Consider the following 72,089-nt stretch of genomic DNA (forward strand, 5'->3'; position numbering starts at 1 on the left):
AGTGCGTACCTGTGGTTCTGAAAGAGCGAAGCTGTTTCATGGCTGAACTAATAAGTAGAAGGCAATTCCCTCAAGTTCAGTGAGAATTAAACTTTGAACACAGTTCATCTGGGACACTTAAAATTCTACCAGAGGAATATTGTTTTGACTGAGCCAGCAGGAACCATGTTCAACCTATCTCAGCTGCCAACTGTGCAATTTATGTCCAGAGAGGATTTTTCCTTACTGGAATCTATTGAAAGTCCAGAAGCTTAGTGTCTCCTAGAGAAAAGCACAAATTACTGTAATGGAACCAATCAGTTCTGCTCCACTGCACTTAGGGAGGAGGTTTACTTTGTAAAGATCAGGTGGCACCCTAAAATGTGATTAACTTGCATCTCACATAGCGTATGTATCCATAAATATTACAACTGCTCTCCTTGCAAAAAAATAAATCAACCTCTTTTGAAAAACTTAGTACAGTACATACCTGTGTCATATTTTCTAGTAATACTTCAAAAACTGACAAGGGATTAAAAAACTGCCCTATTCTTTTGTTGGCTGTAATTCTATGAAGAATCATCCAGCTTCACAAAAGTATTCGAACATAAAAAGTTTCAAATAGCAAGATCCTTCAAAGACACATTCCTATGTAGAGCCCTGAACACCAGTGATTTAACAAGAAAAGTTATTCACATCATTTAAAAGTACTGCTAGCAACATACCTGTATACATGGTAATACATTTACCTTAGTAAATCTGGTGTTGCCTTCTCATGCCTTCTTTTTAAAAATATTGCCTGGTGTTTTGATCCTTACTAGAATTTCACTCTGGAATATGGGCAACAATGTAAAAGAAGAATCAAGTGGCAACTCCTTTTTGAGTTTGAATTTGTCCGAGAGCTCCTTTTTCCTCCATGCAGGGCTGTTGGTGGTTTTGCCCAATGACTTTGTTGGGATGCATCAGTACTGAACTTGGAACAGTGTTCCTTGAATTAACCAGCTTTCTTGGGCCCCTCTTCCCTCCAGGACTCTAGCAAGCAGATCCCTGAAGAGGCCAACGCCTGCTCTCCTGAAGTCCAGGGTAGAGAGCTTACTGTGTTCCCTCCTCACCATCCTAAGAATCTTGACTCATATTCAATGTGTTAATTATTTAGATTCAGCTTTAATTTATTTAGCAATCAAGTCTATCCCCACCTAGAGATTTTCAACAAGGGTTGCATTAATCTCTTAAAAAGGGATTAACAGTTGTAGACAGAAATACTCATCAAAGTTAATTTTAAAATACTGCCCATATTTATATTAGTCAACCTTAGCAAATAGAAATACTGTCATTCTTATCTACCAGAAATCTTTCTCAAATTATTCTTCTTTGTTAGAAGGTTTGTTGGAAAAACAAAGTACAGAAGAAAAGTATGGGGAGGAAAGAAGAGATTGCAATCTTCATTTTAATTATTCTATATAATTATATATTGCTGTAATTGTTTACAAAGTCTGGATTTTATAGGAAGCAGAACCTTTTTTTAAGTCCAATGCTAGTCTAGTGATAACCATCATAATTTGCAGTCTGAAACACGTGGAACTCGTAGTCGGCTTGTTAGCTTTAGCTATATACAAACTCTAATCTCAGCCAGAGAGAGAATTAAATTTCCACCTTACAGTGATGCAAGGTCATGATGCTCACTCCTATGAATTGGTATTATGGATACTAAATGAAGCTTCTATTGGCACTTCAGGTCTTAGCAATTCCTACTTCTTCATCTCCTGATTTTCCCCCTAAGTGCTTAACTTCAGACAAGCCATGAGAAAGGGTGATAACAGTCTAACTTGGTAAGATCTAGACCAAGAGACAGACACTACATGCATTCTGCAAGACAGATGTGTTCTGTGATACACCGGTAATGCAAGTTCATATTTTGTGGGTAGAAATTTAGATTACCTGCCCATTTGGAAAGAAAAGTGAGCTTGGGGAGATGCAAGGAGCCGTGGGATGCTCTAGGAGGTCCCAAGTCTGGGACTATGAGGTCCTTAATACAAAGTGACTCTGACTATAATAGAAATGCAACCAGAAAAGTCCTTGTCCAGTCCTTGTGTAGCTTCTGAAGTCAATACTGAGAACCTCAGCAATGCTATTTCACAGAGATCTGGCTCTGTTGCCCTATTGTTTGCCCCCAGCTGGCCTGAAGAAGAAGAGCAAAAGATGGCATAGTAACAATTATCCTGTTAAGAGGAATAAAGCCTATGCAACTTATTTTATGTATCCTGACAGTCTGATAGTCACTCAGCTTCAGTTCCTACATTTCCAATTCCTGTTATACATTCACAGATTTATATAGACAAACTCTGCTCCTAAAATTAGATGCTCTCATACATCCCTTCCTTGTTTGCTTATACCATGTCCTTCAGGATGGCCAGCGGAATAGTGTATGGTGCTCAGCACTCAACTATAAAATTCAAGCTCCTGGCCTCAAGATCTCAAGACATTTTAGAAGCCATTTGACAGCCTTGGAAACCTACCTACTTACTGGGGAGGATGTCTATACAAAATTCCATTTTAACAGATGGGATATATATGAGTAAATTTTAGTTACCTACGCACAGAGTTGATTGAGTTTTCCTTATGTTAGTAAAATTTTTTGCAGGTTGAACTGGAACACACATATAGGAAAGATGTTCTTTAGAACTCAGAAAAAGCTGATATGATTCCATGGGGTTACTGTGCTTTACTCCCTTACAAAAGCCTTAATCCTCTGCCTCTCCTGTCCATACTTCTGAAAAAGATCTTTATGATCATTCATGCTACCATTCTTTTTCAAATTCTTCCTGCAAGATGTGCCATTTATTCTATTTGTTTAATTACTTCAATTGCAGTTAATTACCCAGTGTACTCAGTATATTCCTCAGTCTATTACCTCTAGAATGTAATTAAGGCCTTGTAAAGCAAAGTAATCACCCAGTTTCACTGCTATGAGTGGACAAGCTTCAGTCATGATTGTTACATACAAAAGTATCATTTAAGGATAATCTCTTGGAAAATGAAATGTAGTAAGGAACAATTAAAATATCAGTGATTTTATTTTCATGTGACTATTCTTAGTAGAGTATATGTATCATTTTGTCACAGTTTTACTAGTTAATATGAAAACTATTTGTCATTATGATGGAATCTTTTTTCGTAGTATCGACTCAAAGTCACAACCACACAATTTCCAATGCTTCTTTTTGCTCTTGAAGATTTACATCCGTCCTTGTCAACCATGGCCACATGTAGATTTTTAATGAGAAGTGTATACCACCATTCTACAGGTTTCACCTAATCCCAGCCAGTGATCAAATGTATAGAATGAAGAGAATTGTACATCTGAAATGAATTTGGCCTGATGATTCATGTGCTATTGGTTAACACTGAATAGAATCAGCATTTGAAGGAAATTGCTCTGGTGGCACCAGGCCATTCAGACCACGGCTGTTGTATTTCCTAGGTCTCACCCTCTAAGGATTTAGACTCATACCTTACAGAGCAAAACAACAGCTGTGTAACACATTTGACCTCCACTGTATACACACATCATTGCTGTTTTCCTCTTTACTGCCTACCCACAAACCCTTTGTGCCAACAGTCCCCAAACCCAGTAACACCAGGAGGGTCAGAATGCATCTCAGATTGCAGAGAGAAAGGGACAATGGTAAATTTACACTGACATGGCTACTCTCAGGTAGGACAGACTTTGAGCAATAGTTTTAAGCCCTCCTTTCTCAAGCCTTCTACTCTTTTAGCTAAGTTTGTGTTACATTTCAGGATGGACTATCACTATATTGTAACTATGTAGAGATATAAAAAATAAGCTCTAGAGGATCTTTCACGTAAGCTGAGGTCTGATTTTTCTGCAGCTTCTCCCATTTTATTGCAGTGCAAACAAGCTCAGAATGAAATGTCAAATCAATAGCTTTTCAGTATCACAAAACAAATTGACTTCAGTGAAAACGGGTAGTTAAAAAGATCCAAAAACTGTGCCTACTGTAACACTCACCTAAGAAAAAGCAGATATCACCTTTGAAATTTCTTGTCCTGAACTGTCCTGTTTACTCTTAACAAATAATTGGAGAAAACATTATGTCTTTCCTCTCACGAGTAGCTTAAACATAACCAGAAGCATAATAGAAGTCTGAGGAGGGAGAACAGTGACACAACAGCACTGAAGAAAAGACAAGGTTTATATGACATTTCATAGAAGAAACTTCTTAAACCTGAAGGAAACTGAGTATGTCTCATATGTCCTGTAAGTGAATGCTCTCAGAACCGTTCAGGAGATGCTCAGCTCAATCCAGACTTTCTTGGTACTGTGACTTTCTTGTGCTACAGACTTTCTTGCTACTTTCTTGACTACTGTGTCAAGCTGCTGTGTGCCGCTAAAAAGTTGTCAGGTTCCACACAGGCATGGCTGTTCTTCATGGGTGAAAGAATGTGTTTAGGCATCCTACATGCTGAGTGCATCATATTCATGCAATGCATGTTAATATCATGACTAGTAGACTCATTTTAAGGATGAAAACAGTGAGGGAAAATAGAGAAAACAAAAGATTTTTTAAAACTGAAACAAAATAATCACACTAAAAATATCATTTCTCATTCAAAAGTTACCTTTTTTTTTTGTTTTACAGGTGAAAGGGAATACTAGACAAAGATAATCACAAGGTACTTTGTTTTGGTTTCTTTTTTTTCAGATTCTCACAGCTTTCATTAAAAGTTCACTTTCTTCACCATTTTTTTGTTTGTTCTCTCCCTTCCAGAAATGCAAATATTGGACCTTATTGGTTCAGGTGTCCTTAATTCTCACAACCATTTTTGTAATAGACAATTAGCCCTTTTAGTCAGTAGAAAACCCCTTTGCTATACTTATACACTAGTTCTTTTAAATAACTTCCTTCTTTTCTTCCCTTGAGATCATGTTAAACTTGCTCAGCAATCAACCTCCCAGGCATGCACCCGTAGAGCCCCAAGTCACAGGAAAATGACTGGGATGGGTATGTTCTCTTTTGACTCTGGCATCTGAACAGAAATTCATAAAAACTATCTGTATTGTAATGCCACATGAAAAGGAGCCTCCCTTCTGACTAGCCAACATGTTTCTGCATCTCTGCAGACAGCCAGGATTAATAAAAGTTTAACCACTAAATTTTCAACAATGAATCTATTCATTAGAAGCAGGAGGGGAGGCATAACTTCACCACAAAAGACTGGTTGCACTAAGGCTAATAAAACACAGGTATCAGTTTACAAGGAGCAGGCAGAGATTGGTTGTAAAGACAGGTACATTTTCATGCATGCCAGAGGGCTGGAAACCCTTTTCAAAGGAGAAAATTTGACAGTGACTGACATGTAGCAGAGGTATAATTAATAAGAACAAGGAAACTTGAGCTCTATTGTTTCTTCTTAAGTATTGTCAAAAAAACCCAGATTTTACATCTCCGATCAAATCTGAAAAAAAAAAAAAATTATTGTGTCCTTTCTTTGTAAACAGTGATAGCTGTATTTTTATAGTTGAGAGGATACTAGTTTCATGTTTGTGTGAGTATGGTGACTTCTTTTTCCCCTCCAATGCAGATGATTATTCAGAAATGACAAAAAGAATCCAAACAAACTAGAATTCACAGCTGGAGGTACAAGTTAAAATGTGAGGTTGGATTCTTTATCAAAAAAAAAAAAAAAGAAAAAAAAAAAAGGCCTGTTACCTGAATTTTAGATCCCTCTCTAGACTTCTAGCTGTGCAAGTACATTTCTGAATTGCTGGTTCCATCTGGTTGGATGAGACCTTTTTTAGATAGGTTTTCCATTGTGCTTCTGCTGGGAGAACGTGGAGAAATTACTAACCAGTTGTCTGTTATAGATATCATATAACCTAAGCAAGTTCACAAATGTAAACTACAGATGCTAATGGAAAACTGCACAAGCAAATCCTGGAATGAATACCCCCTGGCACAGTTTCCATTTTCTTGAAACAATCACTGTGCTACTCTGCCATTGCTGCAACTTGTGTGAGGAATACAAATCTTTATATGAGTCTGAAACAAAGCTACAAGGGAAAAATACATTGGCTTGGATGCTTCAAAAAGTTAAAGATATTGAATTGAATGTTGAAATTTTACAATTTTTTTTGAATGTGCAGATTTGAAAGTGTGTTTTTATGGAAAGAGATAATGGCTTCTTTGCGTTAGTATGCTACTCCATCTTAAGAGTTATTTTCCCCTGCCGTGTTCCTTTTTTACATGGAAATATGCCATGACTTGTCAACATACCTGTAATATTGCAAATATAAGCAAGAATTGTGATATTCCCAAAAATGGGCATGTAGCATAGGTTTACATGGGCATATATGCATACATCTCTGAAAGCCAGTGAGGTATTTTCACATCCACTGTGCTGCTTCCTGAAAAAAAATCAGGGAAATAAAACCCAAAGGTTTTAAGAAAGAAATCTGTACCCATTCTCTCCACTTCTAAAGAGAAAACAGCAGATTTTCAACTGCATTACATATAATTTTTCTGTTGATCATAAAACATCCTGTTTGCAATCTTGCTTAGGTTGCCATCTGGGTTGGAAAAGACAATGTTCTTACTGATCGTCTTTTTCCATAATGACATCTTATGGAGAAAGAATGTCTATCCTCATTCTTGAGGTTTTATGTCAGTCTTTCTTGTAGAGAGTCCTAGCAGTCCATCTGACTATACGTACATATAACACTCTTTCAAACACATTTGTGCGCAGTCCACACTATCATGAAGATGTTTGCTGACCAAGGTTTAATGCCTGTTGTTTGCAAATACAGAGATTCTTCCCACTCTAAAAGACAAAATTAGATTGTCACACACTTTTGCAATCTGTCTTTGTGTTCATCTCTACCTGTCAATTCTGAGGATAAGAACAACATCAAGAATATTGTAACCTGTTTTAAGTTCCTCATTATGAGAAAGATGTCAATAAACTAATGTAAGTTCAGCAGAGGATGCCAAGATGATTGGGGGGACTGGAGCACTTGCCCTGTGAAAAGATGCTGAGGGTCTAGGGCATGTCTGGAAAAGAGGAAGTTTTGGGGGTACTTAGCATTTGCATGGAGGATATGGAGAAGATGGGGTCAGATTCTTCATCATGGTGTTTAATAGGAGAATGAAAAATAGGCCTAAATTTAAACAAGAGTGGTTCAAACTAGATGTAAGGACAGTTTTTTTCACTATGAGGACAATCAAATATTGCAAGATATAGTGCAGAGAAGTTAAGCATTCTTCATGCTTGGAAGTCCTCAAGATCAGATTATATGCAAGCACTGATTTGATATCTACTGCTTTGACCAGGGGCTTGGACTAGAGATCTGATAATTCCAGCCTGAATTATCCTAAGATTTACTGATGTCTATGGAATGTGATTTAGCTGTTGATATTCAAATTTATGTTAATAAAAAAGACAAAAGAGTTTTGATCTCTTAGTTTTGGGTGAACCTTTATTATTTTCAGTACTTAAACAAACATGACATTTAAGTAAAATAAAAAAAAAAAAAAAAAGAGCAGCTGAATAGTTGAGGTTTCTTGTCATAATCACTGTTAACTGCCATGAAAACACCTAGTCAGATCCTAGCATGCTTCCTTTTGCCCTTCAGCCTTTTGGGGCAGGTATACAGCCATGTTTTTTAGTTTGTGAGTATTTTGGATGTAATCTTGAGAATGGTTGATTGATGTAATGTTTATTTTAATTCTAGTGTTGTTTTCTTATTTAATTAAAATGAAGTATTCAGTCAGGTATTAACCCTTTTAGTCAATGACTACAGAAGCCCGTGAGTCCCCACTGGACTATTCTCTGTGGCTCTTATTCCTTTTTATTTTTTCCCAGTAGTGATAAATTTTAGGTTTCAAGAGTAAAGGAACATTATGAATATAGTGTGGCTAACAAACACCTGATCTTCAATTTGAAAGGAAATGCTGAAATTTTAATAATGCATTTACTGTTCTGAAACAGAACAAAAGGAAGATAAAAATAATGAAGTCCCATAAAATCATACAGTGAAGAAAAAAAAGAAAAAACAGATTAAAGTTTCTCTTTTTGAATTAACATTTGCACCTCTTGCATTCTACATATAATAGAATACATGGAGTAAAAAATGAAAACACTATTTTGGTTTTAAAGACCTTTGAAAAATGTCTGATATCTAGACAATCATCTTGACACAAATTCATCAACATTACTGACACATCTTTTGTGAGTGAGATGTCAGCATTTGGAACCCAAAGAATAAGTGAAACAAACATTTTATTTTACCTTGCACCACTCATACTATACATACCTCAAAAAGAGGCTCTGAAATTCAGTTCTTGAACAAGTGAGGGCAAGAAAATCCACAATTTGTTGTTGTTGAAGTTTGACTCAAGTCTGCAGCTAGGACCATACAGCTGCTTGATCACTCCCCTTTCCCTCCTTTTTGCCCCCCAAAAAGGATGGGGAGAAGAGTGAAAAGAAATAAAAAAGGGGGGAAAGGACAAAAAAAAGCCCAAAGTCATCGATTGAGATTAAGATGGTTTAATAGAAAGAATAACAGAAAAGGAAACATAACAATAATAATAGTAGCAATAATAATAATGACACGAGTCACTCTCACCACTCGGTGAATTGTCACCGTCCCAAGCAGTGATCATGGATTCTCGCCCCCCCAGCTAGCCCCCATTTATATACTCAGCATAACATCTATGGTACGGAATATCTCATTGGCTATTCCATCATTCAGTCTGTGCTTCTATGGGAAGCTGAAAAAAGTCCTTGAATAATGTAAACATCACTTAGCAACAACTAAAAACAACAGGTATTATTGACATTCCTTTCACAGCAAACACTAGAAAGAAAATTAACTCTTTTCCAGCTGAAATCAGGACGGTTGTCTATTGGCAAGCAGTGATTTGTTTACAATAGTGAAGGATTTGTTGCCCTGTATTATTTTAGTTTTTCTCCTTGTTCTTAGTTAACTACAATACTCCCAAAAAGTGATGACACAGTGCCACACCATTCAGACTAGGATTATGGTTAATGAAGACTGTATTGAACCTTTGGGACATCTTATCTAGGGATACAGTAAATCTTTTATGCCATGAAATGAAGTACTTTCAACTTTTAAAATGAAGTTTGGATATGTTTGATTGCCTCTTTAAAACATTACAAAATTATGGCTTTCGCTCTGGATCATTTGCTGAAAAATGATGTCCTATAATCTGTTAGTCATTAGATTAAGATGTAAATGCCCTTTTGGGCCTTAAAATCTACTGACCTGAAAAGCAATTCAGGCAATTTGGGTACTAGAGGTGCAGATCTGTTCAGAATAACTGTCTAAACTTCTCTGCTTCCTGCAATAGGCTGGTATTCAGCTCTTTTATTCAAACTGCCAATGTATACCAATTATTTCCTGTTTTACAAATAATTTGATATTCATATTACTTCTCAAACCATTTCCAGTTAGTTCTCTATGCTGTTCTCCTCTTCTGAATAAGGAAAGCACTATTCGTAAAATATAGCCTAACAAACAGTTAATAATACCAATCTGAAAAGTGACTCTTTAATAGCTCCTATTAAGGAAGCAAAAACAAAGTGATATAATCCTGCTATTCATAACCTGCTCATGAATAGCCAATGAGGGTGATTGTGAGAGAAACTGTAAGCTGATGGCTCGTGGCTGGGGCTCATCATAAGTAAATAAATATACAGTGTATGTGATTCTCACACACTTTCCCCTTCATGACTTTGGACTGTAGCACATTTTTCTCTCTTTCTTAATCCTCAGTGACTTAAAAACAACAACCACGTATGCAACGAACAGCAACTCATTGTAATTGCAGGTGATGGGTGTGAGCCAGGTTTGTATAATGTCATTGATTCTGCTATTAGGATAGCAGTAACATAAAACTTAAGAGCTTACACTCCACCATCCTTCTGTAAGCAGATCTGCATGCTAATGTTTCTATAGTCAGTAGGAAAGAGAGGGAGCTTCTTAAAAAAGAGTGGTGCAAAATGTCTTCATGGAAGAATGAACCATTTTGGAACAGATTTTGTATAATTGCATAGGACTTTTACCTTTTCCTATTTCTACTTTTAAGTATTTATACAAAGACTTTCCCATGAGAGTTTACTGGGTTGAATGCATAAAGAACACTTGTTTTTTAAATGGCATTACAAGCTGTAAAATTCATTCTTCTTTCATTTCCCCACTCATTGGGTCTTCATTTAATTGAAGATATTTAAATATACAGATTCTTTTCTTACAGAGAACTGATTCAGACAAATGTTTGATGCCCAAACAGCCACCAGGCATTGGAATGCATACCATCTGTTTTCTTCCATCTCCTGTGTTTGTATAGCCAGCTTTCCCAATGTAATCAACTTATTCACTAGGAAAATAAACTGTGATACCTATCTGCCAATTCTATTTGTCCATCTGTCTACCTGTCTGTCAGACTGTATCCACAAGAAGGGCTTAAAAGTGTAGGATTTTTCTGAATAATTTTGAAAACATAGAAATTTAATATAAATATGTTTTCATTATTTTAGTTGTGGGTTGGTTTTTTTTAGTTTCCCTACTAAAAGTCACCAATAAATCCTTGCAAGTATTCTATGAAATAAAGAAAAATAAATATGTAACTTTAAATAACCATACTGAAATTTAAAAATACTGAAGTTTTAAGTGACTATTTATATACATTTTTATCAACACCTGTTGCCAGTTAACATGAATAGAGAAAGCTGGATTTGGTCTATTACATTCTAAAATGAATATGGCTAAGCTAAGAATTAAGGTCTGAACCACATGAGTAGTTCTTTTGATTTCTTTGGAATGCTTCTTGTGTAAAATCAGGCATTTGATTTACTGCAAAGACAAAAATTAAATGCTTAGCTCTAAGTAAATTAGTTTAATCCAGAATCTATTATGGACTTTCTTAGCTCTTTTTAACCAATCTAAGTAAAAAAAAAAAAATCCGCAAAAATTCTAAGACATGCCTAAAATATTGCAAGACACTAGACTGGATGATTCACATGTAGCTACTTATTAGTGTTATTAGCTCAAACACACACGCATGCCGACCATATAGTTTCAGTTTTGCTATCATTTTAATGATATAGAAGATTCACAATTTCATAACAAAAATCATATTGCTTACTATTTCATTAACAAAAAAAAAAGGACTAAACAACAATTTACAGCAGACTCAGAAATACTCTTTTTTTCTTGTTATTTGAAAATAGTAGTGACTCCTTTCTGAACAATATTAAAACTTGAAACACAATACCAAAAGGGTAAAATTATTTTCAAACTAGGTACTTGATTTCGAAACCTGTGGATCCATCCATATGTCATACTACTGCATGCTATAGTTTTTTGGGAGGAAACCCTAAACCATGGTATCAATGTTTGCTTTTCACTGCAGTCAGCCTTATACAACACTTCTGAGTGTTGCTGTGGCAGTTTGCATGTGCACAAAGAATAATTTTGTCTTATTTCAGCACAGTTTCCTAATTTTAATTAACTGCAGCTCAGACCCTTTAGAATAAAACGAAAGCAAAAATAGATTGTAAGCATGATTTTATTTCTTATATATTTCTCTGAATTTAGCAATTATCTAGTAGCTAGACTTCAGTTCTTAGTTTTACCTTCATGTTAAGGGTGATTTGTATGTACCAGATGGATATGAGGGCATTCCATCTCTGCGGAATTGACAATCCTCAAACCAGGATACTCTGGCAGAACCTAGTGTATTATTACAGCTATCACAGCCATGTGAGTTACAGAGCATATATTGACACTAGCCTTGTGGCTTTGTGGCTTCATTTGGGACATGATGAAATATCTCCCAGTGACTAGCATTACCTAGTGCCTTACTTCAGCAAGACAGTAAGGACCTGAATCCCTGAAACTCAGGGATCCCCAGTGAGTCTGTAAAGCCTGTGTTTAAATCCATACAATTAAAATAATGTGAATTATTATTTTCTCTGATATCCAATTTTCAGTTTTGTAATCTCAGTAGTTCTGAAACACCTAGGGCTAGGTTAAAATAACAGTATTCTCTAAATGAAAATTGAAACGTACAGCCACGGATTTGCTTTGCTAGGACTAGATACCTCATACAGTGGTATGTATAGATACCACTTGCCTTCAGCACCACTCAGAGCTTATCAACACTTTAAAACTAAGGTGATATTTTCTTAAAGTTTCCTTTTTGGGGTAAGAGGGGCTTTCAAAAAGCTGCTTTCAAATGTCAGTAATGTGAGCATGGAAATATTACCCTTCTGGACTTCAAAAATCAGCTCCCTTCTGTAGAGCCAGCAAGTTTATATCTATAACAGCAAATATCATTTTCTATCTGAATATATTAATATATTTTGTAAATTATATTCCTTGTTAATAATAGCTCCAAGGGAAGTCCCTCTCCTTATTAACATATTGCTGCCCTTGGATGAGACCAAAAGGAACATGAACCTAACCCCCCAAAGAAAACAAACAACAAGTTAAGGCCAGATTGTGTGACATACGGCATGATTACATGGCGGTACTGTAGACAGCAATATAACATCAGTAGCACAGATATCAGCATTGACTAAACATCTTAATATTTATTCATTTTCCCAGACAGATTTCACAGGCTGATTGTGCTCTGTGCAGTCACAAGTACTATCCAACCTACTAGTTCACACGTGCCTGAAATAGTTTGGTCACTTTGGGAAAGACAATCAGTAACGTAGCTACAATATTTAACTAGTTTGTCACTTGGAAAATATAGAGTTTTTCATCTGATTGTCAGCATCTATGAAATCCCAACATTATTTGGAGGCGCCCAATGCAGGCAGTCAGGCTTAGAAAGGTTCATTCTACAGGTAAAGAAAAGAGAAAAAGAAAAATGCAGAGAAGAGTTTCAGAAAGTTATATCATTCATTATTTCATCTTTGACATTTATAACAATAAGAGGATTCAAAGATGTGATCATCTATCCAGTGTTCATGATAAAATATAGAAAGTCACTCTCTGAAATTGATGCTAATTAAACATAAGAACCTTCAGATATTCAAAATTCCTTTAAGTAGGTCCCACATTTTTTCCTTCTGATCATTTTGATAAAGTAAAAAACACAAAAACATGTATCAGATGACTAGATTAAAAAACATTCTCAACAATTAAGACTCATATGCTTAATGCAGTGGCAGTAATGAATCTACTGAGTAATCCTAAATAATAGATTGCTTTACTAACTATCATATAACACTCTTGGTTATGTTATAACTAATAAAAACTTCGGGCAAAGAAACTGTTTGGAATACCTTATGTCTGGCATGGGCCAAATCTAAAACTCTTCCTGCGGCAAAACAAACTAGTTGAAATAGGATTGTTGAATAATGAAAGACTCTGCAAGGGTTTTAGGAGTTAGCTCCTGTGATATGGAAAATGGGACTGAAAATAGAAGCCTATACCCACTCAATCTCAAATTAACCTGTAGGTCATATTAACTCAGTCTTAATTTATTTCTTCCTGTCAGCCAGAAAAACTAAAAAACAACAACAAAAAAAGGCAATAGAGGTAATGGAATATACTTTTTATTTCTCCCCACAGGGAGAGGAAGGAAATGTTTTTTTACTGTTTGTGTTCATCACATAGAGGCTCATTGAGTAAAAAATATATCTGGTTAGCATCTCAGCAGCTATTTTAATGGAAGATTATTAAAAGGCAAAGTCTAATTAGCAATTCTGATAAGCTAAGGATATGAAATTCAAAAATTTACCCTTTTCTCTCCAAGAAAAATTAATTTCAATGATTTATTCCATTTTGTACAAGTTCTTATTGCAATTATATGATTATCTAATTAAGTCATTAGATATCAAGGCAGTTATCATGGTAGAATTACAGCCTGGGAATATATGCTATCTAAAATTTAAACATTCCACTACAAAGATGCCTTTGTTGTGTGGCAGGGAAGAGGGAGGAAGCAAATGGCCTTCTAATAAAAGAGAGAAGACGAAGAGAAGAGGAAGAGAAGAGGAAGTTTCAACTGAGAAAATACAAGCTTAAGCCCATTGTGGAAAAGTTCACTGAATCCTCACAAAACTCCCCTTCCCTGCAAAAAATTGCCAGCACTAATAACTATTTGAGATAAATAGTCCTGGGTTGGGGTGGTGCAGAAGCAACTTTCTGTTCAGTGAGAGAGTCTCTTGCTTATACTTGTTGCCGTGGCAACCAGGGTCAGCTGATTTCATTGTTTAGCCCATGGAGGTGTTGCACCTGTGGGGAGCAGTGGACAGGTCAGGTGACCCAAAACTGACCAATAGGGGTATCCCATCTCAATAGGGGTATCCCATTCTCAGTATAAAAGTTGGGGGATCAAAGGGGCCAGGTTGGCTCTTCTTGAATGGCTGCTTATCCAATTACTCTCTTTGATGACTGATGCCCAAGGAAGATCCTGTCTGTTTGTCTGCCTTTGATCCCCATCAGTGTGCTCTGGAATCCAGTTGCCATTTGCTGCTGAGTCCAGTCTGGAACTTTCCCAGTGCCCGCCAGTGACATCTCTCTGGGAGCTTGATAAGGTTTTGTATATATTTGTATCTAATTCATTATTTCTTTTTTTTTTCTTTTTTTATTTTGTTAATAATTTTTCATTAAAGTACTCTCTTCATGTGTCTTCTTCCTCTCCTTGGAGCAAGAGGTGGGGGAGAGTGTCTGTCATCACAACAATGTCTAAAATATATCATAGAATCATCTAGGTTGGAAGAGACCCTTGGGATCATCAAGTCCAACCATCTACCCTACTCTACAAAGTTCTCCCCTATACCGTATCCCCCATTGGGCAGAAAGGAGAGCAACTATGTTGACGTTGCAGTATTACTACTACTTTGTATATTTGTATATTGTATATTCTAATTCAGGTAACTTTTTTTCAGTAATTACCCCTAATTACTTCAATTGAACTAATAAAAGATCAAATAGGTAATAAAGTATCACAATTTGACATATAGGACTTCATAGAAAAAAAACTGCTTCCATTCTCCTTTGAGTGAGAGAGTGGGGAAATATTTTTATAAAAATTAGAAATTTCCACTATTTTTAAAAATGGGCAACATTTTTTGTCCAAATTCAGATAAGCTGTGATTATGTGAGGATAATAATCTTATGTAACTCACTGTCTTAGTTGCTGGTGTTTTCATCTGAACTCTCTCTGAGCAGGAGCAACATTAGACATCTGAAGAACATCTACAGACATTGGTATTCTGTCAGTTGAACGCTCTTCCTGGGTCTGTGTTTCAAAAGCAGTGAGACTCCACAACTAGAAGGCGGCAATACAGGGAGTGTCTTACTGGAAACAGTGCAAAAGGTATAAAACGGAAGCTCTGTCCACATGTGCACATACACGCTCAAGTAATTTTTATGTGATATCTGTAAGTACCATTCAAATAAAGTGTACAATTCAAAGACTGTACCTGATCTATAGTTTCTAATCAAAAATGTCTGCAGTCAATGGAATTTATCGTGTGAGGTAATGTTATTTGCATGAGCAAGGCTAGAAACCCAGTCTACGGAGTTTTATTCCATTCCCTCCTTTGACGGAGGTTCAAGATGAACAAATGAGAACTTTAAATAATAAATGCTTTTAATGGAAACTGACATTCATTTTTCAAAGTTCTTTTGCAACTTGGCAAGGAAAATATAAAGGATAGCATTGTGAGTTTTTTAAGAAAAGAATGACACAGCAGTATGAAGGTTAGCACTATAAGGACCCTAAGAAATTTGACAGCTCTGGTCTGTCCAAAAAGTTCTGTCCAAATTTGCTTAACTTGGTCAAAAAGAGTAGAAGATCAAAAGTGAGAAAACAACCTGAATTAGGATATTAGTATTTCCCAGTGATAAAACAGTGCAAATAACTTCCTAATGACTCAAAGGGGTAAAAACTCCATAGCTTATGCAGTTTAGAACTGGACTGTTAAAAGCATTAATCAATTTATTGAGGGAAATTATTCTATACTAATTCCAGAGAGACAGACCTCTGTTGTGTAACTGAAGATTAAGTTTCTCATTCTGATAACCATTAGTCCTTGTTATTGAAGAAGCACCTTTTCAACACAAGTCAATATTTTCTCCAAAACATATATCTCTATATATTGTCACTACAGCAATAAAACCCTTATACTCTTGCATATTTTTTTTTACGGTAACAGAAATTGATCATATATTTTACTCCCATAGAGATAGAGTAAATAAATAGAAAAAAAAACCCAAACAAAAAACAAACAGAAATCCATGACAATCTTAAATAAACACTTGTTATTACTATGACTGCTGTGGACTATGTGACCCTTTTCTCATCTAGAGTAAATGTCAAGGCCACAAGGACAGGACAAAGTGAGTTGGAAGGAAAGTTGTTTCTGAAACTTTTCCTCCCATGTGCACATATTCTATTGCCCTACTATCCAACTAATGGGGTAGTTTATCCTAGTTTTTGTCCTGCTCTGTGCTTGTCTTCTGCATAGAAATATTACACTGAATTATAAGTCAGTGTGCCCAAAACCTAATTCAACAGCACAAGGGATGCCTTTGAATAATAATTACTGATTTATAAAATATTCCAAACTACAAAGACCAGATGAAATCCCAGTCTCTTTGCAGATACTCTGCTAGGAGAAAAGCAATCCAATCTGTTTTGGTGACACTTGCCCAGCTTTGCCCATTTATCTTACCAGCAGCATTCATCTCATTCTTGAATAGTATGAAAATCAGTTAAAAACCAAACGGAAACCCTATTCCTCGCTTGTATTTAGGGGAGTATTAGATGTGTTTAAAAGCGGAAAAAGAAAAGGCACATGTAACTCTTTTTGTCAAGGTAAATGTCATTCAACAATCTAGTGTGTCAAACAAGAGTGTGTAGGCCCAGGATCTACATGCTGCAGCTATTATCACTAATACCCACCATATGGCTTCAAGGATGGAAAATTTCATACTTGACAGATCACTGGAGATTAACAAGGAAGGCGAATGGGTGTTGGAAGATGTTCTCCGCAGCTCCCTCCTGATTCTCTTTACAGAGCGGGAGTGAGTGGGAAGTCAGAGAAATAGGATGACATTTTTGTAGGCTGCATTTTTCTTTTTGATAGTGCTGTATTTTCATTAATATTAACTGAATTATTCCTGATCTACAGCAGAACAAATGAGTGAATGTTAAGACCAACATCCAGCATTTCATCTGAAGCATAATCTTGGAATTGAACAAGGAAAGAAAAAAATATATTTAAGAAAAACATTATTAAAGGAAAAAATTATCTCTTTTTAATCTTGGAGTTTAAAACCCTTTTCATAAAAGAAAAAGTTTATTGCAGGGGGACAGGAGATAACATACAGAACAAGGATGAATGTGAGATACTAGTTCACATGCTTACAGTTTCTAAGAATGTTGTGTGACGGTAATGCTTCATGAAGACAGAAGGTTTCCTACGCACACCACAGACAGGCAGATACACAAAATTTTAGACAGGAAAAAAGCAGCCCTCCCTTCCTTGCCTACACCCAAAGCCACACATCTATGTAATCTGGATTTTAAAGTTACATTCCTTCAAGGAAGATTAGAGTCTTACCTTCAAAGATACTTCAAAGTGTCAGAAAATTCAGAGCCCTCAAGCCCTGGCATGAGGTTTGCTTCGTCTTGAACACTGCAGAAGAATTAATTCATAAGAGCTTATACATTGATAGAATCTTCCTCTTATTGTACTGACAAGATTTCCCTGTGCTTCTCTTGGGACTCATTTTTTCTGGCCCAGTGGTCCTTCTGAGAAATGTGGAAATTAATCTTTACAAATCCTGTATGTTCTCTAAATACCACGCTTTCATGATTTCTCTGGAGAAGTTTGACAGTCACTGTGAGTTTACACTTATAACAAGGACTACATCTTCTTGTCCTGAAAGCATATTTTCCCTAGGAGTCTTAGGAGCCCTTGCCTCTGTGACCTTCTTTACAACCTCTCTACCTTTTCATGACAATTAACCCATCAGGACTCTTTAAATCACTTGCAAAATGGTATCCTGAGATCTATAACATCCCTACCTAGCACTACCATGCAGAATTTGTTTTAAAGAGCAGAACTAGAGACAACATTCAAAATGCAAGGAGAGATGGTGAATGTAACGTTTCTAAGCATTAGTTTTCTTCCAGTATGCATATAAATATACATTGCTTCTGAGGTTAACAATTTACAACAATAAACAGCATAAAGACTGGGAATGTGTCAAACAGAAAAAATCTGTGTTTATAGTAAATGTATTACCTTTTAAAGAAGTACATGCCTCTGAGATACTCGGTGATATAGTCTCTTTTGCCAAATCAATGAACATGTTTCTCATTTGCAACAGAGGTAAAAAGGGTGACTGAAGGTAAAGATTTCAGGTTTTGTGACCTGTAGCAGTGTAAATACCTCTGTGTAGAGGGGTCAAAAATAACATCCCAGTCTGGGAAGGAAATGGAAGAAAAAGAAAACTGTATGCCTTATTCTTAGAATCATATACTGGAAGGGATCTTTAAAGATCATCTAGTTCCAACCCCCCTGCCATGGGCAGGGAAAATGCACCAGTAACACAGAGTGATGGAAGCAAAGTGCTGCTGTTAACAAAGGAATTGATCCAAACAGGACTGCTTCAGAAATAAAGGCCATACCACCAGTGGCTCAACAGAGCTTTCTTTTAGTACTATATGTTTTTAAATTAGTAATGTAACATCTGTCAGCATTTTTCACAAACCTATTAAAAATACCAATGTGTTAAATAATAACAGTAGGGATAGCCCAGCCAGAGAGAAAAAAAAAGCATAACAAAACAAAAATCCAAAACCACTAACAGTTTATCTAGAAAGCATTAGATATTGGATATAATTTGCTAAACAAAGATAAGGACAGTTACTCTTGTCATAGCTATCCATTTCTTCTGAGTATTTGTCTTCTCTCCCATATTCTTAACCACCACTAACCTTGATAGAGAAGACCAGAGATACCACTAATACCACTGTCTACAGTAGTGTCATCACTATGTTCAGTGGTAAGTAAGGCAGTAAGGTAATCACAGAATGGTTAGGAGCTGGAAGGGACATCTAGAGATCATCTAGTCTAACCCCCCTGCTAAAGCAGGCTCACCTTGAGCAGGTTGCATGGGGATCATGACCAGGCAGGTTTTGAATATCTCAAAGAAGGAAACTCCACACCCTCTCCGGGCAGCCTGTTCCAGTGCTCTGCCACCCTCAATGTAAAGATTTTCCTTTGTGTTTAGATGGAACTTCCTCTGTTCCAGTTTATGCCCATTGTGCCTTGTCCTGTCACTGGGCGCCACTGAAAAGAGTCTGGCTCCATCCTCTTGACACCCACCCTTTAGATATTTATAAGCACTGACGACATCCCCTCTCAGTCTTCTCCAGGCCAAACAGATTGAGGTCTCTCAGCCTTTCCTCCCGAGAGGTGCTCCAGTCTCCTGATCATCTTTGTAGCCCTCCACTGGACTCTCTCCAGTAGTTCCTTGTCTTTCTTGAACTGGGGAGCCCAGAACTGGACACAGTACTCTGCATGTGGCCTCACTATAGCAGAGTAGAGGACGAGGATAAACTCCCTCCACATGCCAGCCATGCTCTTTTTAATGCACCCCAGGAGCCCACCGGCCTTCTTGGCCACAAGGACACATTGCATTGCTGACCCATGTTCAACTTGTTGTCCACCAGGACTCACAGGTCCCTCTCTACAGAGCTGGTTTCCAGCAGGTCAGCCCCTAACTTGTACTGGTGTATGGGGTTATTCCTGCCTAGGTGCAGGACCCCACACTTGCCTTTGTTGAACTTCATTAGGTTCCTCTCCACTCAACTCTCTAGCCTGTCCTGGTCTCACTGAATGGCAGCACAGTCTTCTGGTGTATCAGCCATTCCTCCCAGTTTTGTATCATCAGCAAACATACTTTTCCACTAGTTGCAAAACTGGTCACAATTTAATGACACCAAGTTGTATGAGATTCTTCTAATCAACGTTAAAGAAGTTTATGCCTTCACTCTACCTCCAACCTTGTAACACTTCTTATGAAGAAAGTTTTATCCACACCTTCTGAACATAGCCAACGACATCTGAATGAGTTCCAATCATTATGAGTTTTCTCAAGTGTAGGAATCTTCTTGAATACTTAGAAAGTTCCCAAGACATTGAGGCAGCTGCTGAATAAATTGAACAAATAGTAACAATAGGATTCTATTAAGTACCATTACTCAAACTATGACATTTTTACTTTTGCCCTGTATCTGTCAGAGGAGTGTGAATATCACAAAGAGAACAACTGATCTGCATCTTACCCATCTCCCATGAAAAGTCTGAGGAATTACTTGCACTTGCCTTGAATCAAGTTATGGTCATCTGGACTAATCCCATAAAATCAACACCCTTGAACTTAAACAGATAGATGTCTCAAAGGCCAAAATATTGTTCTTCTGAGAAAGCGATGAATGGCAGAAGCTGACGGAACATTATTTACTGCGTTTTCCAATGACAATCTTGTTGCTAGACATTAGTTTCTAGAGCAGAACCTCCCTCTCTGCATGAGGGACCAGATCAGTCTTATGTTCCTTCTAGAATAATATGTCTGTGATCAATGAAAATGAATTCTGTGACATCTGCCCTGTATTGCAGGGGGGTGGGGGAGGTATCAACAAACACTATAAATTCAGAAAGAAAATTCTACATCCAGATTTGTAGAATAAAAAAGGCTACAGTCTTCTAGTTTAGTATCTGCTTGTTTTCTTGAACTTATTTATCACTTGTGTTTTAGATTTGATCTTATATCCAGATCTCCTTTCCAGCATACCAAATGCAGAACTCACAAATTAGAAATGATCTTTTATATCATATCTGAAGAGTACATTTGCTTTGGATTTGTGAGCTCCTTTGGCTTTGGGGAGTGAATTTTAACACATGGAGAACAGTTATTTTTGAGCAGCCCTGGAAACCCACAAATATTTCTAGACATAATTCTGCCTTCAGCCACATTCATACAGCAGTAAATCTAGAGCTACTCCAGATTTACAGGGATATATGGAAAAATAGAATTTGATTACTTTTTTTTCTCATTACAGATTCTGTTGCTTTGGCAGTAGAATGGGCCAGAGTGTGCTAAAAAATCCACAGATGAAGGAATGAAAAAGTTCACTCTTTTCATGCATATTGGGTAGAAAATATCATTCAATAGTCACATTCGCAGGGGAAAGGAGAACAGATGTAGAAGAGACATTTTATATCTTTGTTGCTCTGAAAGCTATGGTGATAACAATGCCACTTATACATATATTTATCCCCAACGCTTATAACTGTGATTCACTCTTACTTTCCAACTGTTCAGGCATGTGGGTATTTGTTACAGTAATGCAAGCCTATTGCCACTCAGATTTAAACCGCACATTTCTTTTTTATTTCTTTTCTGGCTAACAGCCCAAATCCACGCAGCAGGTGCTGTCTCAGGAATGTCACCATCTAATAAAAGTACCGTAACATAACACAGAGCTAATAAAAATCTCTTTGCATAGACTTTGTTTTTCCTGACAGACTGGATTCCTAATAAGACAATGTCTACAAAATCTAAGGAAGATTAAAATACAAGCTTTATCGTTGCGCGGATATTTTTTTCTCCCTTGTTTAGGCAATGAACTCAGATATCAGTTGATAGAAGCTGTGCAAGATCTGTACAAAAGTTTCTTTGTCATCAAAACAGCCAGGGAGATGGGGAGTCCCTGAATTGTGTGTTGTTTTCATTATTTCTTGGCCAGAACTGTTACTCCATTCAAGGTTGGATAATGGATTTAATCAAAGTAAATACAATTATAAAAATAGGACTGGGGAAATCAATTGTTGGGTAAAAGATTTACAGACTAATTTTATCTGTAAGACCTGCATGTATGTAAGTCACAAACCTTCTATTTGTTAGGATGCTGCTTTTATTTATCTATTTTATAATGTAGAACACTTCCAGGCAGATCTAATCTGACATATGATTTAAACACCCAGTACTTCATAAATCCCATATACACAAAACTAATTAGCAGTTCAAGCAAAGGAAACATTTCAGCTTTCAGCAATATTTTAGAGGCCCTGAAACTGGGAAAAAAAAAGTCATTAGACATCACACTGAAATGCTGAAGTGCAGACACAACAGTATTTTCAAGTTGGATGCACAGACAGTGGCAGTACATGCCTAATGATTGTTTACTTCAGCTGTAGCTCCTATTCTAATTGACTTTTTTATTTTTTCAAAGACATTCAAAACAAGGTTCAGAGGTGGAATATGTTTAAGAAGTTATATACAACAGAATAGGATGCATAAGACATAAATACATCTGTTTGTTCTCCTTTTAAAACTCTTTCTATCTGCCTTGCTCAGAAAGTCTTTCAGCACTCAATCTGTTCTGGCTGTGCAAGATATCTAAAAAATGTCACAAGATCAAAAATCTTGATTTTTGGTGCACAGATGTAGATATTTAGCTAATCACTTAACATGAAGTATAGTTTTCAGTGTAGTAGAACAGGTCATGTTCAAGTACACGGTGTTAAATTTTGATAATTTATAACAGGCTGTGTCTCTGCCCAACACAATGCAAATGCTTATGCAAATCAGAAAATTCACTTTTGCAAAATGGATATACACTAGTCAGGTTCTTTTCTTTGTAAAATCATCATTTAGCTTTTGAATTGTACATTAAAATTGTATTTTAAAATTTGCCCCAAGATGTCATGCCACCTTAGAAACAGTAATTATATTTGAGAATGTGTTGATAGAATAAAAATAATCTTAACCACTACAAAGATAGAAGTACTATAACAGAGTGATTTGCTAGGGAAGTACCTTTGTTCAAGACAGCAATCTAAACACAAACGTATAACTCCCAGAGATCAGCAGGGAGTTAAAGCAAAAGTTAAACACTAAAAATATACTTAAAATTTTCTCTGAATCAGGGCCAAAACAATTAAGTAGTTTCCCCAGATTTGCACAGTGACCCAAACACCCTGTTAGTAGGCTTTTTTTTCTAACTGTTGCGCGGTACTGCCTCTTTTACCAATGATCTGCTGATCTTGCGTACACTGGGCTCTGCAGGGAAAGAAAAATAATTATTGCAGGGCTAGATAGCACAGACTGGTGGTCTTAAATTAAAATATTAACTGCCTTTGAAAGTTATTATTTACCTGCCAAAGCCTCAAGTACTAATCCTGAATATGTCAGAAAATGTTACACTGAAGATCACATCAAATATAAAGCTGCATCAGCACTTAGCAGCTGTGCCTTTTAGTTGGAAATGAAGAGCTGTTATTTTTAGTCCACAATTGCTGATCAATTCTGTTTTTCTTTGAAGTGTGTGTTTTCACTGGCACATAGCTTTGAAATTTACAGTATACTCTGACACACAGGATGCTTGATGGGGCACCCCTTTATTCATTTTGTTTCTTCTTGGCAGAAGTGAGCAGTGTAAAAGGAAACATAAGTAACCTTCCAAAGAAGAAGTGGAAAGTGCTAAGACACTTCCGCTTTTCCGTCTCTTGCTCGCTCTCTTTTTATTTATTTTTTTCATCTTTACTTAGACAACACAGAGCTTTTTCTGTGCTACCTTTAATTAATGGAAACGGTTCGGTGAGGGAGAGAATGCCTGAAGGGAAGGGTTTGCTTTCCGGTAAGGGTTTTGCATTGCAAGTAGCTGACAAAGGATTTTGTTTACCAGTGGTACCAGCAAATTAAATAATCTTCAGTTCTAGAATCATTCTATCTGATGAAAAGTTTTCTATATAAGTGAAAAACAGAATTAATTGTGCCAGTTTTGCTTATAATCTAAATTTCTATTATTGTAATGTTATTATACATAATATGCTGGTGTCTAGAGACTTAAACGAGATACCAGGTTCTCATCATGTTAATTCTGTATATTCATATAATGAAATCCAGTCCTAGTAGTTCATTTAAAAAATAAATAAAATCTTCCCTTTTTTAAAGAATTATTAGAAGCAGTAAATACAAGAATCATATGACAGAAAAAAAAGTCAGAAATCTCTTCTATGTAACAGACCTTCATGAGACTTACTTTAACTTGTACAAAGTTGGGCTTATATTGCAGATAAAGCTCCAAAACCATGTGAACTTGACAAGTAGAGCAGATGGGCAGAGCAATGTTCATTACTTCATAGACATGCATGAACTTAATTGTGCTGCTGGGGAGAGAGAAAATCAGGAGTAAATTTAAGCCTGGGAAGAAGGAAGGCATGGAGGAAGGTGTTTGATTTCTCATTACCCTACTCTGATTTGATTGGTAATAAATTAAATTAATTTTCTCCAAGTCAAGTCTAGTTTGCCCATTGTGGTAATTGGTGAATAATCTCCCTTATCTCCTTGTCTTGACCCATGAACATTTCATTATATTTTCTCCCCTGTCTAGTTGAGGAGGGGGAGTGATAGAGCGGCTTCGTGGGCACCTGTTGTCCAGCTGGGGTCAACCCACCACACACAAATAAAATTAAAATTGAAAGGATCTTGGCAGCTGCTGACTGAATTAAATTCCTATGGGACTGAAACATCTTTCCCATCTGCAGTTATCATATAGTTAGAGTCATACACAGAATTAATGACTTAATATTCTCATGAATTCTAGCTGATAAAGTTTTTGTTATTGATAAATGGACATGCATAGCTTTCTGAGAGTTTTTATTTCCTTATTATAAGCAAATGGGAGACAAAAAGAACCTGGAATGAATGGAAAGAAATCAGACTGGAAGAAACACGGATTGTTGATAAGTATACATACGTGGTCGTGCCATATTTATGAAAGTAGTCACTTCCCTGTTTATCACCCACAGAAAAGGCAGGTATTAAATGGAAATTGAGTACCTAATGTGCTAGGAATGTTATTGTTTTTAAATAAACCACTGTTTTGGTATGCAAAAGGAAAATGTTTGTTCTGAAAATCAGCATCGAGAATGTTTGTTCTAAAGTAGTTAATTTGCTTAGATTTCCCCCTTAAATGAATTTTTCTTCCTGATTTTTAATAAGCAATTTAAAAATATTATACTACTTATACATTTGTATCTCTTGGCATCTTTTGAAACGTGAAAGAGCTCTTTAGAACTTTGGATGGGGAAGATTTTTGCAAATGTTTATCAAGCTTCTCATTAAAGAAAAGAAAGCTCTTTTAGGCAAGGATCTTAGCAACATTTGGTTTCACTAAATAGTTTTCATACAAAATTAATTAGAGAAGTGTGTCAAATTTTAAGGAGAGGAGATGAGAGGAAAAAATTTAAAAGAATGAGAGAAAGAAAAAAGAAAAACAAGGGAAGGGAAGGAAGGGAAGAGAATGAATTTTGAATTAGCACAGGAGATTAGAGAATAATTTCCAATTTCCAAATGTTTTCCTGCAGAAATCTGGAATGTAATTGTAAAATATACGTACAGAACAGCTGTGGTAATTTAAAATGTTTGTTAGTTTGGTCTTTTCCAGACTCACAGGTTTAGGTTTGTGTATAAATAAAGTGAATATCCCCCAGCAGTTCAGAAACATACCCATTGGACTTTTTTCTATCTCTCTTTTGAGGAGCCAGGCCTGTTTGTGGAATTTTACAAGCTGCTACTAAGAGGTGGGACTGTGGTGGTACGTGAGTATTTTTCCATCTGTTCCATTGTGATTTAACCAAATTCCACACAGATAAAGAAGAGCTGTTACATCTGACAGACCTCCCTAGGCTGCACTGTAAACAGCAGGAAAGACCACCTGCTACACAGAAACTTATGTTACATCAAAGCAGCAAGGATGGACCAATCCCAATCAGATGGCAGCAGAACTCCTAACCACAGCGTCTGCCTGGTGACTTAGAAAAATTAAAAAATAGACCTGCAGACTAGACATAGAAACATTTCCAAGGTTTCTCCAGAGAGGTGTAAATACTTTTCATAAAATAAAATGAGTTCAGAATTAGTCTTGCCTGCTGTTAATCATTTGTTTATGTATGTATTGCCCCCAGATTTCTTTCAGTAATTTAGCATCGCTTCACCAGCCTCCATTTACGAGAACTAAATACCAGAGCCTCCCTGGCCATTGGAACATGAGGCAATTCACCACGACTGACCCTATTCCTTCTGATAAAAGAAATTATCCTTACCAAGAAAAAGAAAATACAAAGTCTTCATGACAAGGAGAAACTGGGCCTTTCTTTATATAAAGTCTTCTGCCTTGATATAGTTTTTACTGCCTTTGGACAGAGAGCTAGATAGAATAATGGTTAGGTGTAATATGGTTTATTTCTGAAAGTAGTGCTTGCTGAAGATGGTAAATTAATGCATTAAAAATAATCCTATTCATATGCTGCTACTGAAAGAATAAGTTTAGAACATCATCTCTACAAGTTTCTGAAACAAGTTACAATGTTTCAGAACTGGACCACTGAAAAGAAATCAGTCTATATTTTTGTTTCTACTCTTCATCCCAATAGCTGGAAATGTCAAGGTAATGTTCAGAAATTTTGTGAATTAGACACTTGGGAATAAGACTGCAACTACCTAGGCATATCCCCTGAGCTACAGAAGAGTCATTAGAGAGTAACAACTCAAGAGTTGCTGACTGTTGGCCTAGGCTGGATTCACACCAACAACTTAAAGGTGAAAACCTCCATATGCTCTTACCAATCCCATGAGCAATCAAATCCCTCATATTTTACACCTGGACTGTTTAATGAATTGTTGCAATAACAGCAGGTCTGGAGGAATTGTGTTCTAATTAATATAATGTTGCATGATCTCTACCAGCTGTGTTTAATACGAACAAACCCAAAATTTTACTTTAATTTGTTCTAACAAAGGAATCAAATTAGTAAGATTTTCTAATTATTTTTTTACACATACACATACCCCCCCCACCAGAAGTGAATCTCTGATCACTGAAGTGTGGACACTCTGAGACTGACTTCTCTTGAAACAGACCCTTTTAAAGGAAGACAAAGTAAAACTAAAAACAGCTACTTAGAGTGAGAATGTAAATTTTAACACCATGTTTAAGGTCTAGCATCACATTCAAATAAGCTTAAATAAGAAGAGCAATAATGGAACCACCATTGCTATAGCAGTGCATAGGTTAGCCCACCCTCTCTTACAAGCTAGAAGTATTGCATGAGGGAATTGACATGACAAATCTTAACAAAGTGTTTTAGTATCACTTTTAACTGAAGTGGCTGAAACATTGCTGATGAAAATGAGGAATGCTAAGGGAAGACTGAAGGAGACCCTTGAACAGTCCCCAAGAGTTCTCATGGTTTTGTCATTTTGTCACATTGACTTGTTTATATGCAGGGAATATAGAAATAAGAAAATCCAATGCACTCATGTAGTGAGCTGTTCTTCTGAAAACTGTGTTATTCCAGAACTGAAGCTCAGGTTCTCATTCAAATAAAATCTTCATGTACTAAAATCTTTATGAAATGTATATATTTAATATGCTTTTGAGATAATCGTACTGATCCACTTGAGAACTGGGAATAAATGATCCAAAGAGGACTATTATGCTCTTATTTGAATCATTATCATCTTGTTTCTTTGATCAGGGCAGTCTAAAATTTTAGCTAGTGGACACCAAAAAAAGGATTTGTGTCCCGATTGGCCAAGCACAGTGTAAACAGATACTCTTTTTTTCTAAACATTTAACTTTCAATTTCATTTAAAAATAAACCCATGACAACAAAACCCAAATATAGTAGTTGTCACCAGTATTTAATATTAGAACTTACTTTTGATTTAGTGAAATATAGACTACATCAAGCAAGCAGGCACAGAAATGAACTCTCCCTCATGAGAAATCAGGGAGCTGCTGTTGTGCTGTGACTTCTGCTGCCAAGACTTTTGCTTTCTTACCCTAGTGGTGCACACACAAATTGCTGGAGTGAAAAGAATTTAGAGCAATTCTTAGGAATATTTGGAAAAACATTCATAAATTGGAAAAATTAATAACTTAAAACAACTAGAAAAAGGAGGGAAAGAAGAAACTATAAAGTCTACAAAGTTACAAATTAAGAACTGTTCATTGTTGGGCTTTTTTTTGTTTTTCCTCTGAGGCAGGACCCAAGGAACAAAATAATTCAAAATGATAAATTCTGTCTTTAGATATGTTCTGCTTTAATGTCCATTCCACTCAGAAAAAAAAAAAAAAAAAGGAACACATTTGAAAATTAAAATATTCTTCTTTAAAGTTGAGTTTTACAGTATTTGGTATCAACCTTTTTCTTTTCTTTTATTACTTTTTTTTTTTAATTATCTGCCTGTGGGGGTTTTAGCTGTAGTTTGTAATTTAAACACACTGGTCCAGGCTCTCAGCTGGGGCTACGGAAAGAATCAGGGTGGGGCTCATTGAAGTTCTCCGATCCTGCTGCTCTTTTGTGCCAAATCTGTCCCTCAGAAAGCAGGAAATCTCTTTTAACAAGATACAGCCTCAAAGTGAACATGCAATCTGAGCACCCATGGGCTACAGGAAAGTACAGATTCAAATTTTGCTGTTTGTGCAAATAATCTGCCAGGCCAAACCAAAATCCCATGTAGATTGCTGCAGTCAGAGTTCACATTTGACTCTATAGACAACAGGCTAGTCTTATGCTTTGAATGCTGAAGACAGGCTCAGGAGAGCTGGAGAGAGGAGACGAGGAGAGGAGAGAAGAGGAGAGGAGAGGAGAGGAGAGGAGAGGAGAGGAGAGGAGAGGAGAGGAGAGGAGAGGAGAGGAGAGGAGAGGAGAGGAGAGGAGAGGAGAGGAGAGGAGAGGAGAGGAGAGGAGAGGAGAGGAGAGGAGAGGAGAGGAGAGGAGAGGAGAGGAGAGGAGAACCAGCCATTCCTACAAGGAAGGGTCCTGGAAATGTAAACAGCTTTTCTTACGGAAAATTCATGATTGAAATCAGTCACGATTTGAAAAGAAAAATCATGTGCCACTAGTCATGTAAATCAAATTATATCCTGGAATCTTCTACCATACACATATCTCCCAAATCATATTAGAATGTGCTAAGTAGCCTACCAAAAAAAAAACAACAACAACAACAACAAAAAAACCCCACCTGTCAGTCACTCTTTTCTAGAAAAAGATGTTTCATTTCTTCCTAAATACTCAAGCATTCCCTGGTACAAGAATGGAAACACCAGTGTCCCACATACTGACCCTAATTCATTTGTTTCTAGTATAAAGTAGAAAAGCATCAGAAGAAAACACTGAGAAATCTTTCACCCTGAAGAGCAAATGGCAGAAGGATTGGTAAATTGGAAAAGGTGAGGAATACATTTTTTGAGACCTCAGAGCTAGATGAGGGCACTGACCTCAGCTCTCATACACTCTCTGTGACTGCTCTACTTCTTGTGCCTCATCTTTCTGATGGTGAGGATGTTTAGGCCACTAAAGATGTCCTTTTTTGTTGCTGTTTTTGTGTGCTGGTCATCATGGCAGCAAATCCAGTTTTTAAACACTTAGAATTTGGATTCAGAAATGTTCTGGCCAGTTGATACAAAATATTAACCATCTGTAATTTACTTTGGTTTAATATTATCAAAAATAGTGATGCATTAATTTTGAATGAGCAGGCTTTATGCCAAGTCATGTATTGTCTGTCCTTCTACAGCTAACATAATTCTAGCATTAAAACTCCATAACATGTACTCTGGTTAATTTGACAGGAATGTAACTGTCTGATCTGGATCAAATATGCACTGTTGGATTATTCAGTGGATTTACAGATGATGAAAACACAGTCTAAGTTCAGGTCATCATTCCCCTTGCTCTGATTTGTTTAAAATGTCCTAACAGAATATAAAGAGGTTTTTAATTTTACAAGAATGTGAAGAAATACATATTTTTAACTTCATTCAAGATATTAATTCAATTTCAGTTTCAGGAATGGCTATTAAACTAAATCAAAAAACTTAATTAGTCGTTCAGCCTAAATCATCAACTAAATGTACATGGACTGTTTTTTGCTGAGACATCAAAATGGTCTTAAGAGATTTAATATCCAGCTAACACCAGTTTTCATTAGGATTCATTCCCTCAATTCTTTAGATATCCCCAGCATTAACATCTTTCACATGCAGAGACCTTAAAAATGTGAAAAAAATCCCTGACTGAAACAGTAAGATTACTCAGATTAACTCTTCCCTTACATTTAATCTGTAAAGGCAATTTGGCTGCTTCATTCAGAACATTATCAGAAGGTGTTTATGTATTTCTGGTTTTATAATATGCTATAGCTTTCAGACTAATTTATAGTTAATATAAACTGAACTACAGAGTCTTTTTAAATGTCTCCAAAAAGGAATGTGTAATGTTACATGTTTGCATTGGCATTGTACTTCCAATTAGACATGATAAAAAACCATGTCGCAGCCTATGGTTTGAGCAAATGCAATCTGAAAGTACTTAAGGCAGTATCAAGGAGTTTCAGAATATGGAGAATAGAGAACCAGGTCTTCCCCGGTGTGATCATGATGCAAGTTACAGTAAACTTTATTTCCTTGTAAATGAAATAGTCTTGGGATCTCTAAGCTCAGACCACATGTGAATTACAACATTTGGCACAACTTTTACTCTGTTCTGGAAATGCCTAACAAATGAGCTAGGATTTCATGAGGTTGTTGCCCCTCCCAAGGAGGAAAGCAAGGGAACCCAAGACCTAATTTTCTTTTCTTTCACACATGTATAAATTAGGAGTAACATCATTTAAGTCATGCTAACTTCTATGTACGTCTGGTACCTTCTAAGATAATAGCCTATATATTTTCCATTATGGTTTAAGGGAGCTTCATGGTGTTGAAGTTTGCTATTTTTGGATGAGATATGAAACATATCCCAACTGCTTGCATTTTTTCAAGATTGCATAATGTTTTTCAGAAGAGCTGAATGTGTTAATTTCAGTGTCCTGGCCAAATTCTACTGCATATAGTTATAATCTCTCCATCTGATATTTCCTCTGAAACTCCACGTAACTCTGGTTGACTGTGCACTTCCTGCCCCATGCATTTGGGTAGCACTTCTGTGACACCTATGAGCAGAACAGAGTGCTTGTGGCAGAGTGAATGACATCACTCTGTGTGTACTTTGGAAAGTACCTTGTGACGCCTCATAAATATCTGGTTAACGTACACGGAGATTTGCACCACTCTCTACAAAGCCAGTGGTCAAGTCAGGCATGCCTTCGTTGCAGGCACTGTTGTATCAAGATAGCCCAGATACACTGGCCTGTTTGTGAAGGTTGTTGTACCACGCAGGCAGAAGGGTTCCTGAATCTATATTAAACTTTTTTACCTGAAGGCCACCGGCAAAACAATTAACTTTCTTATGTTTGAGGACTTGCTATGTTTTCTCATGCATCCCTTGTTACACAAAATCTGCTCACACTGATCTAATATTTGACAAAGACAAAAACAAGCAACCTATAAAATGTTCAAATATGGATAACAAGAAGAATTATCTACAGTTTAGTAATAATTGCTGATGCAAAGTCTGTGGCCAAGAGTATAAGTATGGCAGACGACTAGGTACCTTTGCAATCACCCTAAGACATATAGCTTAAGAGACACTATGATGTGTAACAAAATCTTTCTTCTGCTTCTTGAATAATAAGATCTTGCATCTGATCTTCAGTACTCCTCAACAGTTAAATATTACTATTTTATCTGTGATCTTCACACTAGTCATACATATATTTTAGATGTATATATTAATTAGATTAAAAATAGACAATGCTACATGGTTTACTTGGTCTTTTTTTAAAATATCGCTTATTAGAAAAATCATCAAGAACTACTTTGTTCTGAAGGATTTCCAATTCTACATGAGCCTTTCAAGTGCTTAAAATTATGGTGATTAATGCTAACGGTATTCCACATAAGTACTAATATTACCTGATGATTAACTTCCAAACAATGCAACAATGTTACTTGAAATATTTATTTGCAGATGCTATAGAAGCCCATTAAAGTTCCTGATTATTCAAAGAACTGTATGAGTACTGATACTAAATAGAAACACCTGCTATATAAAATATTCTGAAACAGTCTCTCCCAACTCACTTTGCATGTAAGGGAGGATTTTTTTGTAATAGAGTTCTTGAGACTTGAATATAAACACTAGGAACAGTAGTTTAATCTTAAAATGAAGCTGGTGACTGAAACGCTGCCTATTTTATAGGGACTTTATTGACACAAATTTACTTATAAACAGAGCAATGTGTAAAATGTTTTCACCTTACTAAACCAAAAATTCTGTTTGTGAAATACTATTTTACTGAAAAAATTAATAAAACAGCATGTTATAAATGTGAATGCATTTTGATAAAGATTAAAATTATGGAAATTGAAAAGTTTGTCTGAATTGTGCTCTTCTACTTCCTTGTAGATATGCTCAAAGATTTTTCCATGCTCAGAAATTTGAAAATCAGTTATCCCTAAAATAAATATCAATATGGTCTTGCCATTAGATCCTTAAGCATAAACAGGAAAATAGTATACATGATTTGTATAGTTTCGGAATTATCCCAAATCTTCGTTTCAGTTAGTGTTTACACAATGAGCCAAAAGACAGAGGTGATTAGAAATAAATCCTGATCAAAACATTGGGATCCAGATTACCTGAACATCACCAAAACTTAGATGTAGACACATTTTGTCTTTTCTAAAATTGTCCTCAGCTGGCTTTGGCTTTATACCTTAACCCTTTATCTTTGTGCTGGTTTTAGCTGAGATGGGGTTAATTTTCTTCATAGAAGATAGCATGAGGTTGCATTTTGGATTTGTGATGAAAACAGTGTTGATAATACAGGGATGTTTTAGTTACTGCTGAGCAGCACTTACACAACCACCAGAATCTTAAGGAGAAAATAAAAACTTTTGTCCTGACTTGCTTTCTTACTGTCATTTCTGTTGGGTTGCAGAAGTAAACCTGGCATAGTACCAAGGGTGTGCTCTTTTCCTTCAGAAAACCAGGGTCTGTTTACCATTTACATAATACCTTGATGCTCATATTAGGTCAAATGTAAGTCAGCATTCATTTGGATTTAATTTTTAAAGCAATACTTTTATAATGATATAATTTATTTTTTTTCAAAATAACAACTATGGTAACAGATTGCTCATTACAGAATGTTTTAGAGTCCATTTCAGAAACACTTTTCAATTATCATTCCTTAAACTGAATAGTCAGAGATAGTTACCCTTCATACAAAAGACAGAGTATCAAACAAGATTTTTGGAGTTACATAATTTTCACAATGTTACAAGGATTGAGACTCTGATTCTGAACTAAATAATCATATGAATATGAGTAATTTGTATTCAATCCTTCAGGCATGTAAAGCAAATCACAAGTTGGAAATTTTCAGGATTATGGCATTATGTAAGAATGTCCAAAAATTTTATTTTTCTGAGATCTGTTTTTCATTGGAATCAATATGTTCTGTAAGACAAGCACATAACACACCACTAAAGGACCATTTCACTGAAACACACAGATCTCACAGACACAAATATATCATTTGGCTATTTCATATTTGATGACTATGTTTTATCCCAAATTAAAAAGAAAAAAAAAAAAAGAGGTGAAAACGAAAGTTTTAACATTTGGCAAAGTATTATTCAAAACAGCTTTCTTAACATTCTGCTGCTTGCCCCACGATTAAGTACAATATGTTCTTATATATTTTATAACATCAAACCACACCATGTTGCATAACATTTAAACAAATTGTGTTATCAAAACTCTCAATGCCTCAATATATCAATTTGTTCATTGGCTAAATGAACTACATCTACAGGGCTAAGAAGTAAGTCACTGACAGATCCAGGAATGGAAGACAGAATGAAATGTTGGGTTCTCTAGTGGTGTTATTCTGTTGATTCCTTTTGAAAAAATATTAAATATATTTGTTGCATGACTGGTAGAAGACAGTATGGTTAAGTGCCAATGAACAAGAGCTTTTCTATTCAGTAACTTTTGACATGTCAGAAAGAAAAAATATATTTCTTTGCATCAGTGAACTGTTCAATATTGTTAACAACACCAGTGACCCGTTTCCTCCAAACTCTGGGAATGGTTATAAAGGAAGATTGTTAAGAATTTCGTATTCCTTTGCTTTATACTTAAAAAGAAAAATGCACCAAGTTCAGTACCATAATGAGAAAGTTCACAGTCTACTGCCCCAGCTACAAAGCAAACTGAAGCTTCTCTCTAAGTAGAAATTTAGAGAATGAGCAGCAAATAGATTTTCCTGATTAACTGAAACCCTTATTCATATCTATAAATATCAAAGGGAATTTGACAACCAAGAAATGAATGCATGTAAGTATATATGTAAAATTATTTGCTATGTGAATAACCTAATAAGTTATTTACCCATGAAACCAGCTAACTGCACAGTTAACTGAGAGTTCTGCTAGTCTGTGAGACTATACAACTTTGAAAATCAAGCCATAAATTCTAATAATGAATCGATTTGGAAGCATGTACTGAAGATATTCTCAAATAGTCAATGATTCTGATCATAACACAACATCACTCCAGCTTAATTTAGGTAATGTCTTTCAAATTAACAAGTTCCTAATTGACTTTAGCTTATATTACAGAATGCTTCTGTGCATGATGAATAAATGGAATCAATTTTATGGACTGCTATCTGTAAGGGGTGCATGTTCTGCAATGAGGTTAGCCTATGTTTAGAGACATACACTAAGCCTATGCAAAATTTGGCATTGGGATCCACGTCTTGAGATAAGCACTCATAGACAGGATAATATGGTGTTAAAAGGTCCATAGAAAGAAAGAGAAGCTAAAACTCATAGACCTGAAAAGAGGAGAGTTTTTTAGTTGATTTTATGTCTTAATGAGTCAAAGAATTACCATAAGGTTGTATTAAATGGCAGGAGAAATAGAGTAGGAAGATTTTGCCCAAAGTGCAGTAGCATCATTTGGAGAGACAAAGGAGCTAGGTGTGAGTGAAAAGATCAAGAAGGTGAGAAAAGAGAAATAAGGTCATACTCTTCTCACTCATTAATAATTAATTAAGACAAACTATAGAGAATGTTGTAAAGTTTCCTGGTTGATTAGGTTTTCTTACAGAACAGATTGTAGATTTCGTTATCTTCAGACAGTAAGATATTTTTAGTAATTTTAACAGGAATATATTAAATTAATATACTACTATTATTATAAGATATAACATACTACAATATATGGTAAATGACAATATATTCTATGATAATCATATTTATAATTGTCATATATTATATACTGTACAAAAATAATGTGCATTGCTTCATAATTATTAAATTATAATTGCTATTTTTATACAGTTCTTAAAAATTAATTAAAAAATTAATAGCAAAATAATATTTTTTTTTACTATTTCATTTCGGCATGCTACCAGTTTTGGCTACGTTCAGGCAAGGGCCCAGAACCAACCCTGAAGTTGTTCACCACAGTTTCCCACTTTTATCTTTGTCTTGCTTCTCGCCAGTAATGCGCTGACACATCTCTGCTTTGATTTGCTGTGCTCCTAGCTATTGCCTTTTATACATTTTTTTTATTAGGAAAGTCAAAGATGTAACAGTTATGGCTTGGGAGAATGAATAAGCTAGATCATCTCTCAAAACCCCTTGCAGGTCTGTTTTTTGTCTTATTCTCATGCCTCTCTAATTATAATACTAATTGATTTCAGTCCTGATACAGGATAAAACTCTCATTAGCAATGGTTTTCTAGCTTCATTACTAAAATGCTGCTTTCCCCTTTGTTATTCTATGGATATATTGACATAGTTGCTTATTTACATTGGTACTACTTATTGTAGGGTTTTTTCTTTTTATTATTTTTTTTTTTTTTTTCCAAATATAGAAAGAGGTTTGTCATTCTGACTTAGAGAAAGACCTCAGTCTCTGAGTAAGTCACATCAGTACTGCACCTGAGGCTGAATCTAAATCTGTTTCTGTAGGTGCTGAAGTAATATACGAACCAATTCCACCTCTTAACTTCTGAGGTGAAAGGAAGAAAGTCTTGAGGTGCTGGTATGGAATAATTTTAGGTTTTTTGTGATTTGCTCTGTAGTATGAATGACTTATGAAATGGCTTCTGGAAGGGTTTTAAGAACTCGACAATGACCATAGGTCTGACCATGCTCCTTTGAGGAGGTAGAAAATCCAGCTTAAAGATGAAAGAAAAATGTTGTCAGAAATCCAAAACTACCTAACCCCAGGCTTAATTCAGGTGTTATACTGGTTCCAGATGTAGAAGTTTACTATATTCTTATTAAAAGAATATATTAACTTGCCCACATTGGCATATAGTTTTGCCCCATTGATACTGCTGAAGTTCTGATTCTGAAATAGTTCCACCGCCTATATAGTCATATCCATACAGATTATGTATTTGTACTTGCTGATTTATATATGTACTTAGTTGCATGTCTTTAAATACTTTCATGGCAGAATTTAAGATTTTCAAATACACTCAAAACAGTCTTGTTTTCTATAGAGACTGCTTTAACTATCTAGACTTACGCAGCGCAAATTACAATTTTCTTTTTATTGTCAATGTCTGTGACTTAGTTAATCATGTGTTCATTTTATGCTAGCCATTCATAACATCATCAGCAGTGGTGTGAATTACCTAACCTAGGGTCATAAAACCTAGCAGAGTCTTATGCAGAAGTTACAGTATTAGCGGTAAGTTACCATGCACCTGAGGTTCAGAATCAGAAACAGAGCAAAGTTTAGAAATGCCAAATGAATAGCATATAAACATTGGTTAGAAACATGGAAAGTAGTGCTGTATTGTATTAATGACAAGCTGACTGTCTGTGCACAATTCCCAGTCGTTCAAAGTCTTTGTGGCTAACAGGGGTTAGAGTATTGCTGTAAAAGCAGGCAGTTTCACGTTTAACATGCCTGTTCCGCTCTGTGTACCATGTCTACAAGCATGTTCAGTCAAAGTACTCTGGGTATTTCAGATGGGCTGTTATGAGGTTCAGATTTTTTGCACAGTCTTTGGTTTAATGTTATGTCAAATAACAAAAACATACATTATATAACAAAAGTGAAGGATGAAAGATTTGTATAGCAGGCATCTAATTCATCAACACGCTGAAGATTTTTGTTTAATATTCTTGATTCACATAAGTCCAGATATTAGACTAAATCTCTGAGAGAGAAAAATCAGTTCTTCAAGAGTGGTGAAATGCACATATTCAAACAAAAAAAAAAATTAAACTAAAGCATGGAAATCATCACAATAATTTTGTGTACAGTTACACCTGATATTTTCAAATAAGTCAAGTTCTACCTTTAACAGTAGAATCATTTCACGTGTCTTCTTTGAGAACCAAAGAGCTCCAAGTCTCAAAAATTGATGAGTTGTTAAACTGCATCTTGTTCTTGACAAAGATCCTGAAAAAGTGTATGATATCTGGCGGTAACTTAAGCTTGGTAGGAATTCTGTGCCTAAAATAGTAGTACTTAATCTTTTCTTGTTTACGAATCCTTATTTTTTTCCAGTGATGGTCCAATATGGACTCATTTACAAAGTTGTATGTTTGCAGACTTCCACACAGGTTATATAGCTTTGTTTTCTTAGGCACAGTAAATTAAGCCTTAAGAAGGAACCAGGGAAATCTTACATCCATGCTGTCCCAGGTCAGCTCTCGGATAAAAGCTGAATAAGGACCTAAAACTGCAGAAAGGACCTAAAGACATGACCCACTTGGAAGGGAAAGTGCTTAGACCCTTTGGTTCTCCCCTGATATATGTAAGCAGTTTGTGCTTTGAATTCATTGTTTTCTCCAAGAAGAACCCATTTCTTATGTCAGAGATGAGTGTGATGATGCCTACTTCCTATTCTTTTGGGGGGTTGGGGTGTTAAGAACCAGCTTCCTTTGTTTCCTTAATCAACATCTCCACGGGGTTTCAAAACATAACCTCTTCACCTTTTCCAACAGGTAGCACAACAGCAGCAGCAGAGGGTAATCATTTGCTGACATGATGTAAACAGCCTTCTGTTTGAGGAATGAGAAATGAATGGCTTGATGAATGCCTCCTTTTCTTTAACTGCACTGGAGTTGCAAGCACTGGTGACTGGTGTTACAGCTCCCATCTGTCAGCAAGATGCGCCAGAAGCGCTTAGATGCCTTGCTACCTTTCTTTACAATTTGTCTGTTTCCATTTCAAGGCTGCTAGACACATTTTCTTGTGCAACCGATTTCAGTGTCAGAAGGAAAGCTTGAGAGGTGAATAATTTGTGCTGCCAAGAAGTATTGAATTTGCAGTCACCTTGAATGGGAAAACACTGCATTGTTATGGATTGCAACCTAAACTCTTGCTATGCCCATCAGAAAAGAGGAACAAGAAAGAGCCGCAGAACAGGAATAGTGTTGTTTCCTTTTTTTCACTCTTCTTTAAAAATTCCATTTTTTATTACCAGCAATTGTCTTTAACAACAGAAGACTTGTTAAACACATTTGACCCTGAAAAAGTGTAAAGATGCTACTAATACCACTCACGAGTGCACTCTCTGGCATCAGTATCCCTTGCAAGTAACAATACAGCATTGAAGTTCGCAATGATAATCATAACTGGAATACAGATGTTGAATAAGCAGTTAAAAAAAAAGGCATTAGGATGGCATCATGCATTAGTAATGCAACAGATGAGTGACAGAGCCCTTATTTGGGGAAAATGATATTTTGGTAAAAGAGTTCCTGTATATACCTGGTATTCTGTTGTAGATCTCCAGAATGTGATTTAGATATGGGAGATTATGCTATACAATATGCAATATGATATGATTATATAATTCAGAACAAAATCCTATACAAATAACAGGCAAAAATAAACAGTTTTTGTCCAGACAGGTAGAATTCCATCCAACTACATAGTGAATCATAATGGTTTGATTCACTGTCTGTTAGATATTTTCCAAATGATACTGAAATTTTGATGTGATGTAATCAAAGTTATATTTTTATAATCTAATAGATAATAAAAATGATTCTTTGATTTGGTTTTGCAATTTACATGCTTTTTAAGTTTGGACTGTGAAAAAAGCTTCAGAAATAAACCTAAAGTAAATAATTTTTCTTATTGTTGTAGTTACATAGGTACACGTACGTAATCACAGAAAGGCTTCAAACCCCCAGATACGTATGGGTTCAAACTTCATTGAGTTTGGGGGGGGGATGTGTAATTATTTTTATTTTTTTTACTAAAAACTCATCATTTCTTCTCAGGCAAAACCCTGAAAAATCAGGGACTCCTATAGGACTGCTTAGATAAAAATACTTGTGGACATTTTATTCCACATTTATAGATGTATCTATGGCATTTGGAGTTAGTTTAATTAAAAGTAGTGTGATAACATGGAATTTTAAAACATTTTGCTATGTGTGTTATATATCATTGAGACACTTGAAATAGAACAGACTATATATATATGAAGCAAATTTGGTGGAGTTTAAAAACGATTAATTGTCCAAAGATGTGCTAACTAAAGTTCGTAACTGAGCTAACGGGTATTTCCCTTGCAGTGACCTGCAATGCATATGAAGAACTTCTGTGAGCCATTTTTGTTGTTTAATGTGGTTGGGAGCCCACCTGTGTTGATTTTTAGGCGCCTCATTAATAGTCCTCAGAGGCCCAATTTCAGACACATGCTTCATTTCCCTGGAAAATCTGAAAAGGACATCAACAAAAAAATCACAAAATGAAAGAGAAAAAGTGTTTCTATGAGTACCCTACAGTTCTGAGAAGTGTCAATACCCTGAGGGAAGACAGAAGACATGATTTACCCTGGATTTAAACTAAGGCCGAGAATGAATGCTGCATTTTGGTTTTTAATTAGTTTTATTAATCAGTTCATGTAGTTACCTATTTGAATGCCATTACATGACATATTTTGTATAAATAAAGTTTTAACAAGATATTCAGTAGAAAATATTGGGTTTTTTCTTCCATAAGACACATAAGTCAAGCTCAATGGAGAGTAAATGAGAAGTAATTGGAATTAAAAGCAAGAATTGTATTTCAGTCTCAATTTCCACCATGTTGGATCACATTTTCAATCAGTTTGTACTCCAAAACCAAACATCAACTGTATTACTACTGTTTCTCACTTCCCTGTATCTACAGCAGGGATCCCTGGAGCTACTACAGAGCTACATGACATCTCTGCAGATGGCCTAACACTTTGTCTTTCTCCTTAAGAGAGGAAAAGTAGGAGTCATTTTGAGAAGTTGATCCCTGTGGTGTAAAAGCATCTAGCTCTATGACATCCTCAGTGCTCAATCACAAACTCCATTATCACACCTCGGCAAAAAAGCAGAATAACTATACACAGAGAAAGGATTTGTCCTAAATCCTTTAGAAGGTTGACAGGAGAATCAGAAGTAGGTGCTATTTTAAATTCATCGTGAATCTTTTAAACTAAGCTAAAGCCAAGTATTTAGACGTCTTTTGCTGCTAAAGTTTTTCTCTGTCACTTAGTATTAATTACATTAATGATCACCTGTGCTTCTCATAGCCAGAAACCTAGTGAACCTTAAATATACGGAACTACTACTCAGTAACTGGGCAGTTTTTGTTTACATACATCCCCCACCCTAATGTGTTTACTCTTTAGGGAACTGTCCATGCAATTTTAAATAGGCTTGTTGAAGTAAAATGCCAGACTAGGTCATATAGATTGTTGGTGGGTTTTTTTCTTTTTAAACCCTCATTTTTTCCCAAATTAAACTATGTCTCCATTTAAATTATTTTATGCATGCAACACAGAATAATTACCAATTATTTTAAACAATTTAAACTTTTTTTATTCATTTAGATTCCTATACTAATGTGTAATAACTATGGAGTGTGATTCTTTTGATTGTTTGTAGTCCTTCTCTTGTGTTTAAAAGTGAAACTTTCAGCTTCTGAATGTTAATGCCAGGACCTTCGCCAGGAGGTGGATATTAAGTGGCAGTACTGTTGACTTCGACAACAGTGAAAAGATCAGTGTTCTGAGTATATGTAGACATGCCCACTAGTATTCTTGACAATAACATTTCTCTACTCAGAAACAACATTTTACTCTACATGGGAGATTTACATAACTTTTCAATTTTAGCTATGGTCTTTTGGTTTCATTTTATTCCCTCATCACAAGGCTGTTGTAGAAATGAAGCCACTCAGACATAAGCTGAAAAGATAATGTAAAATCTGGTGTTTCCAGGAGTTTAGAAGTGCTTTGGGCTTCAGCTAGTGTAATTCCAGGGAAGCTGAGGAGATCCCTACCTTCTCAGACTTTGGCCCTTTGCAACAGACTCTTCTGATGTAATTGCCTACATGCTGTTTGGAAGCAGAGCTTAGGCTCTTAGTGTGTGAAATAGGCTAATAGTCCTCAAACTGTTCTGATTACAGCAGTTATTTAAAATCAATACTATTGTAAGATTGCTCTCATTATAGGAGTTTTTTATAAGTATATGTTTGGTTTTCTTGAATGAGTTGAATTAAATTGATGTGTGAACTGCAAAATCCTAAAAAAACAGTGCTTTTTTGTTGAGCTAATTAACAGGGAAAATGCAGGTCAGTCCAGGCCTTCCATTTCAAGGAAAAAATTTAAATTGATCAGATCTTAATAATATATATATCACCCTATGTATTGGGCCTGAATTTCATAAGATAAAATAAAAATGCCGTCCTTTTAAGACAAACATTGCTTTCCTGATTAAAAAAAAAATGCTTTCAGATCCAAAAATGCCATTCCAGAAATGTATGCCACATAGTCCACACTGAAACATATAAAAAATTATGTTCCACTTTCTGAGTTTTTGATATGTTTTGATATCCGTATCTTCACATATTGTTCTTCCGACACAAGTTTCTTTCAGCTTCATGACAGTAGTTCAGTGCTGCTCATGAGTCCCACCTTAAATTACTCTCCTCAGAAACCCACCTCTTCAAACACACACAATTATATGAATATGATGCAATTAATTTTATATTGAATTTCTATTTAGTGTTGCAGAATTATATTTTTTCTCCCTGACAGACAATTATCAGACATGTATAATCTGCAGTTTGACTGAAGACAAATAACTTCACAAACCTAAATCTGGAAGGGTTGTTGCTAGTATAGATCAGCAATTTCCTTTGTTCATTAATATTTAGATGTGTGAACATGAGGGATGAATTGAAACCCATTATTACAGTTACTTATTCTGTTTTCTTGGATTTTATGAATATCAAGATTATTTGGTTGGAAACCAAAGTAATTTCTTAACTGCATGCTCTTTTTGCAACAGAATTGTTTCTACTGTGTCATCTGCTACTATGGGAGACCTGAGTGATATCCAGCTAAAGCTGAGGATATAAGCAAACTACTGTTTAGGATAACATTACTCTGCTAAATACCTGGATTTATTTACCTGTATAGGTAAAACACTGGGGTGTGTCCTCACTGGGAGAAAATGCTAATCTCTTCTGTTACAGTCCAAGTTTTCTCTTCATTCCTTAAAAGAGATGGAGGTATTAAAAATAATAAAATTCACTGTCCATTGTCTGTAGATGAGAAGCAATAGAAAAAATCAGCCATATGAGAAAAGAAAGGACACACCAGAAAAGCTGGTTCATCAGCATGGTACCTGCGTATAACTAGCCTAGTGAAGTCTAAATATTCCAGCCATTCCAAATATAGTCAGTGTGTGCTTGTGTGTGTTTTATCCTTTAAAAAAAAGAGACAACATGACAACAGCATAGAGGGAAGTAAAGAATTATGCCTTATAATTTTGTTACTTGGTGCTGCTTTCACCATAAACATAGAATTTGCTGCACAACAAAATTACTATTTTCCCAGGAATAGAATTACCTTTGATAGGGATTTCAATTGGCTTCAGTGCCAGCCTTTATATTTACAGCTCACATCTGAATAATTTTCATAGATGTGTTGTCACATATGTAAACATCATTAAAATGAGTAGTTTTATTATATTTAGTTCTGTGCACTTCAGTAATCTACTCCATGCTGTTAAAGTTTCTGCTTTTTTTTTCTGCTTTTTTTTTCTTATAGAAAAATGGATTCATTTCAAATCTTGGGGTACAGAAATGAATGGCCAGTTGGCTTCAGAACTGCAGGTAATTAAATAAAGGGTTTATCTACCTAGTTGATGCAAGTTAAATACTTATTGTTAGAGTTTATGCTAATCAGGATACCTTGACAGAAACTAAGAGAAATTGTTCTAAAATTTACACAAATCAATACAAAATTATCTTAATCTGATATAACAAAGAATTTATCAGAGATTTATATTTCTGATCATGGTTTCTGTTAATTAATGCAAAATATACCAAAAATTATAATTTGTTACTCCTTTCTGCAAAAATTTCCGTGAGGGTTATCTTGAATGAAACCACTGAACAAACACTGAATTAATATGTTTGCTTTTTAAATACAAAACATACATTCTTTAAAATTTTAGGATTTTATTAAAATTCTGAGAAGATAAAACAATGGGCCTGTTTTATAACATTTTATGCAGATGTATAAAGATCTAAAAATTTTGCTTTTGAAAGTTATATTTAATAATGCATGAACATAAGTCTATAAACATAAACCTTCTAAATGCTTTTAAAGAACTTAAATATGTATTGATTATAAGCAGAAAATGAAAGTAAAACCTCCTTAAATACAATGAATTGTAAAAACAAACCAAGAGAAAAACAAAAGCACAGCAATGAATCCTGACATTTAACTCCTCATAATTTTCGATTCATGGTGTCAGGTCATTATATGCTAGTATTTGTTGGTTTAATTATTTATTGCTACTATTACTGCCTTTTCTATATTTTTTTCCCAAACATATCAGCCAGTTAAAAAAAAATCTCTTTCAATTCTTTCCTTTAATAACCTCAAATACTCAGAAACAAGAAAACAAAGGGGAAAGGAGGAAACGTAAAAGGAAATGTATAGCATTTATTTTACATTCCCTGACTTTTAATCTAATATCATGATTTTTTGCTCCATTTTAAATAGGAATATTGAAACTGCCAGAAGTACATTGGATTCTATTCGAATGTTAAGAAAGATAGGTTGTGTCTTAACAGCATTTTAATACCATCTTATAAAATACCTAAAACACTAATCCTCTGATGATTTCATTATACATAGTCATTTGCAGTGATATTCAGTGAGTTTAAGTAGGTACAAAATTCTGCACATTTTAAAAGAACTGCCCCTCAATATATTATTTTAAGGGAGATCAACATAACATACGTGTTTTATAATCTTTACCTTGTCTCAGCTTTTTTGGTAGGTCAGCAGCCTGCATGATACATTTTTTAAAGGAATAAATTCATTGCATAAATATTGCTAGTGTAGCTTGATAAATTGTTCTATTACATTGTTGTCTGTATCGCGTAGACAATATTGTACAAGAAATTGTCCTGTATGAGCACAGAACCATCAACATGATGAGGAAAAACTAACAGTTCAATGTTGCTTTCAGTAGTGAAGGTTTCACTTCGATTCGGATCTACATTACATCAGTGTAAAATAGTCAAACATAAAAAGATTTACTGAGCTAATGAAAGGCTGGATGAAGCCTGCATTTAACAAATTGAATTATAGAGGACATGGCAGGAAAGGATTAATGAGGTTTAAAAGGTTAGGAAAGACCAGGGGATAGTGGAACAAATCCTCAGCTATGGCTGAATATTGTCCTGAAAGCAGGGTAGGAAGGCAGGTTTTTACTTCCCAGTCGCAAAGCATCTTGTGAGATGAGGAAGTTCTCCAACAGAATTTAGAGGTCTCATCAATATATTTTAATAGAAAATTACCTACAGCTAGAATTCAAGCTAAAGATGAGTCAAAGCTTTTCTGGTAATTTAGCACAGGGTTTGTAAAGATGAGAATTCTTCCTTTGTTTGATTTCATTACCTTTTAGAAAGTAGAACGCCAAAATTTTTTAAACTGTCCTATTTTATCTGCTCAGGTCACCTTCAAAATCCATAAACTATAATGAGTAACAATCATCTGTCACCATCAGTCTTGGAAAATGCATGGCTCACACATAGGTTTTTCTTAGCTAGATCTCACTACTCTTCTTCTGCAATGCAGTGCTTTATGAAATTATTACTCCATTAAAAACAGTTGATTGGTTGCTATACTCTTTTCGTATCTCTAATCAGAAAGTTGATTTCAGGAGCATCAACGTACATATAGTAATATATTCATCTGCCAGAAGTTGTCATAACATCAGCTAATAAATGATTTTATGCTGACGGTTGTTACAACCCTACTGCTCGAGAACTGGAAGATGAGGGAATGAAGCAGTAGCAGATAAAATTGATTTTTTACCCTTTCTGCTAGATAATAATACTGATCATCCATCTTAACTTTTAAGATCAAGGCTAGAAGCTAAGATACGGCTGAAGGGAGGAAAAAAAATCCTCCAGATCAATATTATGCATTATAATCCACCTGCATGCAGTCAGTGTCAAAACTAATACCATGGGTACAGCATGAAACTGGTAACATCAATTTAGCACTACTTTTCTTAGAGTTAACATGAGAACATCACATTGCAGACTGCCAAACTATTCTTTTACTGAATGAGTGATATTTTAGTCAAATAACACAGGCCAATAGAACATCAGCTAGGATGTGAGTTCACGTTTGCATAAAACTTGCAATAAACAATATTTCACAAATCTATGTACCTGTTTCCAGTCACTGTCTACAACAATCACATCTTTCTCTAAAATAAGCCCTCTGCACTATCCATTTGTGGTATTTACAAATTTAGAAACTTAGCCTTTGCCTAAAATCAGTCTCAAATCTAGATACTGCAGGCATTACTTTTAAGAGGTTCTCATTTCCAAAACACATTTATTTTATAGTAAACTCCTTTCATGGAGGCACCTTGAAGCATCTTGGCACAGTACAACAAAAGGTTGATACTATCATATTAAGGTGATGGCATGACGAAGGACTTTCTTAGCAAAAGGTTTCTTGTTAACTGTTGGGTTGATCACTCTGGTATAATGCATAAACTGTCAGCTGTGTCCCGTTTCCATCATGTCCATATGTCAGGCTACATTACGTGCCTTGTTAAAGAAGGAGACAATGATCAGCAGTCAGAAGTATCAACCTTTAAGCATCTGTGCCTACATTTGTTTAATAAATTTCTCCCCTCCTCGTGCTTTCTGTGTTTACGTAAGGTTTAATGACAGGTAAAGGTTGCTAAAATACGAGTTATAAGAAAGCCCTTGCATCTTCTCAGGCAAGAATCTGAGATGCTTACCCAAAGCCCTTGATCTCCGCTTAAAGAGTTTATTTGTTATTCACCATCTGTCACAAATCACTTGGGGCCAAACTGTGGCCTCAGGCCTCTTTTGAGTCAAATAGGAACCACACATGCATCCAAAACCAGAACTAGACCCCTAGTCTTCAACTAGCAATCTCCCTCCATCACTCTTCCTTCATGATTTAAAAAAACACTGAATGAATTAAAAACTGAACGAAATGCCTTTTATGATGGGACAGATATAAAGTATTTTTATACTGTTTAAATTTTTCACCTTCCTTATTTTAGCTAACTTGCCCTGTAATTCAGGACTTGGCCCTGTCTGAAGTTTTCTAAACCAGCTGCTTTGTTTATTTACTTAGTCTTTTGACTTCAGCTGAGTTTCCTGCTGTGCATGGCAGTAGCAAGAGTTGCAAAATGAAGGCGTAAAAACAAACCAAATGAGCACACAATCTGATAAGAAGGCTTTGATTTTCAGATATTACATTTCTGCCAATCCTCTAAACAACTGTAGAAAATGTAAACTAATGCTGGCTGCTAACATAAATTTATTTGGCCTATAGCTGTAAGCACATCAAGTTGAAAAATAACATATATTATTTATGTGTATCTAGGAAAAGTATATGTTATTCTCAGATGGTAATATGCTAACTAGAAGTGATCAGAAAGGTTGTGACTAAATGCATTTTCAATGAGAAGTGATGATTTATAAAAAGCAAATCTTTGGAGGCAGCTGCTATTTAGGAAGTAGAGATGTGAGTTATTATATAGGGCAATTACCCTTAACAAACTTGTTTTAAATTTGAGAAAACTGAGGCACAAGATTGTCAAGTGACTTTCTCAAACAGCTCAGACCAAGGCTTAGTAGATGCTAGAAGTCCCTTGTCCATTTGATGAGATAGTTAATTGAAAATGTAGGGAAACATTGGAGTAACAATTATGCGAGAAATGACAAAAACTAGGGCTATGAAAAAGTAAAATCTAATCTCATCTACCAGTGACAATAATAAATTAACGAAACAATCTTTTTTGTTTTTAGAAATCAAAACACGATATTACGGAGCCTTTACTCAATGACAAAGTTAATAAATTTCTAATTTTTTTTTCAATATATTCTTTCTTTGCATGGAATCCTAGATAGTAAGAAAGGAAAAAAATTAATAAATAGTCAGGATGACTAAATGTTTGATATTTGATAGAGATTTGTATTTTATTTAAAAATTGGAAAAATAAAAAAAGAGAGAGAGAGAACATTTTAATCCTAACTTACATCTGAAGAATCTGAGCTACAGAGATAGAAGTTCCCTGCCTAGAACATGACCCACAGTTGGTCAATGGCAAAAGTAAAGCTTAGGATATCTCATTCTCAAACCACTGTCTTATCACTATACCACTTCAGTAAATAATGAAAAATAATGTTACCTGCCATTTAGCATGAAATGGCAAGATATTTAGTCTTTTCTTTTTTCCTTAAACACTCGCATCTCTCAACTTACTAATTATTCTATGTGCAGCCTTCCATTTTCCAGTATCTGATATTTGGCTGTACATTACCTAGTTGATTTCACAGTCTGTTGGAGATGTGGTAACGAATCCGTGCTCAGCGGGCTCTGGTGCTTGGCTTAGAAGTGAGTTTTTCCATGTGCCACTCAAGTTAGGTGCATCCTTGCCTTACTGAAGAGATTTTTTGTGCAGTTGAAGGGCTGGGGAGTGGCACCCATAGGAGGGTCTTCTGAGTATAAAATTGCTATTTTTCTATTAATTTTTTTTTCTTGAATTGGTTTCTCTTTTGAGATGTTAACATTTCTTCAACTTCCTGATCTTTTAACTACAGTTTAGCAAGAGGAAGAGAGAAAGAATTTGAAGAATTTCATAACTTCTATTTGGAAAGATAAACAATGGTGTCACCTCAATATACAGGTCCACTATTGTCTTTTAGAAACTGTGCTCTTCCCACCTTCTGCGGCTTCTTTTCCTACAGTGACGAGAGTGACTTACATGCCACAGCAAAGGCATCAAAAGGATTAGACACATAAGGAAACAATTACCTACTCCTACAGCAGTGCAAAAAACATTTTCCGATTAAAAATTAGGGCATTAACAACTGCCTGGAAAAAAAAAAAAAAACAACAAACCTAAACACATTGAGAACAGACGTTCATTAATCTTTGCTCAGCATATAATTCTCATGCAAGATCCTTGCAGACTGTTGCAAGTGGCTTAAGTACAGTATTATAATCGGTTTCAATTACTCCATTATTATTTCCACCAGAGCAGCTACAAATCCTCTCTTCTGTAGTGGCATCTAATGTGGTTGAGGGGATGTCTAAATTTATGTGTGTTCTCACAAATGATATTCTATTAAAAAAAAAAAAAAAAAGACTGAGTACGTGGCAAGCAGACAGCTGACTGGGTATAATTTTTCAGAACAAGGTAGCACAAGGGAGAACAGATTTCTGTGGCAAGATCACAAGCGGAGACAATATTCCTGTGACCACTTTACTCTGTTAAGTCAGTTGCAGTACATTTTCAACTAATTGAAAACAAATTAACACTGTCTGGAGAAAACAGTGAGAACATTGAACTCTAATCTCCTACTAGAACATGTCATGCATATTATCTAGGAGGTTTTTAACATGTTCATACACAGTTATTATTTTTTCCTTAGCCTCTGATTATTTCATTTTGCCTCTGGGGTTCCACTTTTAGTCAGACATTAGTCCTGTTTGCAAATCTTGAACTGCTTTGAATAAATTAAGTATGTTAATTACTGTACAGGTAACGTCACTTTTGATAACTGCAGGTTGTGTTTTGGAAGCTTATTAGAATTTTTTTATCGCTGCTTGTTGTCTCTGTTGGATGTCTAGTTTAAGAGAAGTGTTAGATCTGCATATATCTCATGAGTTTGATATTTTTTAAATAGCTTGTCTGGATCTCTACCCATTTTAATTCAAATTTTTGTGTGGGTGGGTAGAAGACATTTGCATAAAAGTCTACAATTCTATTGTGTAAATGCCTATTTAATACGAGATTGAGAAATAATTTAAGAAATCCTGTAACATTCTTATGCAATGTGATAATGTGGGTGTAACCATGTGTGTCATTGCATAGGCATTATCATGAAGATATTTGAAGCGTAAAGTCAAATGTCAACAAGACCATTAAATGCAGTCAACTCTTAACACTTTCATCCTTAGAGTAGTATATTTTAAGCAGAAGTGGTATGAGAGGTCCTGGATAGGTGAACTGGAAAGGAAATATATTTTAATTCATATAGTCATAGAAACACTACTTCGTAAGTATCTTCATTACAGTTTTGCCCATATTAGAAACCTTTAATCTATGTAGCCATCCACTACAAAGGTATACTTTTTCACCAGAGTTGAGCTCTCTGAAAGAAGTAGGATGTATCAAAGCAAAGACAGTCTTGTTGGCATATCCATATCAAAATTAGGGCTTTTGCAAGTTTAACTATGTATAGAAGGATGGATTTGCTTTTTTTCAAGACTTTGTACATGGACACATGTTTTTGTTCTCTTGTTTGCTGAATGGTCATAGTTATTCTCAGAAAATGTATTTGCTTCTGTATTGGCAAAGGTCCTCTGTTGGATTAGGACTTCATTTTAGGTTGTTCTTAGCCATTTGGGGAAGAGAATCTTGCTGGTGTGAGTTGAGGATGACAGCAAAGCTGCAATTAGTATTAATTACCCTTCTGTTACTTTTTGATTTTCTTTTGCCTTATTTCATCTTTAAGGTTGGAGAAAAAATCCCTTTAAGAACAGAACTGAAGTCAGTAATTTATTTTTGTGATAGACTATTGTTATGGTTTGGAGAGACAGAACATAAAGTCATTTTCTCAAACTTTGCAAAGAAATGCACTAGATAAGGGACTAGGTAAGGGAAACTGCTAAAAGTAAAGGAACCATCTCCTTATTTTTTGATATTTAACTTCAGACAATTTAGATAGCATTTCTGACTTTTTGGATAAATTTCTATCTGTAAAATTGTTCTCAATGTACATTCAATGGAAATTTACAGTCTTATTTTGTTGTTATGAAATATGCATAATTTCCAAAATAGACTCTTAAAGGTAAATGAGGTAATTGTACACTCAACAGTGGATGCCAGAACATGCATTAGCGTTTTACACCTGTGTGATCATTACAGACATATCTTCAGACAAAATGTCAATTCAAAAAGCTGGAAAATAGTTGTCATTTATTATGCAACTGAGTAAAATGGCAAAAAGTAAAGTTAGACAGCTACATTGATGTTAATGTATCAGTATTTTACAGGAAGAATTAATGCATTAAAATTAAACTGAAAAGGTCTTCTTTCCATACCTGGGCCAGATTCACCAATGGACACAATTCCTTTGCCATGAATGAGAAGTTTCATTAGTCAAAGCCAGGAAATTCCACCTTTTAGATATGTTGCTTGAGACTTCAACTATGCTAAAGTTCAGACTTCAGCCATTAGATTTTATGCATGAAGGGTTATTGCTGCCAGAGATTTTATCTTTGCCGCATAAGGCTTACCCTCCTCAGCAAACTGGTGAAATCCCATATTAAAATCTTGTTAGAAAGTCACTGTTGTTTTAAGGACAATAGGAAACCCCTCTGTAAAGAAACCACATTTGTGGATTCTGTCTTAATATTCTGCTCAAAAAATGACTAAAGAATTCGATTGGTATTATATACCTTAAATCTTCATCTGTATTTCCTTTTATTTATTATGTATGGGATTTTTCTAAACAACTAAGTCTTAGTTCAGAAAATAACAGATTCCTTACTAATATTTTCTAGAAAATTTGAAATGAAAGCCTGTTTTAAAACCAGAATATTAAATAGTGACAATCGCAGGGCTTCATAATGGATAAAGACTATGACAGCGTAATAAAAATCTTACAAAAATAATCATATGATAAATTTTAAAGAGATAACACTGTAATACAATTGCATAACTGGCCCAAAATGTTTCCTGTAACTTGTTTTTTTGTTGGTTTTTTTTTTTTTTTTTTTTTCCTTTTGGTTAGAAAGATGACTCCTAGGAAATGAAGGATCAGAATAATTGCTTTGAATTTATTTGTCTTTTTCCTATAGTCAGAATTTCTTCTAACATGGTGTGGGACTCTCAGCTTCTTCCTTCCTAACCCCTGTACCCCACACCTTTGGTGGAATGGAAGGATCTTTTGCTGATGAGTGTCCAGTTTTCAGACATATTTTGTTTTCTTTCCCATGAGTTTTGTGATTGCTGTTGCGCTTACTCATATGCTGCCCAGACAGCAAGGGAGCTCTTTTGATAGACACTCTCTTTTCTCTCTCCCCAACAGTGTGGGGGTGGACTCCCCCTGCCTCCATTTTTATATCCCTTTTAGTGTCCTCCTCTGACTTAATCAGGTCTGTCAGAGAAAGTAAGCTGTTAGAAGTTCACATCAACTTAAATAACAGAGTAAAAAGAGGTTTTGCTTCTCTTTTCTTCCTCCTTTTTTGCACCATCTAGTTTCTTATTACTGTCAAACTTTGATAAACATGTATTTGCCACACCTTTTAAGAAAAATTCCCTTTAAAATTCATTATATGAATCAAAGCTATTTACTTTTAACTTAGAAAGTGTGTGTGGAGGGGGTGTTAGACACCTAAAATGGGTTGCTTTCTGTTCTTATACACCTTGCTACTGGCATTAGTCAAATTTATAGGTAGCACAATATTAAATATTAATAATAAATATTAATTTTAAAACACTAATAATAAAATATCAAGCACTGTTCATTTTACGTGGTGTAGTCTTTCTTCTAAATATTACTTTTAATTCATAAGAAGCACTACTGTGTGAAGAAAAAAAAAAAATTCTTACAGTAAATTGTTCCAGGAGGACTTGAAATGTGATTAATATCTTCAGAGGCTGAAATTCCTTGCAAATGGAAATTAAATTGTACTGATCCAACATACATCATACCAATATAACTATTTCCACATCAGATGTAATGTAGACAATATTATTGTAACTTTAAAAGTCTTAGTACTAATCATAGTAGTTTTTGGGTTTGTTTGTTTTTTTGTTTTTTTTTTTTTCTGGTACTATCCTTCCAAAAGCAATGGATACTGTTATGGGTTTTATTTCATTTGAAAGAGATATACTGTCCATGTGAGTTAAGAGCAAGTGTTAAAATTACTTGCTCTGGACTTCTGAAAATATCCTGAATAGTGGCCATCAAGAACTAAAAGGAGCCAAAGGCTGGCAAATGTTACACCAGATAAATAACTCTTCTCACTTTTTCAACAAGAACTTTTATAACCTAACCACACCAACAAATTGTGAGCATCCCAAGAATGCCAAAAAATTTGCCCAAAACCCAAAGTGAAATAAATTACTTAAGAGTGTAGGAAGGAAAAGAAAGAAATCAAAAACTCTTCCAACAAATAAAAAGGAACTGTCTAAGGAGATTTTTATTTCAATTCCCATGCCTAAAATCTAAACCCATACTGTCATTTTAACAGTTCCTTTTCCTTATCCCATAAGACTACAAAAAAAAAAAAAAAAAAAAAAAAAAGAAATACAGAATCCAAAGGAAGGGACTGTGACAAAGAAGTACCACCCACTGTAGGGGAAAATCAGGTTCAAGACCATCTGAGGAACCTTAAGGTGCACAAATCCATGGGACCTGATGAGATGCACCCGTAGGTCCTGAGGGAACTGGCAGATGAAGTTGCTAAGCCACTATTCATCATATTTGAGACGTCACGGCAGTCTGGTGAAGTTCCCACTGACTGGAAAAGGGGAAGCATAACACCCATTTTAAAAAAGGGAATGAAAAGGAAGACCTGGAGAACTACAGGCTGGTCAGTCTCACTTCTGTGCCTGTCAAGATGATGCAGCAGATACTCCTGGAAAATCTGCTGAGGCACATAGAAAATGAGGAGGTTATTGGTGACAGCCAACGTGCGTTGGTGGATAAGGGAAAAGAAACTGACATCATCTAGCTGGACTTGTACAAAACATTTCACACTGTCCACATGACATCCTTGTCTCTAAATTGGAAAGATATGGATTTGATGTTTGGGCCAGTCAGTGGATAAAGAATTGGCTGGATGGTTGCACTCAAAAGTTGTGGTCAACGGCTTGATATCCAGGTGGAGACAATCAACAAGTGGTGTCCCTCAGGGGTCTGTATTGGGACAAGTATTATCTAACATCTTTGTTAGCGACATGGATGTTGGGATTTAGTGTACCCTCTGCAAGTTTGCTGACGACATCAGGCTGTGTGGTGCAATCAACACACCAAAGGGAAGGGATGCCATCCAGAGGGACCTGGATGGGCTTGGGAGGTGGGCCCATGTGAACCTCATGAAGTTCAACACAGCCAAGTGCAAGGTCCTGCACCTGGGTCAGGGAAATCCCAAACATGGATACAGGCTGGTAGATGAGTGGATTGAAAGCAGCTCTGCGAAGAAGTATTTGGCGGTACTAGTGGTTTAAAAGCTGGATATGAGCTGGCAATGTGCATTCACAGCTGAGAAAGCCAATCCCATCCTATGCTGCATCAAAAGAAGTGTTGTCAGCAGATTGAGGGAGGTGATTTTGCCCCTCTACTCTGCTCTGGTGAGACCCCATCTGGACTGGTGCAATAATTATAGAATCATAGAATGGTTTGGGTTGGAAGTGACTTTAAAGATCATCTAGTTCCAAGCACCCTGCCATGGACAGACACATATCAGTAAGAATTTAAATATAAAGAAAAAAATAATTCTCATCACAGTACATCATCCATCCTCAGCCATGACTGGGGCAGTATAAGAACACAAAATCCAAAACCATGCAGAATGAATGTGCCAAAGCAGGTGGAATTAAAACTGCATATTGTTATTTTTGATTCCTTGGGTTTGCAACACCCCTGCAATCACCTTTTAACACAGTGTAAATAGGAAATGTGCTCGTGTGCCACTGTATTATAGCCATACCTCTGTCAATATTAGTAATGAAAGCTGCTAAAGATTATACCCAAACTTCGTTATTGGAAAGGAGTTATTGGAGAAAGTAGAGGCATGTTTCATTAAGGAGTGCGCACCAAAGGATGAGTTTGTTCTGTTTAGTGCAAAGCATTTCAGCTTCTCTAAACATTGTTAAAGTTTTATCTTTTGCCGTTTTGTGGAAAGGCCAATATCACACAATCTCTGCAAAAAGCCCTGTTTGCAACTGCACACTTACATTACAATTAAAGAAGAGCATTTTCTCTTTATCCTGTACTTTGTCTGCCATTCTTAACCTCTGTCATAAATAAGAAAAGATACATTTTAACTTGTCCCAAGTCTTAAAAGCACTCCAACTTGTGGGATTTGGCTTTAGCTCACATATTCTGATTCCCACTTTTAACGCAAAAGAGCTAGCCCTGCAAGAAGGAGATAATAAATAAATAAATAAAACAAAATGTAAAAAAAAAAAAGCTGATTGTTCGATTCTTTGATTTCTTGAGTGGAGAAGGTGAGAGAATGAAATCTCCATTGTCTAGGTGATATATAGGATTCTACACTTATAAAATCAATATCTGAATGCACTGATGATAAATGAGATTCCTAGCATGAAGAGTATTTAAAATACCTTCAGTGAGTCTGAAAGCAGAAGTTGTCTTTGTTATGTCTTCAACACAAATACAGACTTTTCAGATGGGATGAGGCAACATTCCAGAGCAGATTAGCACATTTGGTCTGCAGTGCTTCATGATCTTGACTTATCATGAACTCTGTGAACTCAAATTCTGTTAACACTGTCACAGAATCACAATGAAGACAACACAGCTCAACTACCAGAAGCCTAAATACTGTGGTTTTAAATAATGTTCATTATAACCAAAATATTCACTAGCGGGGTATTCCATGTATTTTATTTATGATGAAGCAAATGAGCTGGCAGGGTTGCCATTGTGGTTAGGCAGTAAGGAATTATTTTATTTTACGAACACTGTGATTAGCTTTGTGTGTACATGGGTGGGTGGAAGGGTGGGTGTGAGCAGCCGTAGATGAGTGCATGCATATGTAGACACAACAATGTGGCAGCCAAAGCCAAGAAAATTAAATGTCGTTTTTTTCTATCCTTAAGAGTTTTATTAGCTGTGGAGGCAAAAAATATTGTCCAAGCTAAGAGAAAAAACATAAACTCACATCTACATTAGACATAGATAGCTATTATATATAGCAAATTCCTTGGGGTAGGTATTATGCATACTTTTCTATAACATAGTACCTGAAGGAATCTGTTGCTGTTTCTGGAAGCAATGATAAAAATATATAAAAAGTGTAATAATCTTGATAATATTTAGTTGATACATTAGTGGTGTTACCTTAGAATCAAAGAAAGAGCCTCTACTCTGCCACAGAAATGTGTGGGGATCCCTGATGGAGGACAGTGGCAAGGCAGCACGTGGGAGGCTGAGGGTTATTCTATACCTCCCTTCCTTAACACTATCAATCCACCAACTTGTAGTAGTATACAAGTCATCAAACACGTAAAGACTTTAAACTCTATTTTACATGGGACTTGATAAAAAATAAGATTTGTCTTCACTTTCACATCTGTATAATCTGTTATAGAATTAGCCTAAGCTTTCTTCAGACATATTTAAACCCCATTGTTAATAATAATAATAATAATAATAATAATAAATGACAACCAACATGGGACATAATTATCAGAAATATAAATAAATATGAAATATTTATTACCTTTAATGTTAGTAGCATTAAAGTACTAATTTTAATGTTAGTGCATTAACAGCTGATATGTTTTAGCGTGCCCATGTCTTACAAACAGTTCAAACACTTCTAACAAATAAGGAATCCAAAAGCGATTTCATTTTAAGATGTTTTGAATTTGTAGCTAGTGATTGTAAGATTAAAAAAAAAAAAACAAAAACCAAAACAAAACCCTTTGACATAACATTTATGGTCATAGGACTTCTAAAGGGAAAAATAAGGTCTTCTGAAGCTAAGCCAAATAGAGCTAGGAGAAACTAAAGAAAACAGGGAACTGCTCCCTATATCCTGAGGCTTTTGGGGAAACCCTAGCTTAAGACCTCTGAGGGGATTTGGCATCATAACATCTCAAAGATATCAAAAGAACGTGTATGAAATACACTGGAACTTTCTGCTGAACACTGACATATTTGGAAGCATTCATTACTCAGCTATCTGGATTGGGAACTGAACTGGAAATATAATGTGATAAAAACTCTCTTGTGAGATATCTTGCATCTGTTTGTTCTTTTCAAATGTAATAGTTGTAAGCACATGAAAACCAAAACCAATGACAACAGGCCAACTAAAAAAACCTGAAATGCAGAGACATATTTCAGTTTGCATGATTCATTTTATTATAAGGGGAAAAATAAATGGAAATAAGAACAAAGATAATATGTCTATTAGAGAATACAGTGCATACTTATTTGTAACATGCTGAATCAAGTCTGGCTCACAAACCCCCTACAGACAGTAATATAAAAAAAAGACTACGTAGAAAGGAAAATGTAGCCATGCCATCTCATCTACTACTTCATAGCTATGTGCATCTCAAGAAGGTAATATTAAAATCCAGACATGTTTAATTTATTGGTGGGTTTTTCTTCATTAAATTGACTGATGCTAGGGTCTTATGAGTACTGTCTTTGTCACAATATTTTCTAATACTTACAATTCTAGCTTAAAACACATCTCTTTCACTTTAAAATGGAAACCTGATTTGACTTCTTGGAAATGTCTGAGTGATCCAGACTTGTTACATCCTCTTGATTGGGTGACTTTTTTCTAGTACAAAAGTGTCAAGCCAGTCTAACAATCATCCACAGACAATAGCTGCAAAATCCAGAAATATTGTTATATTGAAGCTGCAAAACAAAAGCAAACCAGTAAGGATTAAGGGCTTTTAAAGACAGTTTGTTGTTTAAAAAGGACTCACTCGCCATGAGCTCTAACCAAAGTTCTTGAAAGATTAAAAGTTATTTTAGGCAACATAGCGTATTTGTGCTTACAAAAATATTCTTTACTACCTCCTCATTCCAAAAGGTGAAGGTCTTGTACATTTAGTTTACTGCTGGCACAGTATAAATAATAACAAACGCATCACTGAAGTAAAACCTTTCAAATAGCTGTAACAAATTCAGTAGATGATACTCATGAAGAAAACTTATTTTGACTAACGTAATTGTAATCTAATATTATTTCTTATGAAACAATTCCAAAATGCAAACTAAAAATATTTAATTATGTAGTTTTCAAGTGTATTTGGTGGATGACATTTCAGCCCATGCTAGGTATTTTTTATGTATTATCCATCAGAACAATAATATCTGTTATACCTATTTTGCTATTTGGGCTATACGATCAGTAATTTTTTTTTTTTCTGCTCTCTCTATGAATTTCTAGGAGGTCATAGAGACTAACTCAGCCATGTGGGTAAGTATTTGCAGTTCTTTATCTTCATTTCGGTTGGAAACAAAATCTAATGGTCATGAACATTGATGTCACCAGTAAGATTTCCTCAGCTCATAGAGACAGCACAGGTCTCAGCATGGGACAAGAGAGATGCTGAATGAGACCTAGAAAACTTACTGAAAGGAAAAACAATCCCCTAACATTTCTTAGCTGCTGGTATTTCCTGGTCGCTTATGAAGTAGGTTCAACTTCTCTCCACATCGATGTCTCCAGTCTTACTAAAGTGAAAGCGATCATTTTCCTAATGAAATGTTGAGAGAAAAGAAAATCTAATATGCCCTTAAAAAGTTAGTAGGAACTCTCCAGAGCAAATACAATTTTTAAACACAAGGATTTTTATACTTCTGCCTTTGGCATAACTTTCTCCCTTCCCCACTAACAAACAGGTATATGGGAAGTTGGTTGTTTTTCAGAAGTTTATACATTTGACACTTCATAGGACTCTTTAGAATCTTCTCAGATGAAAACCATTAAAAAAAGGCAAGACACTATTACTACATTCCAAAACAGTTTAATATCTTGGGTGTGGGGCTGTATGTCTGTACACGTTTGTCTATATTGTTTCCTGCCTCTCCTGAGTGTCCATAACTATCTGGAAAAAAAAATTTACTCTGAATATTTCTTTCCTCAACCATTTTTTTTTTTTTCTGACCATGAACAAAGACACATTTCCAGACAGAAAATGTGATGAAGCATAGTAATGACTGAGAACTGTTTCTTAATCCAACTTTTTGCATGAGTCACTGTGAGGCTTCGAGCAAATCATAATTTCTCAGTCCTGGGTTCCTCAACTTTATACCACAGATAATAACTTTTCTCTGTCTTGCAATGGTGGTATGAAGATTGGCTTGTCTCTCTAGGGCACGTAGCAAATGTAATGTCCTATGTTAGATGTCCTATGCATCCCTCTTGAACTAAATGCCACTAATACTAATCTTTCTGATTCAAAGTCACTCTGTCCAGTGACTTTCCAGATTAGTTTTCCAACTTCTACACACCTCTTTGTTAAGAAAATGTCAAACTCAGAACTTCCAATTTATTATACAGAATTTAAGGGGTTGCAATACAAAGCTGAAGGCTCAAAGCATGGGAGTGTATTATGTGGTCAATCTCCACAGTGCTAAAATGTCAGTAAGCAGCATAAAAAATGCTGCAGTCAGTGACGGCTGCAATCGTGTCCAACTGAACACTTGAATTATAATCTTAGTAAACTGGATGAGAAAAAGAGACTTCCTCTAGAAGTACATTTGATTTTGTGTTAATGAGGGATCTCACTGAGCTCCACCCACCTGCTTCTGTGTGAACTTGCAAAACTGTTTGCTGTTTCTCAATCCTCTCTTTCATTGGAATCAGAGGATTCAGTACATCCTCACTCTTACAGAAAGATCACACTTGTGAAGAAAGGCCACCTAAAAATCATTTAAGCTGAAATGAGAATAAAAATATATTTTTGTGTGGATTTCTGGTGGTGGATGTTTTCTTGTATTTGGAGAATATAGTTCCTTCTTCATCTTAATTACCTGAGCCCTGGAAGAAGGACTGCTATTTTCATACGAAATCACTTGAGCACCTGTGGGGAAAGCTTTTTTTGGTCCTCAGAACCTTGACATCCTTGATCTTTACTGTGTCTTTTAGTCACCAGTTGGTAATGAATATGTGAATTTTTGAATGCACATGTGGTTTTCACTTCATCTTATGTGGGAGATTTGATAGAAATTTGGACTATAAGGCATCAATGTGTCTAATATTAATGAACTGTTAATTCTGAAGATACAAGACTGATAATAAAAAATACCATTGGGATAGAAACACATTCATCTTTAATTCTTTCATCCACTTCTCCCCCATCTATCAGATGGCAACAGATGCAAAATGGATTTTCCCAATTAGTTCAGTTTTTGTGATTTAGTACATACCTGTTTGGCTGTCACTTCACAGATAATGCTTTCTTTACCAGGATTTCCAGCTTTTATCTGAGTAGGCTGACACATACTAATGCAATACAGAATGGGGAAATTCATTGTTTGATTGATGTGTCAGAATTCCAGACCCAATAGTAATTAACTTTATTATGTTGTCTGGTGTCTGCGCTCTTCACAAAAACCTATGATACAGTTTGTTGGATTTCTTTCAGTGAATTAACCCACATGAATTTCCCTTGTTAGTCCTGCAGAGAGGAAATGTTGGATCCTTACAGAGGATGTTTCCTCTTAACAAATGAAAATGCTGGGTTTCTGCTTTTACTTGTCTTATTTACATAAGTAGGGGCCTTCAACCTGCAAGTTCAGCACCTTTTCATCAGCTGACAAATTCATTAAAAAAAAAAAAAAAAACCAAACAAAAAACCCCCAACAAGATGTGACTAAGTAATTATAATGAAAATAGCTCATAGTCAATCTTTTCACTGTGTAATGACCATAACAGATCAATAATACTTTAATTGGATTGCTGAGCTATCATTTCTATTAAGGACAGTAACTTTTACTTCATAAATGGAAAACTAAACTGTTACATATGGGATTTTTTTTTTTTTTTAAATGTCTCACGTTATTTCTTTGAAAACATGTCCTGTGAGTTTAAAATTAATAACAAGGTCATAACTGTAGAAGTATTTTAAAACATAATAGTGAAAAAATTGTTAGGCCCCTTTTCACTAAAGGTTGGTTGCAGATGTTATTATTTCACACTTGCAAAATTGCAGGTGGGAGGTACATATTCTTAATACAAAAACAAAGGTTCATTCCAAAAAAATTACATGAGTGGGACACATGTAATAGGGAACCAAGGAAAGTTGGATTCAACAATGGGCTCTTTGTGCTATTGTTTGAAATGCTTACTCAGCTTGATAAAGTCTGTATCATGCTCATCACCTCTGATACACATATTTTCTGAACAGCTGTCAAAGCCCAGTGGCCTCTTGGCTGGCCCAGGTTCTGTCTCACCAAGCAGCACCTCCAACACCCTCCTGTAACTGCACAACCCATACACATGGGAGCAGCTTCCCTGAGATGAAAGCAATGAAGGCACTTGACTGACAGGAAACTTGGATTTTATTCTCAGATTTAGCACTCATGGGGAGGAAGGAATTCTCTAGCTCTGATTCCATCTCTATTATCTCTTAAAACAAGGACAACTTCCTTTTACTGATTGAAGGAGCACACAGTACCATTTGCTGAACACTTTCAGAAGTTTTTTTGTTACAACTAACAAGAATCTATTGCAAATCCCACTATAAAATGCATGCAATTAGAAAATCTGAATTTCTGAATTCTTCAGATGCATCTCCAGGTCTGTGCAACCATTTCTTAAGGTACTACAAAATAATGATCAGCGTAATTGGTTTTAACCTCCTTTTTTTTTTTTTTTTTTTTCATTTTTATTTCTTGTTTTCTAAGTATAATTGTTTGCAGTGCCATGGTCATAATCAGAGAGAAGGATATTCAGTAACAAAAATATCCTTCAGTATGGGAGTGTGTATGCAAACATACTTTTTATATATATAAAAAATATAATATCAAATACAAGATCAAATACAAATATAATATCAAATACAGCAATTGCATACAGTGAGTCTGGAGGTTCATTGCATCAGCAGACTATGCGTCTAGGCCTGTGTAGGCATGAGCAAGTTGCCTCCATCTCCTATTCCACAAAGTTTCTTGAGAAAGTCCAGATAAGACCAGAGCATGCAGAAGTGCAGGCTGATTAAAATGAATTATTCAGGTTAAAAATATTGAAATAAAACTAATTCAGAGGTCAGACCAATAAAATTATCAGCTTTGCATAGGAACTCAGATCTAGTTATGTTTTTGTATGAGTAAAATTGATAGCTTTTCAATATTATTCCTTGAAAAATGTGTCACCAAGTGACATGGCCTTCACCTTTAAATCTGAGGTGAAAATAAGAAGGTCTGTCTTTCATTAATCTTGCAAACATATTTTGGAAATTTTGCTATGTTTTGGCTGGCTGAAGTTTCCTAAATTCCAAGAGGAAAGCTCCCCTTCCTGTCTTCTGCCATAAATAACATCTTTTTCTTAATGTATTTCACTATTCAGAACAGTTTCTAAGCCTGTTCAACAAAGCTGTCAGGGCAAATGAATTGCTCTCCCCTGATGTTTGTTATTAACAGATTGTATACTGATAGGATAATAACCTCTTTCTTCATACATGAAAGGCATTCTTGTGAGCTGGATTACAACTTGAGATATAAAAGACGTGCTCTGTGGATAACTTCCAGGCTACTTTGCACCACATTGCTCTCCCATAATTTTGTGTTTGTTATCTTGAACGAGTGACAGTAACCACCGATCAGAAACTGAAATTTATGCGAAATGAGTACCACATGTATGATGTTTACTTCAGTCCGGGCAAAGCAGGGACAGGTCATTATAACTCACAGAGCTGTGTGTTTTATCCTGTGTGCAATTTAATATCAAGTGCCATAACTTGAATATACAATAGCAAAAAAGAGATTGGTATGAAAAATAAACCACTTGTCATATCATGTGTTAGTTTCCAGCAAGGTTTTGGGGTGGTTTTGTCAAACAATTACCTATTTGTTTGTTTTAATATGTTAAAATCATCATTTTTCTTCTATGGTGGATAATTGTACATGTTTTCAATGTATGTAAGCTATCACTACTCATTTAAAGGTTTGAAGGAGAGTGGCAAAGGTTTTGCTAATAAAAAAATAAACTCCCAAAGATCATTAGAAAGTACAAGCCAAGACGTGAATGACAAATAACTTCAGCTAAAAGTAAGGTATTTCAGTATCAAAAGACCTTTCATACAAGCTGGAAAAGACCAGATATCAGAGTTAATTTGTGTTTCTGCCATATCACTAAAATATAAAGTACAAGACAGCATGTATCCCTTCATTCTTGTAAAATGGTAGCATCTTGTTGATATTTATGAAGTCTTGTTTTGAGTACCTGAAAGAGACACGTAAATTAGGAACTTACTAAGCATAAATTCCTCTTGTAGCCAGCCTAATATAATATATAATTCAGCTTGAACTTGAATTGCAAGTTTAGATTGTCCATCTCTCTAAATTAACTGTAGTAGAAACATATGGAATTCGCACTCAAAGTGACTGAAGTTACATGTCAGTACCATTCTGAGCCACACAGGTGTCGCTTTAGTCAGTTAAAGAACCTGAAATAAAAATTTCATGCAGCATCCAGGAAAAAAATATGCAGGCTGGTCATTCCTTTTCTGTCAGATCTTTTCCTGCTGGGAATACTGATGAGTAATTGAAAATGTATTTCAAATGTCTGGAATTATGGATTTATTTTATTTTATGGATTAAAAAGTTAATTATTTTTGTTTGTTCTATGAACGTACTGGGACTTTGAAGTACTTCAATTTAAAGTAGAAATATTTAGAAATATGTGGTCCCAGGGCATAGTGAGAATTGCAATATAATTGTTTGTATCTCCATTGCACTCCATATGAGCTTTAAATAAAATATTTTGTGATGTATTTCTTGTTCTTTCCAATATAATGCAAAATACACTTAAGTAAAGACATTTTTCCATCACATATATTTTTGACACTCTGTAAGAAAGCCATATATCTTGCTATTTAGAGGAAGATGTGGATAGGGTGTAGACAGACACATAGAGGATATAAACACAGATTTTATTTTTTTTTTTTTAAAGGCAAATTCCTATTAATCCTAAGAGGAGTTCCTGTTACATGTTTTCAGGATAAGTCTTGAACTTGCTGGAATCTCACCATGGACAGTATCAGAGATTTTATTTCTTTTTAGCATCCTGATGTGATGTCTATGTTACTTATGGTATGTAGATGTAAACCCGAGGGATTTCTGCTTTGTGTTTCAGTACTCAGTGAGAACATGACCATATGACATGTCCTGCTATTTATTCTAGACTGCGCTTCTTTAAACTTCAGCTTTTGCCAACAAAATGTTCAAGTTCCAAATTCAACAACTTAGGAAAACAATAAAGATTAACTTTTGCTTATATGGTTTTCTGAAACTGTAAATTTGGACAATGAATGTACATTCTGATGGGTTCTAGTTCAGTACCTTTTTTACATTAACCTTAATGTAAACTAAATATGTGATTAAGTGTCTTTTTGAATGTAGCAATATCCCTGAAAGCTTACCTTAATGATTTATACAGACTAGATTCTCCACTGATATGTCAAAATACAACTCCATTAATATCAACGACAATTTTCGGACACTGAGAATTTTTATCCTAGGTTTATCTTTAAATTTTATGTTCTTATTTCAGGTATATGTATTCAGATAGATACACCATATATTTATAAAATATAGATATACATTTATGTGTCCCTGCATACATGTATTCATAGAAGCATAAAAGACAATCATTTAACTGAAATATTGACAAATAATGCATAATTTCAGATATATTTCTCTTTCATTTAGCTCTCAGAATATGATGCCATTTTATGAGTCACAAAATCAGAAGTTATCATCTATTTGTTTTGACTTGTCCGGTGATCACATTTAGTATACTTGCTTATAGTCTTTTCTGGTGACCTTAACGTTTCTTTGAGCAATTTCAAAACTGAATGGATATGACAAAGATCTTGTATTAATAACAAACGAACAAAACCTTTCTATTTCACTGTATTTTTAAGATATACTTCCTTCAGTATACAAAATTTTCAACACCGCATACCCAGGAACGCGCTTTGAAGTTCCAATCTAACTCTTTCCACATTTGCTCCCAGGAGGCTAGAGGCTAATATACAAATTATTCTGCTTTCTTCTGAAGTTTCAAGAATTATGAACAAATACTTCATTCAAAACTGTCTTCACATAGCTCTTTACTGCTTTAATGGGGCAGTATCAGTTTGGAAAACCAATTTACTATCTATTTGTTGGTAACAGTTGCTATTCTCATAATTGATTTTTCCACAAGTTTTTAAAAACTTTATTCTGAGAAAGAATTTATTGGGTAGCCAGCTTCGGTTTCTGTATTATATAGACCATCAACAGCTTCCTTATTGAAAATTTTATAAATATGATCAAAGAATAACAAATGCATTTTGTTGCTTTGTTGTTTGATAATCAAATTAGTAACGTGACTTTAAAGGGATGGATTGATGGATGAATGGATCTGAAAGGAGAATTTGGGTTTTGATTTTCAAATCATGTACATAAATTGCATGCAATTATAAAGAAAGTTGACAAGGTAGAGAACAAGAACAGTAGAGAACTAGACAGAAGAGTCCCCATTCCCTTTAATAAAGACTGACTTGCTCTCCATATACTTAGAGGTACAGCAGGGAGATGATGATGAAGTTAATATCCATCAGTGTGGGTCTCTTTAGTGTGATACAAAGAGCCTGACGAGGAACTAGGTGGGAGTCTCAGCATTAGAAACAGGAGTTTGAGTGCTTATAGGGCTGTGAAGAATGTTAATACTATCTGAGGCATCCACTATATCTGTGATTTGACCGAGGTCATCATAAATTAAGAAAATTATTACTGTGCCAGCAACATTCACATGGATATCTAGTCTTTAAGAGGGTGAATCAATATGGCAGTACACATAACATGAGGAAACTTTATGCAAATTGATAACCTACATCTTGCTAAATATATTTCAGATCTCCAGAGCCCCCTGTACTTCCCTAAATAATGACTGCCTGTTATAGAAGGACAACATCTGCATTGTCAGAGGAGGAGGAGCAGCTCTGTCACACCAGCAATTGCACTGACTAATAAATCAGACAATTCTGACAAGTATTCCAGCATGGGCTGTGGACAGATTTGAACAACACAGGATGAAAGGGCAGCTCTACACAGAATTCTCTGGATTACCCTGGATTACTTGCCCTGAAGGCCTCACTAGACAAAACCCACTGCTTCCAGCAGCAATTAAATTTTTTATTAAGTCTGAACCATGCACATAGTGACTCATAAAGGGTGGACAATAACATTTGCATGTAGAAGCCAAACAGCTGGTGTGACGCCCTATTTTGCTGCTCTCACCGCTCTTGCAGGCAGAGATCATGCAGTGTCTGCGTACAACCTTGGTTGCTCCAAAGGCAAGGTTTATTTCAGTTAAAATCATTCTCATAAGTGTCATGACCATTTATAGGGACAAGTGCATATCTAATTACACAGCTTATGTCCATCAACAACAGCGATAACTGCACATCAAATTCCAGCAAGGTCTGAGCACTTACTCTTAAAAGTCAAGGTTACTTTGACAATATTTGGGGGTACCATCTATCTTAAAATTTATATATTTATAAGCAGAAAGGAATTTTAGCCAATTAAGTCTGTCTTCCTGAAAAACTCAGGCTCCACAATTTAACACATTTACCCCTACAACAGGAACATTTTTTTCTTCATTCCCAATTTTCTATTGGGAATAGAAGCAGCGGATTAAAGGATTTATTATTTACCAACATAAAGAAGCCAAATGTAAGTTAAACAGAAGTTGAAGTCTTATTGCTCAAAGGGTTAGTTATTTGAGGGGAAAAAAAATATACAATACTTTTGAGTGTCTTTCTTATTTCTAACTCTTTTGTGCTCATTAAAGATAATTGACTTTGTCATTGCTGCCTAAAGAAACACAGTTAGCACTGTACCTCATATTAAAAAATTTTGATGTTTAAATAGATGTGCATATATTATTTCAACCCTGTCTCTCTTCAGACCAGGAAAAGCTACCTCCTCATTACAAAGTACCTGTTTAAAATCAGCCCGGTTTTGAGTTATGGGTTCATACAGAAAGGTGACAATTTCTTTTAGAACATAAAACAGTATTCCTTTCACCTGATAGTTCCACCCCAGATACATGGATTTTCTTTAAACTTTATATTAAAAAAGAAAAGAAAAGAAAAGAAAAGAAAGAAAGAAAGAAAGAAAGAAAGAAAGAAAGAAAGAAAAGAAAGAAAGAAAAGAAAGAAAGAAAGAAAGAAAGAAAGAAAGAAAGAAAGAAAGAAAGAAAGAAAGAAAAGAAAAGAAAAAACCTCTGAAATTTGACTGAAGATAATACAGTAAAAATGTCACCTCAAATAATAATTGATTTTCACCTTGCAAGTCTGAAGAATAAAAAGGAAACAATGAGTCTGAATTAGACTATCATTTCTACCACTATAAATATGTAAGACTCCAGTTACCATCAGTAGAGTACTATTATGTGCAGAAATTAGGAGCCCAGCCCAGCACATCTCCACCTGAACACTCTTATGGGTCAGAAGAATTGTCCCCTACATCATTTTTAATTTTTCTAAAATTAAGTTTCAATGAAGATTTTATACTTTGAGTTTCTGTAACCCTTGGCCACAGGCTGCTAACCTCTCCCTCAGGCTAGCCCATTCTTTCCCTTGTCCCACTCCACGCCTTCATGAGCTTCTGGCAGAGATCCCAGGTAGAAGGAAATACTCTGCCAAACCCAAGTTCAGAGCGAGGACATATCTCAGTTCCAAAAAAAGAGGAACATTTCCACAGAGGAGAGAATCTTATACAAGCAACCTCATCCTCACAAAAGGATAGATTCTTGAATATGAGTAGTGCACTCAGTCACAGTAACAAGAGCCTTTCCAATTTAAACCACCTGAGGTTTAAATTGAGAATTCCTGTAAATAATTTCTAAAACCCAACACATCTTCAAGTCTTTATAGAAAAACCAAAATGGAATAAAATTTTGTTCCTGTTATTGCTATGACTCCACAATGAAGAAAATGTACAATATCTAATGAAGTAAAACACTGTGATTTTAGGGACAAAGGTTTCAATAGTGTAAAATCTGAAACATAAGTGACACCCAAATCAGTATTAAAAGTTCCCCATGCCCACACTTTGATTTAGCCAGCTAGATTTGTCAGACATATGTCTTTGACATTACAGTAGTAATGTTTGGTGTGGCACACTTTCTTCAGTCAAGTCATATTTTCCTCCATGTTTCTTTATAAGGCTCAGTTCCCCTTGTTCACACAAATGCTAAATTATACAGACATGGTGTAATGAAGTTTTATTGCCATGAATATCACTATTACTTAGCATGAATAACTCTTCCTTTATGCCTTAACAGAAACCAATTAATCAAAAATAGTGCAAAGCAACAATCATGCTTTATGTTCTTGCCAATACCGACAGCTTATGCAGATAATACATTTGTGGCTAGTTGCAGGCTGCACTTAAATCTGTGCTGGCCTGCTTAAGCCTCTTCTCCCTAAAACGTTCCACTGCTGAGAAGCTAAAGATAGAGCCTTGCCTAGCTGTGAAATGTGATGTGCTGGAGCAGGTGGAAGACAGGATTAGAAGGCTTTTTCGGCAACCCTGGGAAAGGCCCAGCTCCAAGGCATGTCCAGGCAATAGCTGCAAAAGAGGACTTTATTTTCCTTCTCTTCAGAGAACCCACGGAAAATCCCTGCTGCTGCTGCTGCTGGGTTTACCAGGGTCACCACGGAATTTTTAAAGTATGAATTACCATGTTGTGGCATCCACTTCATTGGTTTCCTTTGCTTCTTTTTAGCTTTCCTCTATTGACAGTCTAAATATTGATCCTAGTACAAGCAAACCATCTCCTGAGAGGCTCAGAAAGAACTGATATAGGAGAAGCTGGAGACCAGTTAGCCTGAGCATTGCTCACATTCTGGCCTTACCCCAAACTCCAGAATCCCTTGTACTCTTGTTGCTCCCTGGTTTGGAATACATATGACCTTTTTGCTTTGTGGACAATAATGTGATGTGAATAAATCAGAGCTGATGGGTATTTCTGAAAAAAATGCTCGTGCCTCACACTAGGCTGAACTGTATTCTTTCTCTGTCCGTTTAAGTCATTGCAAACAAGTTACAGTCCAGTTATTTCAAGTTTAGTATTGAGTAATCTCCCTGCCTGGTATTTAGAGCTTATTGAAGGAAAAGCAGCTACATGATGCAGATGTTCATTTGGACTTTTAAAATGCATTGCCTTATTTGGTAACATTGTTACGAGCTGCTGTTTACACTGAATACAAGATCAGAGGGAGACAGAGAGTTGAGAACTGGCACACCTAGTGCTCCTGAACAAGCGAGTAGTTATCTGTCCACATCCTTCTGAAGAGATAAACACTGAATTCTCCCTGTGTCGCTTCCCTGTTGAGTCAGCCCCCTATTGCTGAAACAGCTTCTTTTGCCTTTTGAACTACCTAGCCCATATTTCTTCTTGATAGATGTGGTGCGCAAAGTGCAAAAGAAAGAGGAAATATGCCACCACGATGTCTTTGTACGAACAAGGTAAGAAGGCACACGCTGACCAATGCACTATTCATCTGCTATAGAATGGTGATGGCCATTTGAGGGTTAGATGAGGGCATGGTTATCTACCTCCCAACCATTATTCATTGCTGCTCTTAGGTCAGCAGTTGTAAAAGAAAAAGTAGTCTGGAGTTCTAAACAACGAGTCGGCAATCTGAGCCCTGATGTGGTAGTCAAACTTCCCAGCTCTAAGACACCCAAGGAATGAACGCTCCAAGGAATGCTGATAGCCTGAGGAATCCAGACAGATTCTTCAGAGTGCAAGGATGCTGCTTCAGTGTTGAGAGCAACCTGCTTTGTCTTTACTCCTTCAATAACAGCTCTGATACTGGACTTTTTACCTTAAAAATACGAATAGAGTGTTTTCCCTATCTTTTTTTGAGGAAATAGTTGTTCAGATATTCAGCTTTTGAGGCATTTTCAGGTACAAAGGTGGACACAGAGGGGAAAAAAGTGCAGAAGACAACTGCATACATCATACAACTCCACAGGGTATGTACAAGGGCTGTCATTAGAAAATTCCGTTTCCTTCAGCATGCTAGAAATGGAATCAGTAATTTTCAAAAGAAACATTTTCTGTATCCAAAATCATAATTTGTAGGCATTCTACTGAATGTTTGAGTCCTAGTCAAGCATTATAGTTCAAAAAAACCTGTTGTCAAACCATCACAACACATGCCCATTTTCTTTTGCAGTGGCCAGGGCTCCCAGCTGCCATGGCTTGGTGCACTCCCATGGTGTAAATTGCACTGTGGAGGAAACCTCAAGGCTGTCAGGACTAGCAGTTCAAACTAAAGTCCATTCATAGGTTTTCAGGTTTCGGTCTTGCAAAATGAGCCTGGAAATCATGGGAATACCAGTTCAAGCCAAGACTTACAACACCCTTCATGGTTTTACACAGCTCTGATATTTAAAAATGCCTGAACTATTCCTAACTTTTACTTCTTTGCCTTCTCCATCCATATCTTTCTTTCTTCTAAATAGATATGGAACCAGGCTAAAAAATCTTATTTTAGGAATCCAGATTCTAAGCAGAATCCCCACAGTGGTCTTTTTTGTTGAAGAATAGACCCCCAAACAGGAAATAAACCATTAATGGTAGAATGATAGACATGCATTCTACAAGCCCATTGACTTTACTCACTTCTAACTGCTTCAAAGCTGACTCCGAGTTAACTCTGTGTAACTATTTATCACCCTCTGTCTTAATACAGGAATCATACCTTCCATGAGATAGGTAAGGTAACTGAGGAGGAAACTGAAGTGCAAGGCAGGATATATGTTACTTGTCTGAACAGGGAGAAGGTGATAGTCATAGAGCTAGACTTGAACCTATATACCAGTTTCCAGGCAGTATCTTCTAGACATTCCCTTACTTTTTTTCTTTTTTCAGAGACAAAAATGAGGAAGAATATTTTACAACAAAACCATTGTTAAGGAGGATACAGGAAAACAGCAAATATTTCTCCCTTCCAGATATCTAGCAGAACAGATATTTGGTTTACAAAGTAGGTTTTTTGGTATTTTTTTGTTTAGTCTATGAGTATCTATCATTTAACTTCAGTGAGAGGCCAGTGACTCACATACAGTGGGTTTTTTCCAACCAGATTTCCAGAGAAATGCAAAAGCTTCTGTTAGGCTTGCAATATAAACACATTAAAACTTTCCTGAAGACCCATGAGTCAAATGATTGTGCCTTATTAGTATCTGATCTCTATTATCAGTGTCTGTAACTAACCTAATCTTCATACTTTCCAGGTTAATATTATTATTACTAGATATATCCTATTGCTTCTGGTATAATGAATTTGCAAGTTTAATTTTAAAAAATTAATTCCTGCGATTCTATTTCAGGCAGTGCATTATGGACGATTTGTAATCAGTTGCGAAAGATTAGACCCTAGGCACACTTAATGGGGATGTTTTAATAGTGCAGATGGCAAAACAGCCTGTGAAAGCAGGTCTGGTGGGCATTCTGCAAAAGCTAATTCAGTCAAAATTTATCCAAGATGACATAATGTACAATTGCTACAGTGGGAAACTCTATTAAAATTTCACACATTTAAATCTCTCCCTTCTCTTTTAATTAGAATTTTCCAAGAGAAAGTAGAAGACATGTGTACCTCCCTGAACCCAACAGGAAAGGTCAAGGATAAACAGCATGATGCATGAAGTTCCTTTGTGCTCAACATGTTCAGGTTAGGAGGAATGTGTTAAAACGATTGTGTGGAAAAGACATGTCTGGGAATGAATTTTCATTCTGAACCAGCAGTGGCACTGGGATGTTCTGCCTGCACATGCACACCCACCCACGCCGCCTGTTACATTATTCAGTGTGTGTGCAGCTCTCCTAGGCACTGCAAGGAAAGTGAATTTCTCTTTTTCTCAAGACTAAGTTTTCATTTTCCAAAAGAATTCAAAATTTTTATCTCATTCGCTATTGAATTTCCCAGGAACTGTAAATGAGATTCCAGAGAGAGAGAATGGAGGTGACTCTGGGTTCTCATTCTGATGCCTAGTGATGTTTATGGATGTTACTGTACTGAAAAATGCAGAAGCAACCCCCACTTATTCTAATATAGAGTCAAGATAGATTTTTTTTCCTTCTTTTCTTTTTTCTTTTTTTTTCTTTTTTTTTTTTTTTTCTTCTGGTCCTATGACTCCTTTATTCCTTGCCATACAATGAACTAGCTTGGACAAGAGAAGTGGAAAGTGTGTTCAGAAAACTCTTTTGAAAACCACTCTGGAAGAGGATGCTGTGACCAAAGTAGAAGATATGGGTTTGAGCTTTTAAGTGTGAGAAGGGAACTCAGGTTTAGTGCTTCCCACATAACTTCTCCAACCATGAGTGTTTTATCAAAAACATCTCAGCTGCCTCCTCTCACTCTTATTTGTGGACAGCGATATTTGAATGAACTTTCCGTATGTGTAAATACTTACTGGATCACTGGATCAGTCTGTACAGGGATACCGACTTTATGAACAAAGATATCTATGCAACTCAA

Source organism: Numenius arquata, chromosome 6, assembly GCF_964106895.1.
Source record: "Numenius arquata chromosome 6, bNumArq3.hap1.1, whole genome shotgun sequence".
Classification (NCBI taxonomy): Eukaryota; Metazoa; Chordata; class Aves; order Charadriiformes; family Scolopacidae; genus Numenius; species Numenius arquata.